The sequence below is a fragment of the Acipenser ruthenus genome, chromosome 22 (assembly GCF_902713425.1).
Source record: "Acipenser ruthenus chromosome 22, fAciRut3.2 maternal haplotype, whole genome shotgun sequence".
NCBI lineage: Eukaryota > Metazoa > Chordata > Actinopteri > Acipenseriformes > Acipenseridae > Acipenser > Acipenser ruthenus.
The window spans coordinates 20,986,316-21,047,263 of NC_081210.1; the positions used below are offsets into that span (position 1 = coordinate 20,986,316).

Genomic DNA, 60,948 nt, shown 5'->3' on the forward strand with positions numbered 1-60,948 from the left:
AAATAAAGCTGACGCACCTGTGGGTTTGCTGATTTGGAGTGATAGCGCTACAAGACTAAAGAGCAATAACTGGAGCATGAATAAATATTTTGATGGGGTTTTGCAGCAAATAAAAGGCGTTTGCTCTCCATTAAGTTGCATGTCCCACAAAAATGTGTCAGAATTTTGCTTGGGACCCTCTTTCGTCAAACACTTTTTGAATATTTTAATGGATATGAAGATGGATCTTACTGTTTAGACCAGTTTCAAATTGAATTTCCTTTCATTTAATTTCCCTTGACTTTTTATGATTTTTCCAACCTGTGGATGATTGTTATTGCAATTACTTTTGATAAGTCTGTGTTAAGAGCTTTCATTTGAGTTAATGAGCTGCTCTTCACTGCTAGTTGTCATATATACAGCTCTGGAAAAAATTAAGAGACCACTGCAAAATTATCAGTTTCTCTGGTTTTACTATTTATAGTAAATGAACACTTGACTTGATTCATGCGTCCTTCACAAAGACAAATCTGCCCGATTCCAGCCTTGCTGAAGCACCCCCAGATGAGTCCAATTTTCAGCTTTGCCCAACACCTTGTCGTCTAATGGTTAGACGGAGACCTGGAGAGGCCTACAAGCCACAGTGTCTCGCACCCACTGTGAAATGTGGTGGAGGATCGGTGATGATCTGGGGGTGCTTCAGCAAGGCTGGAATCGGGCAGCTTTGGCATGAATCAAGCCAAGTACAAGGTTGTCCTGGAAGAAAACTTGCTTCCTTCTGCTCTGACAATGTTCCCCAACTCTGAGGATTGGTTTTTCCAGCAGGACAATGCTCCATGCCACACAGCCAGGTCAATCAAGGTGTGAATGGAGGACCACCAGATCAAGACCCTGTCATGGCCAGCCCAATCTCCAGACCTGAACCCCATTGAAAACCTCTGGAATGTGATCAAGAGGAAGATGGATGGTCACAAACCATCAAACAAAGCCAAGCTGCTTGGATTTTTGCGCCAGGAGTGGCATAAAGTCACCCAACATCAATGTGAAAGACTGGTGGAGAGCATGCCAAGACGCATGAAAGCTGTGCTTGAAAATCAGGGTTATTCCACCAAATATTGATTTCTGAACTCTTCCTAAGTTAAAACATTAGTATTGTGTTGTTTAAAAATGAATATGAACTTATTTTCTTTGCATTATTCGAGGTCTGACAACACTGCATCTTTTTTGTTATTTTGACCAGTTGTCATTTTCTGCAAATAAGTGCTCTAAATGACAATATTTTTATTTGGAATTTGGGAGAAATGTTGTCAGTAGTTTATAGAATAAAACAAAAATGTTCATTTACTATAAATAGTAAAACCAGAGAAACTGATAATTTTGCAGTGGTCTCTTAATTTTTTCCAGAGCTGTATATAATCATAGGCAAGATCAGACAGTCTGTATAGAAGTAAGAGCCAGATAAGATAACTATCTTTTTCCAATAGGGATAATGCTCTCCTGATTACATCTCTTCTGTGTGTTAGTAATACAAACATGATTGGCTGATGCTGCCTAACTTTTCTGTACAAGTCACTGTACTATGTCAAGTTATTGATTTTCGTTTTGTAATTATGCTGGCATGAAAAGCTGCATCATAAAACTGCTCAAAATACCTCCTTAGGGCACAAGCAATAAGCAAAGTCAAAGCCAGCGGGGTAGCGAGGGGGAACTGTCAAGCTGAAATTATTATTTATGCGAAACAAGAGACCACCAAGAAATACACTCCTGTAGCCAGTGCATTCTGCCAATTGCATTACAGAATAATTGAATCTATTGTGCTAATACAGTAATGTGTTTTTTTAAATAAATATTTGAATAACAGATTAAATATAATAACCATATTTTATCTTTAACTTATCGTTGTCAATAGGTGTAAAATCAAATCATATTTCATACCACAGCAAAAGAAAATAAAATAAAAAAAGGACTTGATAGTAGAATCAGGATATTGGATAAGCCTGTTGTCTTTCTATAAAGTGTCAAAAAAGACAGGCGGTGGTACTGGGCATCCATAGTCATAACACATTTGGATTGGAGTTCCACAGCGTAAAATCGCAAGAAAAAAAAACCCACTGCACATCAAGGGGAAATGGCAGATCTTCAATGGTTGGTTAGGTAAAGTGAATTAAGAACCTTATGTGCAAACGGCCAGGTTCATGGTCCAGAAGTCAAGCTGAAAATCCCCTTGGAAAAAAGATTTGCAGCACCTCTCTTAAAAGCTTAGGCAATGCAGTGATTAAAAAAAAAAAAAAAAAAAAAAACCATTTCATAATAATATAAAGCCTGATTTCAATTTGTACTGCAAGTCACAAAAGCAGAAACTCGTGTGTTTATTCTGCTTTGAAGGTTTTGTTCAGGGGTCAGAGATGTAATTGTTATGGAAATGAAAAGGCTTGACTTTTCCACATCACTGTAGTTGCAGGGGCAAGAACAGTGTATTATTTCATGCCTTTGCAAATACCGGGGTTGATTGTTCATTTATCCAATGTTTTAAGTGATATACTTGCAGGCAGAGATTTTAGGATAGCAGGGATGTATTAACACAGTTTGGATGTTGAGGAACCTGTATAGAACAAGATACTGTCCAATAAAAGGGTACAGTAACCAGAAACAATACGAATGCCAATGAAAATTCTCAGGGTGGTTAATGAGGATTGTTGGTGGCAATTATCATTACCACTTGCTGAAATCAGCCTTAGAATTTCACCTTTTGTGTATTTTAGCTATCAGACAGGTCACAAATTAGTCAAAGGCCTAAATGTCCTCAAGTGGGATGAGGTTTTTGAAAAGTCTAAAACCCACACACTGTATATATTGAATGCCAAAAGTCTGTTGAGCCAATCAGAGTGGTACACCTGACAGATGTACCCAATCCAAATTAGTCACGTGCTATCATATTCAAAACAGCACATGAAGATAGTGATGGTTGTAATACAACAAATGGGATGCCATTATACCCTGAGCTTCACCTCGTGACAACATTTAATAACTAAAACAAATTCAAAGAACTCGAGTATCACCTGGAGAATCGCTTATCCAGATGTCATCAAGCTCGGTATTAACATTATCTAGTGTAAGTTATTGAGAATATCAGCTTGTGAAGATATAAGTCTGTCTGTCTGTCTGTTCATTCATCCATAACCCTAACTGCTTACCCAATTGTCATGACACTTGGTCACTTGCATTTGTGCATTAATCTGGATAATTGCTTACCAAATTGTGATTAAACACTTAATTGCTAATTCATATTCAATAATATTATGGGTCCCTCTTAAAAACAAGCTAGCTGTGACAACTTAATGCAGTTTTCCTGGTGTGTGTGAATATAAATATCACCACATAATAAGCTTGATATTATTCTGAGATGTAAGTCCTATTTTTCAGTTTGCTGTTGCAAATATGAGGCCTCCTACTGTCTCACAGCTGTACAAAACCCTGAGATAGTTAGCTTTAGGCAATGAACCTCAGGCAATTAGACAAGCTAATAAAACTATGGAAAGGTTCTTTTGTTTATTCTTTTTGTTCGCGTGTCTATCATAATTATGCTAAAGAGCTATAATTTTGCAAAACCTTTTCAAAACGAATACATTTCTCAATAACTAACATTTTCCATATGAATGTTTATCAATTCAAATTAGATTTGAACTAATTACTGCTACTACATTGGCACATTCATTAGCGGGTATCTGAACCGAAGGTAACATATACAGATGAATTCTTTTACAGTAAATGAGTATTAATGGAAACACATTTAAGCAAAACTTCATATTACTAGGGATGTGCTTAAAAAAATAAAATAAATAAGTGTATACCTTTGGAGTCTATGTGATGTTTTGAATCAAAGTGTTTAAATTGTTCTAGAGCATGGGTGTCCTATCCTGGTCCTGGAAGGCCAGTGTTCTCCTGGTTTTTGTTCCAACTGCACCCTAAATTAATTAATTGGGACAATTAAGCTTCTAATAAGCACTTAATTGGTCCAATTAAGTAATTTAGGGTACAGTTGGAACAAAAACCAGGAGGGACACCGGCCCTCCAGGACCAGGATTGGAGACCCTTTTTCTAGAGGGATTCATGACAATTAATTCCTTTTTGAGAAACTATAGAAATCTACAGTAAATACGCTCTCCAGAATGATCCATCAGCTTTGATTAAGTCACAAGGATTTGTTTCTGGGATAAATCCTTTATATATCTTAGTGTTTTATCGAATATATTTTAGAGACGCGATTTGCATAACAAAAGTGTCTGCTATACAGCAGGTTCAGTATTCCTTGTGGTTTATGAGTTATTGTGAAAAATGAATCATTTGATTTTATTAACCTAATGTCTTCAGTTGACTGTTATATTCTAAATTAACACAAACATATTTTTGTTTACCACTTATTAAATATATATTGTTTACCCTTTATTTTCCCAGTTTCACCTAATTGTGAAGACTGAAGACAACTAAGCTATCACTCTTTTATCTCATGTCATTCAATAGTGATGCTTGTGAATATATGGGCTGCTTTAGACAGGTAGACAGTTCTTTTGTGTGGTGCTGTAACTGATTGTTGATTCTGAAGGCACCATATGTAAACACTGGTTTTCTTTGTTGGTTTGTTTGATGATGATACATGAATTATTCCAAGTGTGAAAGCAGGATGTGAGTATCAACAATATTTTTCAAGTCTCTTTCTTACACAGAATAAAAACCTAAGGTGGGCTAAGTATCCGTGCTATCCCTGCAGGGGACCAGTAAGCACATTTACTGAATACTTAGAGGTTACCAACATGGTCTGTAAAACCCCACCCCTTAACTGAAGATGCAGGGCCACCACTTTCAGTTGTACTAGCCTTCACACAACACCACTGCTATTCCATCAGTCATTCCAGTTAGTGCCATTGCAGAACCAATAGACATGACTGGAAAGCGCATCCTGGTTTGAATGCCCAGTTTTATTTTTGTGCCGTGATTTTCTTATTGTCCCGTTTCACCTTGGCTTTTGAGTTTCACAGTAAAATGGCATAGAATTGAATGGGAAAATACTTACCAGGGTGATGTTAGACACCAGGAGTGACTTACTTAAACCCTCTGTCGGTTCTGTCCATGCATGTTTTGTATGGTTTATATTTACTTGTATGTAGTTTTGTTCTTTGGCAACTGCGTACTCAGGGGCTTCAGCTGTGTAGGTTCCAAGAAATATCTGTGACTTTCCTTTGCTTGCAGATATAACTCTACACCATTGTTATCTACTAATCATCATTAATTGTCAATATGCAAATGCCTTAATCAAAATTACTGGATACATTTTTTTTTTTTTTACATTTTTCAGTTTCTGTTCAGATTGAATTTTAATGATACTGGTCTATTGTTAAAGCCTTCAAGAAATGCTATTTAGTTCTACCCAATGTGAACCCAAAGGCACTTGTGGCAAGATATCCAGTCAATCAGCTCTCCCTGTTTGAAGACGGCAGTGCATATTTAATTCATGTTTATTGATAGGCCTATCAGGGAACCCAATAAAGTCATGAACCCCTGCTTGGACTAGCTTCCCTCATTAGCCTGCAAAGTGACTGTGACCTTTTCAGTGTTGGCTCTTCCCCCAGCAGTTTATCTTTAGGAAACCAGAGAGGCTGTTATCTTATCAGCAGACTAGAGCTGGAGGGGGCCAGGGGATTGATTTATTCTGGCCTTTAGTACTGTACAGGGGAGTGTGAATACGCAGAAATGTTTTTAAAATTGACTCGCATATTTGATCCAGCCTTTAGGGAATAAACAAGGGGAAAACCAAGTTTCTTTTTAAAGACCTTAAATATCCAAATAAAAATGAAGTTTAAAATGGAAGAATCTATTTCATTTTCAGGACCATTGTCCAGTTAAAATGTCACAGTTATGGGGATCCCAGCTGGCAAAGCCACAGTGCAATGTGGTGTGCAGGGTTATTCATGCAGTCAGTAAGTGTGGCTGTGCAGTCAGTAAATGTGGCTGTGATTCTACAGGGGGTGTTGTATTGGCTCTGGAGCTCCCCTGGCTTAGGAAAGCAAAATCATCAGGGACACATGGATAGAGGGCCCTGCTGGCCAGGACAGCTCACTGCATCCTCAGGTCAGCTCACTGACATGGTTTTACAAGCTCCCATGAATAAAGAGGCAACTGGCATGCTGGTGGGATCAGTGACACCCACTGACCTTTAGTTCTCTTGAGCTGTTGTGGAGTATTGCTGGGTTAGGGAACATTATAAATTCAGGAGAAAAACAGGGCTAAAGTAATTGGGCACATTAAACTTAAATAATACCACAATGACATCTTATAAAGAACCCTTCCTAGCATTTTACATATTTCTCACATGCACCGTTAGATTTTCATATGCATGTTACATAAAGGGCACTATGCAAACAGTGGCTGTGTTTGGACTCAATACCACATAGATCAATTTTGACACCCTGCTTTACTGTAACTGTGGGGCAGGTTAAATGTTTTTGATGCTACAAACATTTTGCTGCTTCATGAATATAGATAGTTGGAAAAGTCCAATATCATTATGGATTATATGAACAGTGGGCATAGAAGGTTTAAACAATTTATATATTTCAAAATATGAAATCATTGTATATAGGTTGTGTGGCAGAGTAGGGGAGGAAGAGGGAATAATTGTAGTCCGAGAAGGGTTACAGGACTACAATTCCCAGAATGCCAGAGGAAAGGGGAAGTACCTCAGGCCAATTAAGCCTTGCAGTCAGGGCTGATGGAGAAGCAGCCATAGGCAGACTGGCTGAAGAAGCACAAGCCAGCTGTTGAAGAGACTTGAAGAAGATACTGTGTGTTTGTAAAAGTGTGTTGTTTTGTTTGTTGGAAAAACGGCTTAGCCATCCAGCACGTAGTTAGGGACAGAGAACAAGTTTTAGTTAGCGCTCCGAAGTGGAGTTAGGCTTTCGTTTTGTTTTGTCTTTTATTTCTGTAATAATAAAATAGCACAAATAATTTGAGATTATATATTACACACACACACACACACACATGTGATGTACATTTATTTTTAATAAAAGATAAATTTGAGGTTTTGGACTGTGCAGTATATTCCAGTCAACTTTGCTCGTTCATCTAGTAAAATGTTCTTCCTGAACTGGTAAAATTGCAAATGTAAGACAGTTGATAAGAAAAAAAGTGTTTCTGGGTCGAGAGAGAGAGAGAGAGAGAGAGAGAGAGAGAGAGAGAGAGAGAGAGAGAGAGAGAGAGAGGTGTTTACAAAACTGTACAAGAGGAAAAGATCGTCACTCATTGTATACAGCTCCATAAATCATAATAGAATGTGTTTAAGAAGCTGACATTTTTCCTGATGAGTTTTTCTTTGTGAGTAAATCTGAATGAATCATTGGGAACTGAATCCTACTATGTAAACATGCAAACAGATGGTCCATTTACAATTCTGACTGTACAGTCTCCTTAAGACTTCCACACCTACAACTTGACTGATGTTTATTAAGCAAACGTCATTAAAAAGGCCCCAAATTTAATTTCAATATGACAGTGGCATCATGACCATATTGTGACAATTCAGTAAAAAGATGTGCACATCATTGTTTATGAGTTTTAATAGATTATTCAAAGTGCAATTACTATTAAAAAAAAATCCAGACATTCAGTTATTGTAATATAACCATAAAAAGCTACTGTTTGATACTTCTGTTCTATACCAACCATTTTAGCCACTTACTATGAAAATGGGCCTGTAAAAGAGTCTTGGGATCCAATGACAGAACACAGAGACAGAGGATCGCAGTTGAAACACTGATGGGGTCCGAGATTTATTTAACAATTATAAATTGCAACACAATAAGCTGCCACTAGGGTACCAGCGATGGTATCCCTGTCACAGTATAGTTTCACACAAAACTAAAAAACACTTTCAATGGTTTGCAGTACAAGGTCAGAAGTGTGTTCCCAGAATGAGGGGCCTAAAGTGATTATATCAAATAATTCCATAAATCCTAGTTGGTGTGCACTTCCAACTGTTATGTACAGCAGGTGTGAAACATACAGTTTTGAAAGAAATCCTGTAAACCTACTTGTGATTTTAGCATTGTCAGTTAAATCGATAAATAACAAAACAGGCCAAGACCACCTGGACTGAAGTTAGAATCCTGACCCGAATGTGTTCATTCCATCCCTGTGACTCTGGTAACACACTGAATTCAACTGAATGTGTTCATTCCATCACTGTGACTCTGGTAACACACTGAATTCAACTGAATGTGTTCATTCCATCACTGTGACTCTGGTAACACACTGAATTCAACTGAATGTGTTCATTCCATCACTGTGACTCTGGTAACACACTGAATTCAACTGAATGTGTTCATTCCATCCCTGTGACTCTGGTAACACACTGAATTCAACTGAATGTGTTTATTCCATCACTGTGACTCTGGTAACACACTGAATTCAACCGCTTTCCTTTTCTCTCCAATCAATGAGAAGGCAGACATTTAAAATCCCTTGTTAGTTAGAATCTCTGTAATGATGTCAAGCCTGTTCTTTGGAAGTCAATTAGATAGATCCTGAAAAAGGCTTTTTTTTCTTTCCTCATAAGTGGTGCAGAAACCTCATTAAAAGGAAGCATCTTCTCAGGTGGTCCCTACAGGTTGTCACTGAATGCTATTATACTAATAAGGGCTGTGAAAACCAAAAAACGCATTTTCATCTCAAAATAAACCACCCAAGGTCACTATTAAAAAGTTTCTAAACAGTAACAATTTCTGTTCCAGTTCCTTAATTATGTAAGAAGCTATGAACGCCATAGAGTGTAGACAAATTGTCCTCATTTTAAAAAGTTCTCATAACTTTGATGTCGAACATGTATGTGATAAATGTATGTGTTATGGGCCTAAAGAAATAGCCAGGTTGATACACTTAATACAGAACAACGAGTTTGCTTGTAATTATTCCAATTGCTCAAATAATGTGTTGTCTACCTTGGTGGTTTTGTAACGTGGACTTGTGTCTGGTATGACAGTTCAAGGCTACCAAACTCATGTTACTTGCCATCTTTTCTTACATTTGAACACAGGCTTCCAGAAGTGAAAAGCATATCAAGCTGGCCTCCTGCACCAGCTACCCCTAATGAGCATCTTTATTGTTTAAAAAGGATATCCTGCTTCATTTAAAAAGTTATAGGCAACCAGCAAACCTGTCCAGAAAGAAGCCATCACAAATACACAGTAGAGGTGCATGTTTAAGCATGGCCTGCCTACCAAGAAATATGGCCCCCCCAGTTGAGATGAAAAAATCCTTTTGAGAAGCTTCAGGATTACGCACTGAATCTATCTTCCCTAGATGTTATCAAAATGAAAAGAAACTAAGTTAGATTTCAAATTATTTTTTTATTCCCCTCAGTGGTAGAGAATTTCTTTTGAAAGGTTGTCTGGATCAATAACATGTTACCATTGAAATATCCCTTTTTTGTATCTAACCCCCCCCCCCCCCCCCTCTCCCCCATATAGGGTGTCAACCTTCTCCAACTTGCGTCTGGTGATTTCATCATCCACGAGTTCTGAGCAGTGACACAGAGACATTTTCTCACCTGTCATCACTCCCCACTCTCATCTATATCTATCTGTCATGAGATTTCAAGATCAAATTTTGACTTGTAAAGCCTGTGAATATTTGAGCCTGCACTGAAGCTTGCATGTGTGTCTGTGGAGGGTGGAGAACATTGATATCCTAAGAATGCATTATTCATAGTATTAGGACTGACACCTTTCCAAATCTCTTTTTCATATCATCTTTACATCTGTCTGTTTTTCACATTTAAATATACCACCGTTTCATTAATGTGTCTGCGCTGGCAGTATCGAGAACGATAGGACGACTTCAGTTTGGTAGGATGCAGGAACAAAGCTGCTGCTAACGACAGCGTTTCTATATTTCTTTGTTACCGCTGAATATATTTGACTTAATTATACACAAAACTAACATTATAAATATAATTTACATTTGCTGTACATTTTTTTTATTAAGTGTACTGATAATACAAATTCAGATCAATCGTTGTCCATCCTTCCACTCCACTGCATTGCCTTGTCATTTTTTAAAGGTAAAAGCTTAAACAGTAAGTAGCTTTTCATTTTTTTTTTTTTTAAACGTTGCTTACCTTCTTATGATGAATAATTCTGAGTGGTTCTTATTGCAATCACTAAAATACATTTAAAGAATGTAGACCCTTGTGCTGATCATGTCCGTTCAGCAATCTAGCTGTCTGTCACACTCTTCATGGTGAACAGGATAGCTGCCTTGATTTTGCATAACTTTTCATGAAACTTTAATACCTATTTTCAACCTATATATTCTTTATAAAAAACTTTGGTAATCCATCAGTTAGGGTTGATATTAAAACGCCAAAAAAGCAGGGAAATGCAATTTTTAACCCCAGCGCTGCATTCCCACCCCCTTACAAGCAGTGGAAGGGGCAAGGCAGCACAAGCATCCACAGACAGCCATCATCAGTTAATATGAACAACATACAACTCTCTGCATACAACACAAGAGACATCCATCATCATGGTCCACTAGGTGCACGACCTCCAAGTGCTCCCTAGAGACCTACTGGAAGCTGCCAAGGTTTTCCGGGGAAGGCACACTGCATAAGGATGGATATTTACAGAACACATGGGTGTGCTATCTGCCAACATAGTCCTAAAACACTGGAGAATACACAGGTATTATAGCACCAACTGTGACGGTGAGGCCATCCCTCCCATTAGACTGCATTCTGTTGCTCATCCAGTATGACACTGAATATATATATATATATATATATATATATATATATATATATATATATATATATATATATATATATATATAGTATATATATATATATATATATATATATATATATATATATATATATATATATATATACTGTATATATATATAATTACTGTTAAACTCATAGTCTTAGCACCTAAACACCTATCAAAAAAGATACAAATTTGTGTAACTGCAACAAGTCACTAAGAATGATTATAAACACCACAAGAAAAACTAGGAGAAAAGAATCTAAAGCAGTTTATTCTTAACCTTTTCACTGCTGTGCTAAGAGGAATGCGGCCAATCCTGTGCCATCCTTGGTAAATTATAATCTTAGAGAAAAACCGTCCGGTATATATATTACAGTAATCCTTTGACAGGTAGGATTGACACATGATGTGCTCCATTCTGAAGACATGGCTGAGGTCAAAAATAACGCGAAAGTAAAACAGCAAAGTTGGAATTTCCTTTGACGTAGTGTAGTGCAGTACCTGATATCAGGGTTTAAAACAAAAATACATGTTTGCTATAACATGTGTTTCTTTCCAAAAATGTCTAATCGTGGACATAGCAAAGGGAAGTCCTTGACAGGTAAGGTAACATTTACACTGGCCCATTTAAGAATTGCTGTAGTAGAAACAAGTCAAATATCTTTGCATTAAAACCGCATTTTATTTATAAATGCACATTTTTGTTCTTCAGAGGAACCTGACAGCATATTTCACTTTCAAATGCTGTGCATGTTGTTTGCTCAATTAAGGTCAAGATAATCTTTGCCTTCTCAGTTTTTTATAACAACGAATCACTTTTGTCTCGGGTCCCTGGACTTCTCTGCTGAAACATCTCCTGCATCTTGTATAAGTGGTTGCCTTGGCAATCACTTGAAATGTAACCAGTACTCTCAGAGTACTCAGAGTATCATGAGCACAACAGCACAATGCACCCATTCTTTTGCAGGCATCTCTTCTTTCTCAGCCCCATTTACACACCTATTTCCCCTGTTGCAAGTGCTGTGCGACATGCGAGTGCAGGCACTGTGTGCTGCTCGGCATTGGTTATAACGTCTATTTTATAATAATAAATCATTTATCTGGACACGTGATGTGTAACTGTGCAGTTTTTTGTCTGTTTTGTTTTAACGCCTTGCAGGGTGATTTTTATTGTGCAATATAATAAAACAGTAGCACAAATGTCATAAGAACAACAAGAAAAAGATCCTCATGTGACATTGTTTAACTAAGTCATGCCCTGCCTGCATTCATTTTGAAGAAGGTGCTTCATTACCTTGGTATTGTTATTCACCTGTCTATTTCAAGAATCATCTGCTGTTAGATTAAGACAGGTTTTATTCAAATGTTCACGCAGGGATAGATTTATTTCTTAGCAGACACCCTTATTCAGGGCGACTTACAATTGTTACAAGATATCACATTATTTTTACATACAATTACATTATTTATTTATTTTTTTTACATACAATTACCCATTTATACAGTTGAGTTTTTACTGGAGCAATCTAGGTAAAGTACCTTGCTCAAGGGTACAGCAGCAGTATACCCCAGAGTCCAGAGCCCTAACCACTACTCCACACTGCTAGCTGTGGGGAAAGTCCAGAAAGCCCGGTTACAATGAGTGAACAAAAACTGTGCCCTTTGTTTTCTCTGGACCTTCATTACAAAAACAATGGTAAGCTAGCTAAAACACTTTTTTTGTTCATGGTTTATTTTGATCGAACATTTAAATAAAATGTACACTTTCTAGCACTTACCCGAATATTCTGAATCTCTGGGTTTCCTATCTTTCCACAATTACATTCAAATCATCCAGAGCAGCCAATGCTCCCAATTCATGTTTGTGGGGCAATGCTTGCCTTGACCTCCAGGCAACCCATCCCCAATTGCATGCAAACCATTCAGAACAGTTTTAATGTTTGAAAGAAGTCTATTATTGCATAGCAGTTTCACCGATTTTAGGGTTCATTATGATCTTGGTTAGCCACAGTGTAGAGGTAACAACTCCTAGTAAAACCAGGAATGGATCAGACTGCTATGTAATGGGAGTCTTATTTCCATCTCTGAAGAAGCACAATTATTTTCTTCTTGACTCTACATCCAGACAATGCCCTACAAAGGGCTCTGACTGTAAATTCATTACAACATGTTGAAGTAGATTCTTAATGTGCCCCAGTTGTTTACATGTCTTAAAAAAACAAGGTACCCCTCTCCTCTCACTGCCGCTTTGAACTAAACTGGAGGCTACACATGCCAACTGAAAGCTCAGGGAAGCCAAACTAATATATAAAAAGGGGGTGGAGTTCTACTGACATGTTAATCTTTCCATTGTAGACCAACAGTACATATTACAACCTTATTAATACAGAGCATCTTAACCACTATACAAAAGGACTGAGCCCACATTGTGTTACCTCATCTCAGCCCAACACAAGAAGCAATGAGAAGATATTCAAGCAACTTGTTTTACATATTTAAAAGTTTCCTTGTGTATGTGGGGACACAACTTACTCTAATCACATTGATAATCACAGCTTGGGTTAAAAACGAGTGTATTTATTCATTCAATTTTCACTCTCCAGGATACTCCAAGGAAGTAAACATCCATTTTAAAGCAGACAAATCAATTTACACATCTGACATTCAGACAGACACTTCACAGATCACATCAAATTAACAAGCTCCACATATAAACAAATGTGTCATTTACATAACATATACATGTTGTGTTAAATCATTTACAAGGTTTTAAAATCCATTTCCCACCGTTCATTTGTGTCAGTGTTGTTTGCACAGCTCTAATTGTGCTGTTAAACTTCTCATTGCTAATATATTTTCTGCACTTTGACAGACCTCTGTGGGGACAACATATAGCACATATTCTGGACCGAGAATCTACTTAGAACTTAAGTAATGAAATGCAAACCATTGTTTTAAAGCCCATTTTCTAACATTTTTGCTAAGACTGGGTTTAGGAGTTGCTCTTCAGTTGCAGTTGCCTCCCAAAGATATTTGTAGCTTAGGCTAGATCAGCCAAGTGTCTTTACAAAAGTAGGAACAAGCACCATCTAGTGATCTTATACATTGGATCAGGGTTCCTTTTGCTTTGCTGGAAATACACAGCAGTACACTAGATGGCGCTGGTGCTCACTAATATAAAGCCACTTTGGCTGATCTAGTCTACTTTACAGATGTCTATCTGGAACTGAAAAACAGCTCCTGAACTCAGTCAAAGTAACCTACACAGACATCTAAACTAAGTAAATAATTGCAATAAGAACCACTTGGAATGATTGCAAAAAAAAATAAAAATAACAAAATAAATAAAACAAGTTAATGGATCAGTGAAAACCCCAAGAAAAGCTATTTGAAGCTACTTACTCCAATCCTATCGATAAACTCCTGCATTCTGTTCTGAACATGGTCTGACTGCACCTATATCATTGCAGTGAATTTTAACACAAAGAGATCTTCAACGGAAGAAAGGGAGTCCAGTGATAATATTGCTGCTTCTGTTAATAGATATTTGGTTTGCCAGTAAGCAACGGGACTCCAATACTCCAGTACATTTTCCTTACTATTGTATGGTGTTTAAGCGATTTCCATTTTTGTTTGTTCTGGAAATGAACAACCTTCCTTATTCCAGTCTAATCCTGTGATAATGTGACCTTTCAACTCTGCAAGCCCTGCCTACTCTAAATGTATAGAGTTGAAAGGTCAGGTCACATGATTTCATTGGAATGAGGACAGTTTTTCAGTCTAGTCAGTTACTTATGAGTCTGTTGACAAGCTCAAAGCCAGGTAAACGCAGATTTATAGAAACATATATATAATATATATATATATATATATATATATATATATATATATATATATATATATATATATAATAAACCATTACCATAGCAACAGAACCCAAACCACTCACAATGATTACAAACACCATAAATAGGAAGAGAAATGAAAAAAAAGAATTAGTTATTTACTTTTGCACTACCAATTAACTAATACAGAGTCACATTTTGTTAACACATCAGAAACCTACTCAACAGTTATTTATAACGAAAATGTACCCTAAAACTAAAACGTTTTGAAAAGTTAAAGTAATTAAGGGTGCAATTCAAAGGGTACATAAGTTAAATATTGATTTGAAATGTATTTATTAATCTTCATGCTCACATACTTTAGAACACTGGGCATTCAAAAATGAATCTTACCCCAATTTATGTTGTTTGTTACCAAATCTGGGAAAAAAGAAAAGTTATTGTAAAGAAGTTTATCTATAGCTCTTCTTAACTAGGAAGACATCAATGAAAACCCATAATTTTCTGTGAAGAGGAAACAGCATTAATCTAATGAAAATATTACCTGCATTTGTACATAGGTAATTATCTGAAAACTAACAAAGGAGCTCTATTATGTTAGAACTGAATTCTCTATTCCAGGTGAATCTGCAATACCAGTTACATTAAATCCAACCAGTTTCTCAAAGGAAGTTTGATTAGTTTCTTCTACTTTCTATAACAAAATGTCTGCCTTTTTTTACACTTGAAAGGCTATTTTTAATGAATGTAACACTGATCTCTTTAATTCAGCAGAGGTGACCAAGATCAGTAAAAAGCTCAGAAATAGCTTACAGTAATTTTTTTAAATGTGACAACATTGACACCTTGTGGATATTTTCAAAAATAGCACTTGTCTGGCTTGATAAATACTATCTGATAAATACTATCTGTGTTAAACAGTTTTTCATGTCAATTGATAGCCCAAAGCAGGAAATAATCATTTCATTCTTGTCTCTTTTCTGCCGCATTAAACTTGAAACTTGGCTAAGCAACCCGGCTTATATATTTGTTTAAAATGAGCTAAGATTTTAAGATGTCCTCAAGGTATTTTTATCTGACACAAAAGCTCATCAAATCTCAGGTCATTTACCACATAGAACCAATGTTAACATTTATAAAAGTTTATCATAGTAGAAGAACAACCAAGTGTAATAAGAGCATAGGTAAGCGTTTTAAAGCCCAGTGCCGAATGGTAAAGCATATTATTTATAAATAATTAAAAAAAATGTAAAAAAAAAAACACCACACAGGAAACTCAAAAAGCGAAATGCATAATTTAAACACGGGGAAAGCATTAAGACATTTCTGTACAAAAACACAGCAGTAAACTTTTGTAATAAAGCCAGATTGCTTAGACACATTTCAAATACAATGCTAAAGAAAATAGACAAGCATCAAACGATGTATTTTCTATTATGTGTTCAACTCTCATTTGACATTAGAATTTGCCCTAAATGATATTTTTAAGGACTATATTGAAAGGGTTTTAACTAGTCAACAAAGGAAGTTTTAGCTGTAAGGACACAAGATCCCTCCCCTTAAAACCTCCTTTCCACAATGTGATTCAGTGACTCGCCCAAGCATGCTCCTGTACCCATCTTCAGCATTTATTACACACAACAAAGTATATGAAACACCTCCAAACAGATAACTTCACGGCATACAGTGCTGCTCATAAGAACCCTGTGGTTTCCAAAATACTCAACCATTCATTTAGCAGTCTGTACTGTTACTAGTGAATCACTTCAAAGCATAGCCCTTCCATGAAATACCTGTTTTTGTAGCATTATCCAAAATAAATATGTAGAATAATATACTTTGTAAAGTCATAATGACCTACACCCAGCGTAAATTTGGTATGACCTTCTTTGGATTTGACAGAGCTTCAAGTCAAATCATCATAATCTTCTGTTCAAGGATGGGGCATATCATTAGCCATTGATCTCAACCAGTTCATTTCAACAACTAGTCAAGGCCTCCTTCAATGAAAACCAACATTTAAAAGCATTTTCAGACCATATTGGACACTTTCATTAAAGGCCACCTTGTTCTGAATTTAGGGACTTTAAAAGTGGGTACTCAGTAGGACCAAAGTGCATCTGTAGAATTACAAGTAATCCAGAGTTTACTTCAAAGACTAAACACAGCAATGAAGCAGCGTTCTGCTCTCCAAGCTTACCCAACGTAACTAGGAATTACAAATGCATCTCACAGAGCTCTGTGCTGTGTTGGTGACCAAACGGCAACTGAAATGCCTTTGAAGCATGTTCAAGTTTCACTTTGACAGTACTCGTTTCCAGAACACTTTTATAGATGCGGACTGGGAGACAGGGGAGCTCTCAGTCCTGTCACATCTACTAACAAGGCAACACATCCTCCCTGGTGCCCTATCATATACAACTGCGCCAGTCATTGGGCAACCCGTCCTCCCTGGTGCCCTATCATAAGCAACTGCGCCAGTCATTGGGCAACCCGTCCTCCCTGGTGCCTTATCATATGCAACTGCTCCAGTCATTGGGCAACCCGTCCTCCCTGGTGCCTTATCATATGCAACTGCTCCAGTCATTGGGCAACCCGTTCTCCCTGGTGCCCTATCATAAGCAACTGCGCCAGTCATTGGGCAATCCATCCCCCCTGGTGCCCTATCATATGCAACTGCGCCAGTCATTGTTCTGCATGTTTCTAAATCAAAATCTATAGGCTAAACTACATAATTGTTACAGAATTGGAATATAAAATGAATACTGCAATTGATTATCTTTATATCTGCATGGCACTTTATATACAGATTTATGCATAGTACTGTACACTGTATACACATAAGATGTTCCTCGCTCCTCACAACTACAGTATACTCTGCAATCTGAAATACAGTATACCCCACAGAGCCAACTTACTTTGTTGTTGCCAACAAGCTTTCGGCAAATTTCAGTGTTAGTTGTGGACTGACCATTTTTGATGTCTTGAGTGATGCAAGGGAAAGATGAAATATTAAAAAGCAATAGCGCTTGGAGTGCAGAGTGAGTCTTGTAAACATCTAATTTCTCTACAGTATGGAGTAGAAAAAAATGTCAATTTCAACTAGCCCTTGGCACTCAATAATCAACATCACAAAACCACCACACAATTTGACAACCAGCAGTTGCACAATGTGTATTTGTGGTATAGCGAGTTGTATTACAAATAGTTACCATAGATGGCGCAGTTTACTTACAGTCGAATGTAGTAAGGAAGGAGAATGAGAACGGAAGGTGGTATTGTTGTTGTTGCTGGATCGCCATTAAAGCCTATAGACAAACTTACTGTGTGTTGTGTCTTCAATACAATATTATTGTAGATGTACCCGACTGTGTAAGGAGCCTTCACTAAATCTCGTTCCTCAACATACAAAAAAAAATTATGCGAAAGATGTCATGTCTCTTAAATGCAGTGGGTCTCCCAGAAAGCCCATTTTACTGCATTAGCATTAAATAGAAAACATTTTGGGTACCATCCACAGTCAGAGAAGGAAATAAGACCCACTGCATAGCAGTTTGGTCCATTCCTGGTTTTACTATGAGCATGTTAGCTGTACACTGTGGCTAATCAAGCTCCCAGTAAATTCTGGAATGGGTAAAACTGCTATGAATTAGCAGTCTTATTTCCATCCCTGCTCTTAATTACAGTGTTGAATTTAGAAGCACTTAAACTAAAATTCAATAACAAACATTTTGACTAGAAGTCTTTGAAAAAAGACATTGAAAAAGATGTCTAGACTAAACAATAAATTTCAGTTTATTTTTGCATTCCGAAACATTTTGGGTACCGCTTGAAGGACAGCTTTCACATCCTTGCACAGTGTAATAAACCCTATCATACATGTGGGTCTCCGCTGTCATGAATGAGTTAGCTATATGTCTATTGTATGTTCCTGTTTCCCATAGAAGTGACTGATGGTAGCCAGGAAAGGAGACCTAACTCTGAACACTTTGGGATGTTCTGTTCCTTTGTGACTTGCAAATAAACTGCAATTCAAAAAATGCACTATGGTTGTGCGTGTCTGACAAGTGAGTTTACTCCAGAAGACCCTGAAAAGAGGATAATTCTCTCTTCTGGGATACCAAGATATCTGAGTCACAAAGGTAATTGGATTACCACAGAGACTACAACCGTACCAAAACAATACATTATGGTTATGACACTTAACCAGTCCATTAAGTATTGTAGTGTCCCAATACCTGTTAGAGACTTGGAAGGTAGTGTGTGAGTTCTCATTCTCTTCAGTATTCACTGTACAGAAGCACACAGGGAGAGATTCAAATGTTTATTAATATCAAATCACCTTCATATTACCTTGGAGATTCTCTTAGAACGTCCACAGAGTATTTTCCAAACATGTAATTCAGTTTTGTGCAAAATCCTCAGGATTTCGTTTTAATATGTGGCCTTGCTGGAAGCCTTGTACTGCAGCTGCACTGAATAAATAGTTTGACATTGACACTGTGCTGAACATGCAAATCAATGAGAAATCCCTTTATCACGTACCTTCCTGAGACAGGGTTTCACTGCAACACACAGAATATCCAATTATCCAAGTTTTACTTTTATAGTGTGCCAGAAACACAATGGTCCTTAAAGAATATTTAGCCCTTCTGTACCCAGTACATCTATCATCATTACCAGTGCTACCTACTGTACACCTTAAAACTGCCACATATTTATGCACAAAAACATGAAATGCTGCATTATGCAGCACACTTTTGTGAATTATCTGATTCATTTTTTCTCATGAAAATGTAATTTCTGTAAAATATAGAAGGTGCTTTTTCCTGAGCAAGTCAGTTTGACAGACATTCCATTTTTAGGGTCTCATTCAAAATGTGCAATATGCAATTGTGTCTGGTGGACACCATAGCCTTTTAATGTATTAATCATTTCTTTTTAAATCGGTTGTACTGGCTTTGATCGTAGCCTCCTCTTTCATACTGGTTTTAGGGAATATTCTCAAACTGTCGATTGTGCCAATTTTAAGCAATCGAGTAATGTGGCGATGATGAGGACCCTCTGTACTTGCACTGGTCTCTGTTATAAATAACTAGTACCATCTCTGTAGCTCGTTTTTTTTTTTTTTTTTTTTTTTCTTTCACGCCGATGTGGAAACAGTGACATCATGTGGACATAGAAAATATCACAGGCAAGGCTGCCAGTTTGAAAGATAAAGATATATACAGTAATTTAGTATATGAAGAGAAGGAACTGCAGCAGTGGGAGGTTATAAACAACACCTTCTACCTTGATTACAGCTCAAACAAGACAATTACATTTCTCGCTTGGCAGTTATTATTCCAGTAACTTCTTTTTTTCTTTTTTTTTTTTTTTTTTTACAGGAAACACATACAAAACTGATTTTACATGTAATTATAAATAGGCTTCCTAATTTGATATTAATCGGTAATGCTAGTTAAACATCAAACTCCCCAAAAATATGAGTTCGACAAATACATTTATATAGGATAAACGTCTGTAAGACCACTCACTATTTTTTATTTTCTTACCAAAAAAAATCATTTAGAAACAATCTCTAGTTTGTGTAGTTTTTATACTTACTGTGCCATCTCCTTTCCACTCTAAATGGCTAAGGGTCGCTGTCAATCATCACAGTGGTCCGTTAGTACTGTAGTTTCACTGTCATGTCATTTCACTCTGTTCTGACAGATCTCGTTGACTGAAGCAGTGCTGCAATGCTCTCATTTGCTTAAATGACTGTTAATCATCGTGACCTGCACCGACTGTGCACTTTCATTTGCCAGCTACAGCACCTGTCATCAGGGAGGCTGTGTGGTCCAGTGGTTAAAGAAATGGGCTTGTAACCAGGAGGTCCCCGGTTCAAATCCCACCTCAGCCACTGACTCATTGTGTGACCCTAAGCAAATCACTTAACCTCCTTGTGCTCAGTCTGTCGGGTGAGATGTAATTGTAAGTGACTCTGCAGCGGATGCATAGTTCACACACCCTAGTCTCTGTAAGTTGCCTTGGATAAAGGCGTCTGCTAAATAAACAAATAATAATAATAATTCAAAGTGCCTACTTTGAAATTAGCAAGTTAAGGTGTAGGTAGGCTTTTGTTATAGGTATACGGTGACAGTTACTAGTTTGATTTGAAAATGGGGCACAAGAGGAAAACACTTAATGAATATTTTTGCACACGGCCGGATTAACCTTTTGTGGGCCTGGCACCAAACATATTTGTGGGCTCCCATTTGTGGAACCATTGTAGGAGACAGGGGATAGACACAGAATTTGTCTTTGACGCATCACGTTTTTGAGCACCGCTTAAATGTTTTTTCATCATTTTCTTAGTCACTATAGTTCTTCCTATATGCTTACTCTCCCGCTCTGCCTCTCACCTGCGCCTGCAACAGTGCATGCACAGGCAATATACATCGGTTTAGTATCCTCAAAACACTCCTCAGAGGTCCGACGACGATCTTAAAGGGGCCGCCAGCCCTCCCTAGGTCGTAACAATATAAACACACATTTTCTATTGAAATGTATCGCGATGTGTAGACTTAAACATATTTAGGTCGTTATGGGCCCCTCCCGAGTGTGGGCCTGGCGCCGATAAAGCTTTGTAACAGCTGAGAATCTCCACACACGCAACACAGAGCTGTGTGTTTGAACAGGACAGCCACCTTGAACTGTAACAATCTCAACTGTTTGATGAATTTCACCCAGTTTTCTACCTAATTTGAAAATGGCCAATTCAAATGTCCCTGTTGAACCCCACTTACAATTCAGAAGAACTGAAAAAAAAAGTGCAACCCTTGTTCACGTTGCCAAGCCAAATACATCTTTTCACCCGCTGAACTGAAGCAATGGATGTTGCCAAGCAACTGGAAACAGAGGCCTAGCCTGGAACGTCACTGCCAGACCAGTAGGGGTCACTAAAGCAGAACATTTTACTCTCCAATCCCATTGTCCCACCCATATACCAGCCCTCATAGTTAATTAACCATGTGATATGAGTTTTAACAGCACCATCTATAGGCATGCTTTGCTTATTCTATACCAGGAACAAAATGCAATGCTCTTTGTCAGCTAGACTGCATGTTTGGATCTACCACTAGCCACTTTATGCCAGCACTGTTCAGTATATTAATCTTTAAGACAGACAGAGGTGAATAAATATGTACTTCAAAATAAATGCTGATGTGAAAAATCCACCGAGATGCCCGAGCAAGGTGACTGCAGCAGAAGTAAATGCAGCACAGACTCAATTAACAAGCGACACTTTGATAGGAAATTTTGCAAGATTGCTTAACACTGGGGCACAGTTTTAGGAGCAGACAGCTGGGATACAGATGGCTCTTTTTTCAATTTTCAGATTGAACATGGGGAGCAGCAAAAGTCAATTGGTTGGGGCATTTGAAACCGCAATAGGATAACCTGTGTGTTAAATCTTACCGTTAGATAAGGAGATTTGAGACTGATGGAGCTACATAATAAAAAAAAAATCAGCTCTGTCAGATAAAAAGAAACTCCCTGAAAAGTCCCCATCCCTTCAAAAGTAAGGGTCTGGTTTATCTATCTGTTGTACACCATATCCAATTTGGATTACACAGCTGAGCCTGCCTTCACAAAACTGTAGGCTTTTAGAGTAGATCTTTAAAAAGGTTTTAAAAGCTGCAGTGTCCTTTTCTGTACTATATGATCCCTGGGTAACCATTTACTACATAGTTTTGGCCTTTCTTATGTTTGGTCACTTTGGCATGTGTGTATACAGTACTATTTAATAGTATATCTAAAATGTAATTGCAATCTGCAGTTACCAGGCTTTGAGCCTCAGTGCCAGGACTGAACAGTCCTCTTCATTCCATTCAAATCATGTGAACAGATCTCTCAACTCTGCTAGCCCACACACTCTTTATAAAAAAACAAAACACTCACCTTTTAGAGTACATTATTGCTGGGGCTGTATTTTTTTCACTGTAAAAAAAAGACTTATTTCACGGTCTAAAAATAGGTATTTCAAGATATTTCACGATTAAACATAATATTTATTAAAGCAGAATGTTCCTAAATATTTAAATGCTTACCTTAGTAAATGCTAAATTGTAGAATATTTTGTTTTTCTTATATCCACATTCTATTTTCACTATCATTGAATTATCAGAACACAACAGAAACATAAATATATGTAAAAATAACAACAGGCACATAAAAAGTCCCCGTTTTTGTCCTGGACAGACCGATCTTTAGCAGAAATGTTTCCAATCGATGATGCAGCTGATGTTTTTTTTGTTTGTTTTCTTTTGTTTTGTTTTTGCGATTACTCTTTAAAGAAATCATGCAGCTCTATGAAGTGTGTTCAATCATTTTCCATAACCAAACTAAACTGGCTGCCAGGCTCCTAAATGCAGTGCAACAGGTAGTGCATCAAAAGGCAAACATTTTACTGTATTTAATTTGTAAGTAAAAAATAAATAAATAAATAAATAAATCACACAATTCTTTCAGAAATGGGAATTTTCCACAGGGAACTACATATTACACAGTATTAATAACCAACTCAAAAGTTACTCTCAAAAGGTGAGTGATTCATTATTTAGTGAGCCTCTGAACAATAAATCGAAAAAGAACAAGCCTAATCGACTCAGAATGACTGCAAACACTGTAAAATAGCAAGGGCAATGTAAAAAGCTATTAAAATGACATTTGAAGTTGCTTGCTCTTTACACAAAGTAGATTAAGCTATCTATAGGATGATACAATGTTGGACAGCTACCAGCATATTTGAACAGCACTGAAAAGAACAACAATATAACATGTATAAATGTAGCATATGTGAACTGGAATCAAGCTCTTTTTTTATTACCCATTTCACAGAGTGCGCAGTCATAAGCTATACTGCTTCTTGCAGCGAAAACTCTTTTAAATCAGCACCAAACTGTACCAAAGTGACAGCTACAGGTTCATTTACATGATGTCCTGCTGTGACTGCAATGCCCAGATGATGAAAGACAGTATACGAACATGGTGGATATTCTACATTATCTCTGTCAGTTAATAAGACATGTAAAAGCTCTGGCACACAGAACTATGCAAAGCAATTGCCTCAAACTGTGTAGCTGAAAGAAAGAAAGAAAGAAAAAAGAGCAATTGGCAAATTAGAGCTACCTGGAAAACCACATATGGGATTGCGTAAATTGATTTTCAGATAGACTGTATTTTAACTTAAAATATTCAAGGCAGTAAATTCAGGCCATACAATTATATAAAATAATTCCAAAATTATATATCACTCACCTAAAGCAAATCAATTTCCTAGGGGCTAGGTTGGCAGGTGCTCCTGCTATAAATTGCAGTTTCATAATGAACATCATACCTACACTTCTGGAAACATTCAATATATCCATGTATCAACACAGAATGCTACAATCAATGGAAATGGGTTGGCTTCAAATTGGGCTTTAACAAAAGACCAATTATTATTATTATTATTATTATTATTATTATTATTTATTTATTTTAATACAGCATGGACTCACTTGGCCTATAATCAGCCCCTATCAAACTATATAACAGTACTTACTTTTTTAGTTAAAAAAAAATAACACAAAATAAATAAATGTACTGCAAGTAAATAGTGATGTTGCACTTAAACATGTAATAATATAATTAAATGCTGTGTTCTATACAGTAGTTAAAAATATGGTTTATTTAAAGATGGTCCAATATAATGTTTTCTTTATTCAAAATGCATTTTGGAAACAAGACAAGTGATTAAAGCCAAGGAGGTTGCTCATTATGAATCTTCAGTAAACACCAAGAATTTGGGAGGTCTTGGATACAGATACTATCAGCTTTAATACCGATAATTTGGGAAACAACCAGCTTGCACAAGTGTGTGCTGAATATGGCAGGTGTCTAGAGATTTGTCATCAGTACTATTGTTGTTGTAGCCCTGCTGTCTGAGGAAACACGAAAAAATACAAAATTAGCAGTGCTGTATTACGTAAACAATGTTGCACACTTTACATTTGTTAAAGACAGCGATGTTCCACATGGCTCCATTTGTTCGACTTGGTAAAACATAGGACAGTGCAAGGGCAGCCTTAAAAGATATTAAGACTTATCAGAGTATGATAAATTCGGCCAATTTACGATATAAAAGCATTAAAACAACGTTAAGCTTCTCTGCTTTGGCCTCTTATATGGCGCACGTGATATGACGTCCGGTCATTGATTTCCCTATTTCTGAACACTGCTAGTCTATAGCTGCAGCTAACTATAGTTACCTGTGGCTTCGGGCATTATAAATTATAATCCCGTGTTGATAACTAGTTCTTCCCTCGGGGGCCATAGTTTCCCTACCATGAGCATCCTCTCCAGTCCACAATTACTAATTTTATATATATATATATATATATATATATATATATATATATATATATATATAAAAAAAATCGAATATCTATAAAATTTAGAGGAAAAAAAAAAAGTTTTTGTCACATTTTGTAGTTTCCCTCTCTTGTCATTCTCCTGCATTCTACTAAGGATAGTAAACCATTTCCAATACATGTCAGTTTATAAAACACAACATAATTTAACTCCTAGTTTTCCAGTATCATTTCCCATCAATATTGCATTTGTATTATACTGCATTAAAATGTATTGTTTTATATTTCTTTGTAGACTTCAAACAACAAGTTTAAGATAATCCTGCATCTGTTAACCACCTTGACAACTAAGGTTAAAATAACCCCTACCTGGCTAAACTACCTTGCAATACTAAATCATTCCTGCAGATTGCATCCTGGCTGTGTGGAGTTGCAGATCTTCGCTGGGGATTCCACAGGAAGTATTACATTGCAGTTATTTTGTTATTAGAAAAAATGAAGCAAACTTTATACTGGAGCAAAGACTGAGTAAATCTGGCCCCTAATGTTTAGACAATCCAGTATTAAAATTCTACTGCTACACAGTTAGTCTTAATATTTTTTTTTTTAAAAAAGACACCATTACTGGATTTTAGGAATAACATTTTAATTAAAGATTTCTGGATACATTTACAACCAAAACGTTCAACAAAAAAATCCTGACATCCACGTGCTTAACTAGACTTTATTACACAATGGGGTACAGTTAACACATACAAAAACCTCATGAATCTCGATAAACCAGCCAGGTCTTTTCCAGCAAAGTCGCACTAATAATCCACAATAATCCATTAAGACAGTAGTCAGTTTGCTATAAATCACTCATCGTCATTATTGATTTCAAACATATTCATACAATTAACAAAATTATCTTATTTATTTTAGAATTGTGAAATTATGTCTTAACGTCTCAAAACAAAAAACCTGAATATACCTTTAAGTGCAGTGCAGGGCTCAGCCTTTGGGAAATAACCCCCTTTCAAAATAACCTAATAAAAAAGTGCAAAGACGTTATCTTGCTTCAGCTACATAACATCTACTTGATAAATGTAAATTTGTACTTTTTACAAGCCCCTTTAAGATTTTTAAAACATATAACCAACATTGTGCTTCATGTGACTATCACCTGCATAAAACAAGTCAACAGGGGCAAAATACAGAAGGCAGATAAATGATGGCATGAATGCAAAGTGTCACTGTTAGGAACGTATTTAAAACAGGTAGCCATCTCAAACAAATTATGTTTATTTAAAAATTAAATGACATAAAAGGCAACTAGGAATACTTCTTATAATCAAAAAGGAACAAGGTTCTTTATAGAGGTATTTTTCCCCCTCTCGTTTCAAGCTTTTATCCTTCCATGAAATGCTATTAACATTCAAAGGAAATTATTATTATTACCATTATTAATCTTCATTTAAAGTGTCACGTACTTAACATTGACCACAAATGAACTAGTTTGGATTTTGACTTGAAAAGCTTATTGGTTTGTTACTGTACACAGTTTTCATTGTGCTAAAAAAGTAATACAAGCAAAACTAAAAGGGGGGAGGGGGTGATTATTGCCCTCAGTGGTTTCTTAATGGAAGACCGACTGTCTCCATCTCTTGTCATGGAGGAAAGGCCAAAGACACTCCTTGATCCCCTGTTTGAAGGGTGTCCTGTGTCCAATACCCAGATTCTCCAGACGGGAGCAGTCCAGTTGAGGATTGTGTGGACGAAGAGCCCCTGACTCCACCGGGGTTTCAGTGATCTGCATTCAAAACAGGACGGCGCCAGTTAAACAGCAATTCAAATTCAAAGTATTACTACTAATAGAGCAAGAAGAAACCAGATTATGTGTGTTGTGAAGCACACAAGGTGGTTGATGCAAAGGCAATCAAAATAAGTATTCTAAGGTTTACTCCAAAAGAGAACACTGTAAATGCAGAGCTGTATGCACTGGATTCTCCAATACGACCCAACAGAGGAAAACTTAAAATATGAAGTCAAAGAATAGAACCTTGATACACAATAATACCACCACTGTTAGAATAGAATAGGGTCGTATATGGTATTTAACATACTTTTAAAGACCAGTATTTACTTAAGATAATTGAATACACGTAAGAGTTTTCATAACCCTGAAACAAAGAGCCCTGTGATATAATGATTGGCTTCAGTACTTTATCAATAGACCCTTTGGTACTTCCTTCTAATTGAACTATCCAATTTAGGGTTTACATAATTCTGACACAATCAGTTCCACACAGCAGGTCTGTCAGTCTGTTAGTGTGATCTGGCACTTACTGGTCTCAGGTGGCTACTTGGCAGGCTGAAGGCATCTGCGATTGCACACGCCATTTCATATTTGGTCATCTGCTCGTTACCAGAGAAGTGGAAAATACCTCTCAAAGAAGGATCCTGAGAAAACACCAAAAAACAGTGGATTCAACTGAAACACAATATATCATCCAGAGCTTTGATGACATTTCTTTCAGATTTTGAAGCTTTTACCGAAAAAAAAATGCCTTCAGTGCAAACGACACATGTTTACCTTGATCCAATTTGTTTATTATTTTATTATATTTATTTGGGCGTGAGAATACAGTTTTACAAAACAAGCAGAAAGAAAACTAAACTAACAACAAGATACTATCCCAGCAGGTCTCAAACCACACTCCCGAAAGAGGCGGATTTCTAAATAAAGTGAAGGGGTCACCTGGAGCCGGCTCTCTGCTAGCTGGCGGCACACTCGACCCACGTCCTTCACATAGGTGGGGAACCTCTGCTGACAGTGGTCAATGCTGATCAAATCTGTGGAGTTCTGAACTGTATCGAACATCACAGTTATGGCGCTCTCCTCGAGCTTCTCAACGTCTCCATATAGAACAGGAACTCTGAGAACTGCCGCTCCTTTCAACAAAAAAGACAACATTAACTCTCAACACACTAGCACGTTGGGATCTATATTAATGATCTTAAAAAGGGCAGATCTAAATACCACTACTTATTCATTTGCAGACTCACATATACACCTTACAACAAAATAAAAACGCAGTGAAATATTTATTGTTGATGACTAATTGATTAAAGGACCTGGAAGATATGCTTGAAGCAATTACATCCTCGTAAACAGGGCTCTTGAAAGACTAGACTATACAAGGATGTTGCATTAAATATATATTTTTTAAATGTATGGTTGGAGACATGCAGAGAACTAAATATATTATACATTTTTAGGAAATATATATAAAAAAAGTTATCTGGATGCTTCACCATCAAATTTCAGTAAGGAATTCAAATCAAGGAGTTAATTAACAAAGATGCCATAAAAGTCTAAACTAGAAGCTTCACAGGTGAATTGCTACCAATTAAACTCAACCAATCATTATATAACCACTACTTATACTGTGTTAGGCTATACTTATCCATTTAAAACATGGCAAGAACAGGATTTAGGGCTCTAGGCCATCAACAGATTACATGACCATAACTAGGCACATAGTGTTCATTATTATTATTATTATTATTTATTTCTTAGCAGACGCCCTTATCCAGGGCGACTTACAATTGTTACAAGATATCACATTATTTTTACATACAATTACCCATTTATACAGTTGGGTTTTTACTGGAGCAATTTAAGTAAAGTACCTTGCTCAAGAGTACAGCAGCAGTGTCCCCTACCAGGGATTGAACCCACAACCCTCCAGTCAAGAGTCCAGAGCCCTAACCACTACGCCACACTGCTGTTCATGCAACACAAGCTTATATTTGAATAATTATAAGGTAGAAATTAATACTCAAGCATAATGTAAGGGGAAATGACACCTCTGATAGTTTGATGAAGTAATGTGAAGAAGGACACTTTCACACCTAGTTCACTTGCAAGTGATTCGAATTGTGGTTCACTTGCAAACAAACACATTTTTGTCAAGTTTGCTTCGATTCATTTTACACCAGAAAAAAAAATTACATGCATTAGTTTGTTTGCTTCATCGAGACTAGAGTTCTATTGGTTTCACACTGCACTTTTCCAAACGCACACAGCTCTCTTGCCGATTACTAGAGCAGACTTACTCTCTGGAAAAACTTTTTCCATCATGCCCAACATGGACAATACTTTACGTGACGTGGTTGTGCCGTTGTCCATGTTATTTTGATTTATTTGGTGCTAACATCACATCATTGCCAAAGTAATGCAAAATGCCGAGCAGAGCAGCGTAAATGCAACAGTGACTAATGTCTGTACAGACAGTACCGCTTTGTCTTGGCCCAATGTTTTCCCTGTGCGTGTATACAACACAATTATAATAAAGCCAGACATAATACCTGTGCTAACTCCTTATTCAATTGTAATTTCATACTTTTTTGCTTGTGACAGTTCTGCTATTATGCTTAAAGAACACATTTGTTGCAATAGTAATTAAATCTCAAACACTATTAGTGTCATTTCATTCAGCTCTGTTGTTAATACTTTTACAATGTAATAAATTCAAGACCCATCTAAATAAATGTGTCTCCTTTTCACCTCCCTGAATTGCATACATGCAACCTGCATCTCCCTAGTTTAACACTTAAATAATTATCCTCATTTTCACAGGTTGCATTTGGTCTCCACATAACATTTTGGGAGCTCATGTTAAAGATTCAGTTTAAATAACATTAACATAAAATATAAAATATATTTAAATGGTAACCTTTTCTAGTCTAGTACTACCCGAAACAAAAACACAAACCGTCACCATGTCTGACTGCATGTCTGCATTGTGCTTATGTATTCTGAAAATACATAAGCACAATGCCTAAAGTCCCGGTCTGTTTTTACTTAAAACCCCAAAATTTCCCCTATGGACTGAACCTGGAAAAAAAATGCATACTTTTAGGATTGGAACTCCATCTTAGAACGGTCTATGACACAGTACTCTTAGAATACCACGAGGAAGCCAATCCCCAGTCTGTCAGGGAGCTGACCGCTGTGTTAAATACATTTGACCTGGTTGACATGTGGAGGAACTTTCACCCTACAGACAAACTATATACCTTGATTAAAGTAAACCAAAATCAGCTGTCAGGAGGGCACGTTTGGATCGCTTTTATGCTTAAAAAAAAAAAAATCTAATAAATGAATTAATTCGAAGCAGTGTCTCACCCAACCCTATTTCTGACCATCTTTTCAATTGGCATTTTAACACAAAACTGCTACAAGATCACCAATTCATTAATTAGTTAAAAAAAATAACTATACCAGTCTGAGAGAGTGGTGGAGTATTGGTAAAATACTAATAACAAATCTTCTGACAGCAATATACTCAATATGTCACCAGGTCATTGAGCTGGAGAGAGATGGTGGAGTCTGAGAAGCAGCTAGATGGTCAGAGCAGTGAGTGGTGTATCGGGGCTGCAGGAGAGGAGGCAGCTCCTGGGCAGCCTTCTGGAGGAGAAGGTGAAGCTCAGAGCCTGCGTTACTGAGCTCAAGGACATGGACGCTCCCACAGCCTTCTTCATCGGCCTGGAGAAGAAGACAGCGGAGCGTAAACAGATGTGCTGCCTGAAGCTGCCCTGTGGGAGAGAGGTCTCCAGCCTTGCGGGAGAGAGGTCTCCAGCCCTGCAGAGCTCAGGCAGGCAGCAGTGGAGTTTTACTCCTTTGTAAGACTGGGAGCTGTGACCTGAAAGACCGTGCAGCTGCACCAGAGTCTCCCCAGCCTGAGCAAGGAGGAGCGTCTCAGTCTGGACATCCCGTTCACCTTCCAGGAGCTCACTGCCCCCATCACGTAGCTCTCCAACAGGAAGGTGCCTGGGATCAATGGACCTCAGGCGGAATTTTATTAATGTTTCTTGCTCTGTACTGGACAAGACCTATATGATTTCCTAATGGAATGTAGGGCTGCCGCAGGGCAGCAATAATTCTGCTGTCTAAGCCAAAACATACAAGCTCCTCTTTCCCAGAGATGCTCTACTGTATTACTAAATCTATTAATTATTCTGACTTGCCCATATTATTTCGCAGGACCTCTCTTTCTCCTTCCAGCTTTGTTTTTCCATACAGGTTTAATGGGTTTGGAGTGTCATTAACGTCATATGGAGGATTCCTTCCATCAAATACATAATCTGTGCTGATGTAGATCACAAAACTCACACCTAAAAACAAAAGATGAATTGTTTAAAGTCTGGAGAAAAAAAAAATAAAAAAAATAAACAATTTAATTTCAACATGAAGGCTGTAAACAAAACTAAAACTAAACATTTGAAATGAATTTGTTGAGGAAAAATGACCATGTTCGTATTTGTTAATAAAACAGAATTTATAAATAACTATTAAAAAATGTAATAAAACACACATTTTACTGTACAGAAGAGTGACTTAGTTAAGTTTCATCATTTGCAAGTCTTTTAGAACTCAAATTCTAAGAACAACCACCCCGTGGCAAAACATACAATGGTTAACAAAAACACAGAATCAAATATTCAAAAGAAAGAGCAACTCAGCTGACCTGCTTCCTTGGCCAGATTTCCTGCAGCAGATACATTCAGCTGTATCGCAGCATCTGTCTGACTTTCTACCACATCTGGCCTCCTCTCTGCAGCACAGTGCACTATAACATGGGGCTAAACACACAGACAGAAGAAACAAAATCAACTTAGAAGAAACAAAAAAGTGATCTGGTGCAAGTGATTTTTAGCTTTTAACCAATTAAAAGAGTGGTTTTCAAGATCTGTGTATGTAATCGACAACCATCTTTCAAGATTGCTGCCAGGTCAAGAGCCAGGGCACCCAACACACTCACCAGGGTTTGTGCTACACTGAAATTCCTAGGTCCCAGAGATGTAAGCAATTCATAAAGCAATTCATAAGGCAGCAGCAACCAACCGGAGAGGAGGTGCTGCATTAATTGTGTGCTTTAGGTTCCCTATATTTAACGAATTCTCTAAAATTCCCGCGGTGGAACCCAGCCTCATATTTTTTTCTACATCCTGGATTAGGAAAACAGTCATCACTGTACTCACCTGAAACTCCTGAATCATCGCTCGTACAGCGTCAGCATCCAGCAAGTTGCATTTTTCAAATCTGGGTCGGGCACGACTGTACCCACAGCCAACGGTATACCAGTCATTGTCTTGAAACTCCTTGTAAACTGCCCGCCCTAGTAACCCTTTGGCCCCGGTTACTAGGACACGTCTGAATGGGACGTGAACATTCTCCTGTAACAGAATATACTAGAGGTTAAAAAACAAAGAAACACTCTGAAATGTTCGCCTTTACTTGTTATAGCCATGTGCATTCTGGCTGTTGTGCAGCAGGTACCCAAGCATGCAGTGCCCCTGATCTCTGACGCTGCACACACAATTACGATGCAGTGCAACAGAAACCTTAGAAAAGTCAGCAGCAAGATTTTTCTTTTGTTCCTAAAACTTGTGTGGACATGAACCGTGAACAAACCAATTGAATTCAGCCAGTGTCAAGTCCTGAATGTAATTATTATTAGTAGTAGTATTTTTTTATTTTTTATTTTAATGTTCTGCGAGTACAGCTTCCTGCGTTTCCTACAAAACAAAAATAAAAAAATGGAAAGTAAATACATCTAATTACTGAACTTATTTTACAATAGCTGCATTTACAATTTAAAACGTATACTTGCTTGTGTCAAACCAAATCATAGGAAATACAACAAATTTAACAGTCATCGAGATCCAAAATGACCCAACAATTCTGCCAGGCCCCCTTCAAGGACACCATGAGGGATGGGGTAGCACTTCTCAAACTGACAGCTGGACCCAGTACCAAGCTTATAGCCATAGTCATACAAAATTAATAAAAACCTGGTTCAGTTATTTACAACTGTTATACCGATTATTTGTAGATGTAGATAATCGAAACAGGTTGTTATTTATTGTACACATGTGACACCCTCATATGTAGTAACCTTGTATTGCCCTGTAACACCTGTAAGTCACCTTGGATAAAGGCTTCTGCCAAATAAACTAATAATAAAGTATGACAAAAAAATTAATTCCAGATGTTGCAAAACACAGCAGAACCAATAACTGAGCATGCCAGATAGGATTAAAACGATGGAACTTAATTCCTGTTTCCGTTGCTGTCAGAGACCACAACCAATGGAGATACTCTGTCTGGGTACTAAGCACAGTCACTGCTAAATATTCAACATGCTGTTAGATGTTTCCTTTACTGTGAACTGCCGGGATTACAGTACATTCAATGTTTAAATCACCCTTTGATAAAAGATCACAGGATGTAGATTTAAAAAAAAACACACACACACGCACACAATTTGATTTGTAATTGATTTTCTGTTGTCATTAAATTTAAATGATTAGATTTTTCACTTAAAGTACCCATTGATTCATGAAGCAGAGGAACCTGTCCTGAGCACTCAGTCACTGAAACATTCCCCCAGGCACCTGACAGAAGAAACAGAGGGTCCAGTATCTGTATCAGTGCGGTTTCCTTCTCACCACCACTCCAGCAACATTCCTGGTGTCTAGCCTCAGTTTCTTGAAATCTTCAATACAAAACGTCACCATGGTTCAATTCAAAAGGTGCGCTACTGCAGTGTATGGCCATATGCAGGGTGTTTCCCAACTTCACCAACTGTGACCATTTTTTAATGTTGGAATTGATTCAACTCCAAACAACAACATTACCCCTGCCCCCTGCCCCCCAATTCCTGCACTTTGAACAGGACTGACAGAAGACAATACATATATATATAGCACCCCCCCCCCCCCCCCAATCTATAGAATGCCCAATCTATAGGCCTACCACCTGTATACGCAGACCTAAAAGGTAAACAACGTTGGCATATTAAGAATTTAATTTGAAATATATAGCCAGCCTGGTCCTAATAAACGTATAGAAAACAACACAACATCATTAACTTAACATGTACTGACGCAATAAAACCATGCAAACCAAGCACAAAATTCATTTATGACAGTTCATAAAACACGCTTCTTTGAAAGTACACATACACACATAGGCCTACATAATATTTATATTGTATATATATATAGGGCGACGGTGTTTGCAACAACAAAGTGCTTTTCAAATAGGTAGTAAAAAAAACAACATAATTCACTAACACAAATTACAAGACAGACCTCTTCATCACTATTCTTGTATCCGAAATTATACGCATGTTACACGAGTGACATATATCATTATCTTCTTGAATCTTACCTCTGCAACTTCCACATGACCTGGCGTAAAATGTATTTTCAATTCTTTCTCCCTCCCTCCCATCTCTTCCTTTGGAATAATCATTGACGGGTTCATAAATGCCCTACAGCCGGGTCAGTCAGTACAGTCGATCTGAAGTAACTATTTCCTGGAGCTACGTTCCAATGCTGAAAGCGTATACACTTGCACCAGGTGACGTCACATTTCAGGATACAGGTCATGGATCTCAATTTCCGGCGAATGAGCAGTGTACGTGGAGTTCTGTTGGTTGTATATTTTCCTTTGCTGTATTGAACGGTTTTAAAATAGTTTTTTTTGTATTTGTTCGTTTAATTATTGAGAGAAAATCCATGAGTTGTATTTCAGGCACTACAAAAGCATGTAAATATCAACGACGAGAAGAGACGAGGAAAATTTGGCTAAAAGATATATACCAGCGGTAGTAACAACAAACACAGAACTTGCGCTCACCGGAAATTGCTATATCGTCGATAGCTTACTGCGGAAGTACGGCGTGCAAGTCAGGAACACATGACTTAAAAATACAGTATACAATTTGCATGACAATTTATCAAACCAACATGCGATATATTATTAACATCGTGGATAGAAAAGTGCAGACCACACAAAAGAACCGGTTCTCAATAATTTGGGATGTGTATTTGCAGGACCTATTGAACAATTATAGACCACGATATTTATTTAGCTACTTTCTATTTACCCATTATGTAATATATATGCTTTCATTTTGTCTCGTCAGTAGATAATACCTGCAACTTCTATTTTCAACAAAAATATGTAAAACACTTCATCCAGCATATTTGTTTATCTAAGGATTACAATCGGTAATGTCAAGGACAACCTGGCAGTATGCACCCTCTCTACTGTCTCACCGCCTCCATTCCTATGACTTGTGACCTTTTCCCCTCACCGTTTTACACACAGAACGATATCATATTTTTTCGACCAATAATCAGATCTTACCTGGCTTAATTCTGGCATTTTCGGGGAGGCAGAAAAGTTCTTGTAAGAAACCAGCCTCACGACAGTGTTCTTTTGTAACTACAATGTACGTACATAGCAAGGATCATAAAAGTGACTGATTGTGTAAGAAGCGTCCTTTTACAATTAAAGGCACGGTTTCTTCCCATCCCTGCAAGACAATGGTTAAGCTTGACATATGTTTTATGTCTTAAGATAAAGGAGGTAGGAAGCGTTTGTTCCAGTACGACTCGAATTGCATATGGGTTAGCAAATAAAAAAAACTGCTCTAAATTGCGTTTGGATGGCGTATTTAAAATGACAATAAAGCTCATGTGTTATGTGGACAGTAAGCAAACGATTCGACAAAAAAGTTTCATTAGATTTTTGACTAACTTTACGACGTGATCTGCTCTCACGGCTGGTACGATCTCCAAGGATTTAAAAATCAGATTAAGCAGGAAGTGATGTTGTTTAAGTAGTATGGCGCCCTGTGACTGACTGCCCCCCTATCAGTTAATCTATGAGTTATAAAGATACACAGTACTATTATCCAGCAGAAACCACACTCCATGTGACCCCCAGATTGTATGTTGTGGGGTGACTTATAACCCCAAACCACACACACATACAACAGTACAATTCAATCTCAGTGTACATACAAAATATGTATCTACATACCCCTTCTCCTTTTCAGCACAACTCTTCCATAGTACATGCAAAATCATCATTTTACAAATGTGGAAGTTCTTATTTATATATATATAAAAAATGTAGATATACTATTGTTGACTAAAACTAAAAAGCAAATTTAAAATGAAATAAATCCAGTCCAATGCAATTTAGATGCATTAAGAAATATAGTTTAACAAAATGTATGTTAGAAACATGTTTATTTAGATTGAAGAATTTGAAATCAATAAATGTCCTTTGAAGTGCGTGGATGTGGATCATTTCAAACAAATAAGTCCCATAAATATATATGGCAGCCGTAGTAGGTAAAAGGTAAGTTATTAAATACAGTGAATGTGAAATTGTCAGCAGAGATGAGGCTATAACAAATTATGCCACTATAAAAATTAGAATGTAGAACAGAGCTGTGGACCAAATATGAAGATACCATTCAATGTAGGTTTCCACCATTAACATGGCCTGAATCCAAAAAGCCATATCGCCACTACGGTAGCCATATGCACGCATATTAAAGGATATAGTGACTTATTCCTGAACAGTCTCTACAATAGTAAATTAGGTTGTGTACGAACAATGTAACTTGATAAATACAAGAAGATATTACATATCCATGTCTTCTAATCTAAAATATAACAAGTAAATAGGCAGTCATGTTTATAAAAGTAGTACAAACTAAAGTGTGACAGTATAACAGTTCTCTTACACAATTAAGTTTTACAGCCAAACACAATAGCATTTTAGAGAAGGCTAAGTATAGGAAACCCTGTCAGAACAAGACAGAAAAAAAAATTAAACCCAACCAATCCAAGTTAAAAACCCTATAGAAGCTAGCACCCATTTATAGTTTATTTTACGTATTTCCATTTCTTGCTTCCCTAGGTGAAATAGTACAAACATTGATGATTGTTCAAAACAAGGACAACAGCTTCATTTACGCTTCTTCATCAAGCAGGTGCACATTACTGGAGAGTCATCGGAGGTTTCCTAGAAGACAAACAGCAAGGAAATAAAAATCACTCGAGTTGCAGATGTTTGCGGTAGCAGGAGAAACACAAACACTTCTAATTTAAGGGTACTTGTTCTACAATAGAATACAGGAGTTTAAGAAAGTCTACCTTCCAAGAGGGCTTTCCGGCCAAGCATTCTCCTTGCCACCATGCTTAAATGCTTTAGATGGATCAAACCTTCTACCAGGCTGGACCGGATGTTCCTTTAAATTCTTGGACAACAGACCCTGCAGTTTTGCAACTTCCTATGCACAGGAGACAAAAAGGGAAATCGATGTCCAGTAACTTTCCAAACTCAAGGATTTACCAAAAAAAGATGCTGTTAATATGTGGTACAACACTAAAAATATAATGTTCTAACTGTACTGGTATGCTTCCAGTGTTGTAATATTTTAAGCTAGATAAATAAGTTACCACAAACATTTTAGATTCTGTCATGTTCGTACACTTTTCAGAATTTAATTCTACATTTCTATTTGACACCCAAGTTGGTCCAATAAAGGTTAAAGTGTACACAAGCTCATTTGCAACATTCCACCAACTTAGACCATGGTCTTAATTTGTACAAAATGAAGGTCTGGTTCAACTCCAGCAAGACTGCTAATTATATTTAATTTAGGGTTTTCAAAATAAACCGGCGATGGCACGATCCACTGTCAAACGATATTTGTGCCGGCTACCTTTATTTAAAAAGATTACAATTTGCAGGTATTATTGTACCCAATTTATTTATTTATTTATTTTGCAAAAAAAGCATAAACAGACAATTAACAAAGTTAAACAAAACCCTGTTTGTTATTGCGTCAGCTGACAAACGTCCGTCATGAATTTTGTCTCGCTCAACCTGGGTCAAAGCACGTCAACCGACCCAGGTACGACCCAGGTACATGGTTTCACACTACATGGGATTGTGACCCGGGTAGACGTGCCAGTGTGAAAGGGGCTTTAGTTTTGTTTTTGTTTTTTTAAAAGCACGTACATTATTAGTACCTTTCATAAAGCAGGAAACCATTGCTAAGCGTCCTGATTTGTAGATGACAGGTTTTTACCACCCCATGTAGATACATGCAAGGCCCACAATGCAAATCGTATTGGACAGTGGAGTACAAACACCTACAGTACCAGATACAATTTCAAGGTATGAAGTTTATTTTCTAGACCAAAAGTAAAATTAAATAACTGTTAAACATTACAATTTTGTAAGATAACAAGCAATGACCATACAGGATATTAAGTTTATTCAGTGTCTATAAAATGCTAATTTAAATCGGTCATGGAGAACGACGGGTCCAGTTTTGTTATAATGTTAAACGTGGTTTTAACCACGCTAAAAATGCACACATAAGATAGATAATTATTACTTTATAAAAATTCTGACTACGAAAAAAAAAAGGGAGCAAATAAGCTAGCTATAACGTTACCATGGTCCAAGCAACGGCTTCCTTGTTTTATCAGTACGAATAAGAGAAATACAATCTTGAAGTGCATTAATGTATCCGTTTTCTTTTTATAATAGATTATCACTACCTTGCGTACTTCTCCTGTAACTAGTGAAATGTGTCCTTTAACACAAAATGTTCATATTATATATGTTGCATCGTCAAACTATAACTTACACACATAGCGAACTAATGTCACTGTTTAATAAAACAAACCCAGCGTCCAACTTGGATTGAGATCCCTTGTTCTGTTATTACTGCTTAGTTCAAAATTGTACAGCATTTAAAAATGCAGTGAAAAGGCAGGGTGCGAGCATACATATTTATGAACAAACCAGTTAGTAACACGTTGCATGAATCTTAAATGTAGCGGTACCGTGCTGGAATTCTTTCCTTTTCAAAGCAGCTCAGTTGTAGGTGTTACTTTATAGGTGTGTATGAAATCTCAGTCAACAACTGAAGACATATAAGGATCATTTCGTACCACTTAATTTGCACAGATGAAACATGGCATACCGTACTGACGGCATATCAAATGCTTACATGACATATGGTTGCTTTCTTGGAGAAATTAAGGATAAAACAAAATACACTAACAGTGAATTGCATTAGTTCCATTACTTAGTTGAGCACAAGGTGGTTTCAAGAAATACTTTGATTTAAATGTAGGCCTACTATGTGGTAGTTTGGGATGTTCAGTCTATTTAAGAGTAGGTAGGTGTTTATTTTTTTATATAGTTGTTAGTCGAATAAACCACTACCGAATAAGACCATTTTGCTACCTACTTTCCATGCAGGTAGCAAATCCTCACTATGGCCTTAGTTAACTTCTTGCCCTGCACTAATGACATACTTAAAATGAGCCAGTACATAAAGCCCCATACCTGTTTCAGAAGGTGGTTTTGTTCTTTCAGTTTCACAACATGTTTGATTTTCTGTTTATGGTTCTGATGGCCCAGCAGTTTAGCATAAGCATCGCTAAGATTATTCAGCTCCACCTGAGCAGCTCCGTGTTCATTCAGAAGGGCATTTTTCTCTGCCTCATATGCATCGAGCTGTTGCTAAAATAAAATAAAGAAATTGCACATTAGCCCACTTCATTGTGTTTAAATCAGCAAATTATTTTAACTTAACCTGAAGCATATTGTTTTATTGACATGGAAACAGATTTAAACAATCTGTTGCAAAACATGCAAGAAACAAAATTAACAAACATTGTGCCATCCCTAAATACAAGGTTTACTACTGTGACTGATTAGAAAAAGCATAGTTATAGGATTCTGTAGTTTGCTCAAAAGGGAATTGCTGAATGTTTGTTAGAGTTATCCACTCACCTGGAAAGGCTTGACTTTGCCGTATAATTCTTCATACAGCGTTCTCCATTTCTCTACTTCAGTTTTTAGTTCTAAGAGTTCAACTTCATCCATGTGTTTGCTGGAAAGCACACACATAGCCTTTAGTTTCTGCCATGTATTTACAGTATATGTACAGCACAATACAAGTTGATCACCCATAATTCTACACTCAGGGCTGTGCTGGCATTCTGTACTTACTAACCCAACAACCCCATTCACATAACTGTGTTCACTTAAAGTTTGTCAAGCTAATGGAGCACTCATATTGGAGCACTAAACGCTCATGTTTCTAAATATGCCCCTTAAGAGATATTGGTACAACTACTTAATCACTCATGCAGCTTTCAGTCATAAATGCAGTAAAGAACATTTGTAATAAAATGTAGACAAACTAACAAGAGGTCTATCAAGTCTTTACAGAAAATACACTGATAAGACTTGTTGTAACTGTAGATGTATGCCATAAAATATATACTCTGCCAATCATATACCTTTGACATTCAGTCTTTTTCAGCTGCTCCTTGTACTCTCTACTTTCTATCCTGTCCTGAAGTTTGGTTAATTCCACAGTGTAAGATTCTTCTGTTTTTCTTAACTCAGATTCTTTCTGGGCAAGTTTTGTCTGGGCATCCAACAACATCCTACAGAAAAAAAAACAAAACACAGTATGCTACTTTAAATAAAGTGACAACTCAGTTATGTGCAGTAATACACACCTGCCGATGAAAGCCACAAAAATTGAGTCAGTTGTTAGACAGGTAGTCCTATACAAGTGTCAGTGACAACTATTAATTGCATTCAGCATATGGATATAGAAAACCACTTTATACTAGAGAGCAAGATTAAACTGTAAAGCACCACTTCACAGAATAAACCCAAGAGCTGATGGTCTATAAAAGTATGTTTTAGTTTACCCAGACAGGCCCGACTGTTTGAATGGAAAGTGGAGGGAAAAAACACACACACACACACACACACACACACACACTTCTAATGAATTCAGTACCTGGCATATTCCTCCTTTGCTTTTTCTTTGGACTGCTGTGTTTCTGCAAGTTGTTTTTGCTCTTCAGCAAACTGTTGTCTGACCTGGGTGATCTCCTCTTGAAGTGCTGCATTTTTTGTTGTAAGGCACTCAATCTCTTCAGCCATCGACACTCTGTTGCTAGGAAAATATGTAGGAAATAATTTATGAGTGTTAAATCTCACGAACTGAACTAAAGCATTCAAAAAGGTCAGACAGAAGCAGTATAAAACACAATCACTGTATTCCACTCAACCACCACACACCCAGATCCAAAACATAGCTGATGCAGTTCATTGTAAAGCAATTCACGCAACCAGTGCTTAGCAAAAATAGGGTCATCTGAAGCAAGTGTAATCAGTGCACCTATTTTTGAATACAGAGCTTCGCTAAAGTCTATTTGACATCAATTCTGTCTAAGATTTTTTTCTTCTCTTCATTTTCAAACAGAAAAAACAGGAACACATTTTTAGATGTGTTGGTGAACATCAGTTTACTGAATCACAAAGGCATGTTTACCTTTCAAACTCTGTTGCCATCTCTCCAATCTTCCTTAATGAACTGCTGTGCTCTTCTTTCAGTTTAGTAACATCTGTATTGAGAGTCTTGTTCATCCTCTCCAACTCTTCATTCTTTCTAAAAAACACAGATGATTGCAGTGCAATTTAACACATCCATAATATACCATTTCTACAATACAAAAACAGGACAGTCCAATTTGGATAACCATTACAGAATCTGTGCACTTTCCTTTTCACCAATCCATTACTATGTAGAAAAAAAATTGCACCGGTTCCTCAACGCACACTACACATTTCTAAAAATCCCCCAACACAAAGTACTAAATAAAGTTGACGTACTTCCAGAAATGCATCAGATGCACTGAACCAATAAAGTTCTTCGTTGCAGCACTATTCACAATTGAAACATGCATTACCCATTTAATTGGGCTTGCAGCTGAAGGATCTCTTGGTCTCTTTGCTTATTCTCTTCCTCCAGGTGGCGAATCATTTCCACTGCCTGCAGCTCCTTTATCTCAAGCTGGTTGAGCTCTTCCAGCGCCTCCTCCAGCTCTCCCTCTAGCTGGAGGCGCTCGTCCAGCGTCTCCTCCTGCAGCTTCACCAACAGCTCCTGGGAATCATGCACAGAGCGTTAGCACAGATATTGTGCAATGTTATACTAAATCAACACACATGGCTTTGTTTTAAAACAAGAGATTTGCTACCATACGTTTCTTCTGTTTAAAGTGTCTTACAAAGCATAAGCAAAAAAAAGTCGATTTTATTTATTGCAAGACATCTGCTCCGTATATGCTTCTAAACACAACAAGACAGAACATTCGGAGCAATAATTTGTACCCTTACCTTCTCCCTGTTAATGACTTCAGTGAGTTCTGCATGTGTTTCTTGAAGCTTTTGGTATCCTTTATCCTTCTCATTTATATTTTCCTTCAGGGAGTTCAATTCTGAAGTTAAACCCGCTTCTCTCCTTTTGCTTTCTTCTTCCAACTTACCTACAACAATAGCATTTGGGTTATCCAATGACAATTAGGAAGAATTGAACTGAATGCTAGAAGGCATGTAGTGTACATAAGGACTAAGAAAATAATGTTGAGTTGTTAGACAAATAAGATATAGGTCTCAGTTTTGAAAGAACAGCAAAATAAAACTACCCAGAATAACCCAACTGCTCTGGGATGCAATCAAATTGTTTGCTAGTTTGATACTGTACAATTGTTTTATTCCTCAAATATGCTTTCTCTTCAAAACAAGAGATCAATGGTAAGCAGGCACTAGCAATGTACAACTACAATTTAGTCTGACCGTGTATGAATCAATTAAGACATCACACAACGATATGGCTTATGCCATGAATGACCACCTTACCTTTCTCTTCTTCAAGCTGCTGGTATTTGTCGTTCAAGTATCTGATCTGTTGGCTCAGTTCCTCCCCCTTGTTCTTAAGGTGGTCCTTCAGGGTTACGACTTCCTTTTCTTTCTCCCCCAGTCTGCCTTCCGACTCACTCAGATCTTGTTTACACTTCTCCATCTGTTCATGTAATTGGCTGGAGAGCACAACAAAAAAAAAGTAGGATGTCAATTTTACTGTTGCCCATGCAACATCTTAATAGCTTTTGACCCAGGGGAGCATATCATTAAATTTGTCCTCTGAATATTTGCTTCCACTCAGGATTTATTTTACCTGTAATGGCTCATTACTACCTTTACTAACGTCATTGTTTATTTGTTAATACATAGCCAGACTAATACAATAAGTTCCTGTTTGCCAACAGTTCATTTAGTGTTTGTGGACTTGGTATGTGAATAGTGACGAAAATTGAATGGTTTACCTTAGTTCTGTCAAGCAGTCAGACAGCTTTTTTTCACTTTCAGTTTGTGCCAGCACCAACTTCTCTTTGTCTTGTTCTGCTGTAGATCTAAAATGAAACAATTATATACAAACACTGTAATCTTTAAAAATAAATCTGTGCTTTTGACCTGGGTATCACTTTGCAATAACCAGAAGTATGCAGCCCTTAGTATATCAAGTGTATAATAGTATTACTTGGTACAACAGCAAACTCACATTTGTGGATTGCCTACAGAATAAATTAAAATTAAATCAAATTATTTAGCAACAATGTCCAGACTACAGGTCTGAATATTCATCTACAATTATGAATACAAAGTCAAATTGAACCATTTCAAAGCTAAAACATCCATGTTTCCCAAAAACACTTTAAAACAAATGAACCACCTACAGGTGTTTTTGAAGATGCTCCACTTTATCAGTCAACAGCTTTAAATGGTTCCGAGCTTCAACAAGTTGCTTCTCAGATTGTTCTTGTGTTGCAGACATTTCCTAAAATGCAACAATACAGATATGTTGAGAAAACAAGGCATGTCAACACAAACAAATTACAGGTAACAACTATAAATTTAAAAAGTTGGGCACCCTGCGCTTTTCCTCTGCTTCAGCTGACATCAGTTTAACTTGAGTCTCGTACTCCTTTTCGTTGGATATAAATTCCAAATGCAGGTTCTGGAATAGAAGGTAAAAAAACAAAACAAAAAAACTTTGGTTATACAAGTAGCAATAAAATGTCACAACACTGGCAAACTAGAAAATGCAAAACTGCAATCTGTTGCATGTTCAGAGGGTCATTTGTATTTTAAATTATGTACACAGATCAAAAGTATAACAAGTGCTCTGTTCACACCCCTCAACCCATTCGCTGAGGAATCACCTCTGTTCACCCACCAAAACTAAGAAGCGGTGTGTATTGGGTGTGGGTCCACAACCTGATCAGCAACTTGGAGCAGGCAGGATAATCCAAGACCTTTCATATAAACAGTAAATGCCAGATTTAACAGCATCTACAAATCTGTAGACATACCTGAAAGTTTGCATTCGCAGCATCCAGATGGCCCTGCAACACCTTGTACTCTTCACGTGACTCCTGTATCAGGGCTGAAACACAAATCACATAGGTTTTAGCAATGCGAATATGTGGTTATTACATTTATGGGATATCTAATACTGTAGGAGTGGTAAAGCTAAAACTACTCAAATTCTTACATTGCAATTCATCAACTTCATTTTCAAGTTCTTCATTTTGTGATGTGGTCTGCTGCTGCAACTCCTCTGAAAGAACAAAACAAAGTTTAAGGTAAGGATTGTGTTTGTCAATAACACAATACTTACACAAAGAGAAAAAACATAGTGGAAGACTATTCAACAAGCTAGTTTTAAATCCTTATTTGCAGATAAAACAAAGTTGCTTATTTGTCATTAAGAACATACAATGATATACTTTCACCTCCATCAACATCCACTAACATTGCATACCATTACATTCACATTTCAAAAAGGTTATCAGTGTTTGGGTGAAGACTCATTCATTGTTGCTTCCTACTTCAGTCAAAATATGCTGAGATGCTTAATTTAGTGCATTACAAAACTAAACCAGTTTCCTTTATTCCATACTTGATTTTTAAAAGCTTACCCAGGGACTTGTTCCTGTCTTGCATTGCAGCCAGCTCAGCTTTGGAGGCATCCAAATCAGCTTGCAGGATCTTGAGTTGACCTTCAAAGGTGATCTGCAGATAGCTGAGCTCCTGTTATTTAAAATATGTACACTGTCAGACAACATTTCTTAATTATTTAGAATATTAACCAATAGGGTAAATTCATTCATTAAAAATACTTATGACAAGTACTTAATGAAATGGCACACAATACATTACAGAGCTTGTATGTTACAGAAATATAATCTGTTGATATTCTGCAACAGTAACTGGCCTGTTCGGATGCACAAATTCTCACCTTAGCTTTTGCATCCTCCTTATTCTTTGCTTCCGATAATTCCAACAAGAGCCCATTCAATTTCTTATTTGTGCCATCCTCGGAAAACTGTTTAGTTAAGAAGGTGTAATAGATTTAATAATACTAATAATAATAATAATAATACACAAGATAAAAAGGGAACTATGAATTAATAAAATGGGCAAGAACTCACGAGAGAATTCTCCCTGGTTTATTCTTAAGGTTTTGTATTTTAGTTTAAAAGTTATGAAATACTGTGTATCCACTCACTAGGGTAAGGCCTTTTCCTATTTTAATATCCACTTAAAACTAGATGCAGTTTTAGCAAAGCATTTATTCATTTTTTTCCCCCTGTAAAGCGTTCTTAAAATCATTCCTCAGTTTTTACCCAGATATGCTTCAACAGTTACTCTACCTTAGTTTTCAGAAGATCATTTGCTCTCTTCAAATCTCCAAGTTGCCTCTCAAGTGAAGCAATGCTGGCAGCAAGACCAGTTTTCTCTCGCACAGCTACCACCAACTTTGCCTCCACCTTTCTTAATTCCTCTTCTGATGCCTGAATCTTCTTGTCTTGATCTCCTCGCTGCTGAATCAGCAAACGAACCTGCAAAGGAAACGCAAGTTACAGACAGTCAGGTGAATGACTGTCAAAGTGTAGGATTCTGACATCACATGCAGAAGTATTGGTATAGAAATGAGATCCCCACATCAGGCAATTAGCTGTAACATTGCATTAAACACAATGAATGGGCAGCCCTATAAACAGTAATTTTAAACGGACTCAGGTGTTGAAGTGTTTACATAACTTCAAATCCTGACATGCGACCCATTTGTTAAAATAAAACAGAGCTACTTGAAAGCATTTCTGAAAAATAAGGACAGCATACAACATTTGTAACCTAAAGGGCTGCATACTATAATGTCAGCATAGTCATTCACAGAGATCATTTGCTTTTTCATTATACAAAACAATTCATAAATTGACATACCTCCCTCTCCAGCGCTTTTTGACGTTTCAACTCTTTAAAAATGACTGTATCCTTTTCTCCGTTTTGGCTTGAACGAGTTACCTAAACAGAACCATTTTCAAATAATGAAATTGCATAAAAAAGTTCAGGTTGTACTTTTCCCACAGGAATGCCATTAAAAAGTTTACCAACATCAAATATGAATGGTAAAAAAAAAACAACAAAAAAAAAAAAAACACATTACTTACTAGGTTTCCATTGGACAGGGTCCTGCGGATGCTTGCTGGCGATAGCATCTCGTTTTCCATATCAGCATCTGAAACTAGAAAAAGAAAGAAATGTCAACAGGTGGATTTAATCATAAATAAGAATAAAAATAGAAGAAAAATCTGTTAGGCCAGCTAGGGCTGGAGAACGTCTCAGGACAGTTAAGGGAAATGGTAACAATTTGTAAATGGTTTATTCCCCATCATTCCAATAGTTTTAACCTCTAGACTACATGTAAAACTACATTGTTCATTTTACGTCCCTTATTGAATAAACTGGTGCACACTGATATGTCCAGCATCAACTCACCTTTCTTCTTTCTAAACCGATCAGACTTTTCAAAGGACACTGGACCTTTTGATCCAGCGTCTGTAATTTTAACGTCATAGCTTCCAGGTGCAGGAGCACAGCCTGTAATCAGAGTAAGAGTTCAGTGCAATACATCTTCTGAACTATTCACTTAGCAAAACCTGGAAATTACAGCAACAAACAGAAAACACAGACGATCCTCGAATTCCAGTTAGTCAAGGTGAGTGTGTATACAGACTAGAACCAAAACCACGTAAACAAACAGTGGCCTATGGCCAGGATACTGCACGTTACACGAGTGGCTACAGCACACTACCACAAATAAAGAATTTGCGTTCGTCTCTAAAATGTATAAAGCTATTATTACTTTTTATTGCAGTTCGCGCTTAAGTTATTATTTAGTCGTAAAGCAGAGACAATGACTACAACCAGACATACAGCCACTGCAAGAGTTAAGAGTTAATTTTCACTGATAATCATATTATGCCTATAAGGAAAGTCTGTGATATCACCCATTTAAATTGTAATATTCTATCATAATTTGCCAGTAATTCCCTATAGTTTTAAGCATTTTGATACAATTGTGTCGCTCGTCATAAAAAACGACGATTTTCTTACTCAAAAACCAAAAACCAACACAAATTTGCTTACGAATGGATCAATATTATTTAATAGGTACGTTTTTATTTTTATTATTATACTTCCCATAGCTTTCATAAAGAATATCAGATTATTTTTACTTACTAACGTGTTCGTTAAATCTCTTTAGTGGAGCCCTAGGAAAAGACATGCTGAAAACTCTTCGACTTTATATTTAATTAATTTTAAATGGCCTCTTATCTTCCAGAAAAATAATGTGGACTATAATCCAGACGAACAACACCTCCTTCTTCTAACGAAACAAATCCACAGTCTTTTTTTCAACACCACAAAATTCAAACTGTGCAGCCGGAACTTTGACTTCAAAATTGTTTCATTCAACCAATCGGAGAGCACGATGAAACTGGAAAGGTCTAATCTAACCAATTGTAGTCGATTTAGTAGACGGGTAAACGTTAAAGCCAATGGGAGGGCGCGTATAAAGGCTTGTTTAACATTCTCTACAAATCAAAAAAATACTTTTTTTTTGGTTTTGTACTGCAGACACGATGTCGGTGTCAAGCAGATTCTGTTCTGGCAATTTTTGTCTATCAGAATAGTTAGTTGTTCCGTTTAAATACGTATTGAACACAAGAAAATGAGAAATAACACACGGGACGTATGTATCGTGTATCTGTGTGTAAATTGAGTTATCTTTATGTTAAGAGGAAATGGCTCTGGCTACATCTGGACTTTTAATACAAGTTGTATATAATTTCCACTGGGGGCAGGAATTACACAATAATCAGTTAATCGGTTATTAATTAGGAAACAGTGATAAACATCTACAAATATGGAGCAAAGCACATTATAACAATATTACAGTTAAAGTTGTAGTGTCTGGATTTAAAAATACATAATGGTAATGTAAATAAAGTGGACTGACAGCAGTCTGATTTCTTATAAATATGATAGGAGGCTAAAGACACCACTAGACTGTAGTGTAGATGTATTGTGGGACAGTTACAGCTTGAAGCAGACAGACTTTTATACAAACAATTATATGTACCTTAACAAAAATGCAGTGTCTTAAACTAGCACAGGATCTCTTACATCATCACTCATTTGAAATGTTCTTATAGTGTCACAGACAACAACCCAGCCCAAGAGTCAATATCAACAAAAAACTGTTGAGATTATATTGACCTTTGCTGTTTTTGTAATTTAATATCTATACTTAAGCAGCACCAATAATTCACAAGGCTTTTGTTTATGCACATTTTAGTTTTACAATATTGAAATAAACATCAACCGATACATAAAAATAGACCAACATTTTAATTGTGCAACAAAATACAACTGACGCAATAGCTTCTATTGACACTTAAAATGTTGCAGTGCAGGTCTGGTTTTTAATATTTCCAGTACATGAATGCTCATTTTAACATCATATTCCCCAACTGAATGTGAGTACTATCTTAAACAATATCATGTTTTTAATATTGATCACATCTTATAATGCTAAACAGCATACTGAACTTTTTTTTTTTTTTTTTTTTTAATGGATGCATAAATTACCTTTAAATTAGCAAAACTGAACAAGTGGGCTTACAGAGGATTCCATAAACATGGAGACAATAAATGTGGAAATAGACAAGTTCATTTCTGAAAACAGAACCCTGTTGAAGTTGTATTAAATGTCTGCCATTGTAAATATCTCACTGCCTTTTTAGACTTGTGTGTGTAGTTTAGGTGTACTGTAACTTCCTAAAGTCAGGATTCAGAATTGTTATCTGCACTTCTATATTCATGTAATTGCTATTAATATGTACCTTTTTGTATACCTGCTGGGTTCTAGAAAATCAGTCAATATTATTTCCAATTCCCACTTCAGTTGCTTTAATTTTCAGGTGAGAATGTCATTTCAGGCAATGTGAAGAACGGATTTAATGACAGAGGAGCAGTTACTGTGGACCAGTTCACAACTGGGTTCAGTTTTTTGTTATATTTTGTTACTGCAGCTGTGGCAAAGTAAGGTTTATTGGTACACTGTTACCGAGTTCCACTAGAGGGTGCTACAGTATAAAATTAGTTAAATAGGAAAAACAAGACAGACAACTTTCTAATGTTAGCTTAAACTACTGTTGGTATGCATACAGACAGGCCATGCATTTTACATTTCAAGGGTACCTTATAGGAACTCTTCAGATTAAATGCAAATCTAAAAAGCAGGACGTGAATGGCATGCAAAAAAAAAAAAAGGTTTATTTCTAAAAGATACAGGAAGAGATAAAACCTTCTCTTATTGTACCTGTTACCCTGTAACAAAATGGTAGGTACTGTCCTTGGGCAATATATTTTTTCCAACTGGTTCTATTAAAATGATGGGAGGTGTTGACACATGAAACTTGCGAGTTATGCTTACCATCGAAGCCGTGTACTTGGAACACGTTGCTAACATGTACTTGTATGATTCGGCATTATAGGAGCGCTGCCTAATTTTATGGATATATAACCCTATTTTAATTCCAAATGAGAATACATTAAAATCCATTTATTTTCTTTAGCAACTGTAGAAATATATACTGTGAGTTTACACGGCAAGAGTAGAACAAAGTCATTCAGTCAAAAACAGGTCTTAGAACATAGTAGTTGATCAAAAATAATCTTTATTAGACAGACGATTCATAGCATTCAGGCATGTTAAAACAAGCTAGAAAAAAGCTCTTGTCAAAATACCTTAATAAATACATTATACAGCAACTTAGATTGTGTATATATAGTCAAGAAAATTTAAATATCACAATTCACAAGCACACAAAAAATCATTGTACTTTTTCATTGTCTGGATTACACGGTTTGTGATTTAAATAGTTTGTCACACTACTAGAGCATGTTACTGAATGCATTCCCCCCCCCCCCCCCCCCAAATCGTTCAGTCTCCTCTAACAGTGAGAATTACATTTATATTGCAGGTCCTGTACCCTCAACCCAGTGGTGTGATACCCAAAGATATGCAGAGCTCACCCAGAGCCAGCTGCCTGAACAACACAAAAGGCCAAAAACATTTATTTGTGTACCCACGAAGCAAACAAAGAGAAGCACTTATATGTGGTGATATGCCTCATATTGGTTTTTAAATTTTATTTTGTATTATTTATATATTTAAAAACACACATTAATAACATCCAATTGTAACCTCCTGTTTTATCAGGACAACAAATTAAACAAGTAAAAAATCTGTTTGGCTCCTTCTGATGGACTATGAAGCTCAAAGAACATTCTATACTTCCACACACAGTCGTTTTAAGCTGTAAAGTATCACTCACTAGAGCCCCCCTGCTGCACAATGTAGCAGGACTACAGTAAAAAATAAACTAGACTAACCCGATAGTACAGTGCGCAGAAGGCTAAACTGTAGATTAACATTGAAAACAAACAAAGGAATTACACCTTGTTGTAAAATTATTCTCAGTTGTGGGACAGATTTCATCATTGTTCCCCTTCAAATTCAAGCCACACTAGTTTGAGCTCAGCTCACTGCAACACTAGTTTGAACACCAAAAGGGCTGAACAGAATCTTTTTACAATGATCTTTAAAAAAAAAAAAAAAAAAAAGAAACTTCAAGAGAAATCATTTCGATCAAAAAGAAAGAATTCTCAAATTCACATCCCTTGCAAAGTACCAGATTCGCTTACAGAAGTAGAGTACTAAGGTTTCTATAGGTGCTCTTAACCATATCTTTAGATTAGGTTTCATGAGATGTTAGGATGTGTTTTGCATGCGAGTTGTCCACTGCCTTTGGTAAGGCTCAAAAGAAGGGGTAGGCATCATTTTTGTTCACAAACAAAATAGATTTTTATTCTCGTTTTACTGTTATACATCACAAGGCAAGTAACATGATACAGAGCCCACTGCCCTACTAACTGGTCACCAAGACCATCCTCTCGCATCATTCGACAGAAAACAAAGTCATTATTCAGAATTGATTTCAGTGTCCTGGGTGACTGGAATGAGCAAGCAAGGGCTACTCCCAGTCAAAAAACAGGAAACACGCCTTTTTTTATCAAACATGAAAATTATCTGTGTGGGAATATTCTACAGAACAAGGGACACAATAGTCCTAGAAAGATTAAAACAATACAGGCCTGGCAATACTGAAGTTGTCTACTATACTGGTTTTACAGAGATGTGCAGTATTTCTCCTCTCGCACATCAAGATGCTTGGTGGCCTAACCCCCATCAATGGCACAAGCAGTATGTAGAACTCTATCAAAACAGTGCCTGAACTTTAAAAAACAAAAAACAAAAAAGCAGGGTAGATCCTAACCTGGATCTTCCATTTCATGATATTTACTTTTCATTTTAATTCAATACTGCAATAGTACAAGCCACTTCATCTAACGCTCTATCCGGCGCAAAAAAAAAAAAAACTTTAATAAATACATCACTATATTAAAATATATACAGTATATACACACATTCAATTACTTAACTGCAGATCACAAACAGTTTTGGCTTCTGTTCAGAAAACACAGAGTTCTCCATACTGTCGATAAGAATCTGCTTGTCGTCAAATCTGATGATTTCAGTCACAGGATGCTCCTCTTGTTTTGGCTGAATGACCTGTGGAAGGGTATCTATATTGAGCTTCATGTCTTTAAACGTATGCAACATGAACACCCCTGTGATAATAGTCAGGAAACCGCATAGCGTTCCCACGATGTCAATGGGGAACATGGAATACCACTCTTTGAAGAGAATTACAGAGGTTGAAAGGACCACTGTGGTAAAAAAGACATAGTAGATAGGATAGACCACTGAAGTGTTAAAGACATCCAAGGCCTTGTTGAGGTAGTTGACCTGAGTGACGATGGACACCACCAGCGTGACGATGAGGATGTAGGAAAGAGGGTGTTTCCACACAGGCTTGCTGTCAAACAGGCCCTTTATGGCGATGCCCAGTCCTTTGACAGATGACACAGAGAACGCTCCAATCAAGGAGCAGATAGCGATGTAGATCAAGACGTTGGAATGTCCATAGCGCGGGGAAAAATAAAATATCAGCACCAAACTTGCGGCTAACAAGAGGCTGGCAAATACGAGGAATCCTGTAGAAAACAAACAAACAAAAGGATCTGTTAGTAAGAGGCAGCTCCCCCTTCCATGGTTATGGATAGCAAATTAAAACTGCCACTATCATGGCATGCATAATTAACATACAGCCTTCAATTGCCCTATCGCAAGGATGTAACTCAGTTGTTGTGATTCTTTTGAGGGTTATAGTGGAAACTGTTGCCCCAACACTACCTCTCTTTTTCAACTCAAGAGGAACAGTTTTCCACTAGAAGTATAAGTATACACCTGTGATGTCAGAGGGCAGTAGTGTTTTGACTTCACTGTTGAGTGACATCAGAGGGCAGTAATTCTTGGAATGTGGGCTAGCCAGTTTGCAGGCAACATTGTCACATGATTTGAACAGAGTCTGTTCTATTGACTGTAAATTAAGTCTGTTCAGTGCTAACACAGGACAAAGTAGGCGTAAGCCAGGTAGAGAAATGAGAAAATACTGGTGCAACAGAAGCCAAAACTACTTGCTCTTTTAGAAAATGACCCACCTGGATGCAGAATTTTTTGAGCCATTTCATCCAAAGTTTTCACTTCCTCCTCTTCTGGAGCGTGAATCACCATAACTGTGCTTCCCAGAATGCTCAGCACGCACCCCATTTTCCCCAGCATGTTAAGCTTCTCATTTAGGAAGTAGGAAGACAGTATTGCACTGTGAGGGGGAGGGGGAGGGGGAGGGGAGAGAGAAAGGATCATTGGTAAAAAGTCCTACATTTAAACATGTAATGCTGTCAAAATAAACAGACATTCCCTAAACCTTCAAAGCTAACAAAACAGTTCAATTTTTATATACATAGGGGCTGCACACAGGTGATATGACAGCAATGAAATCTGTAGTTGATAATGCTGATCATTCTGGTTGTAGCTAACAACATTTATTATTTATTTCTTAGCAGACACCCTTATCCAGGGCGACTTACAATCGTAAGCAAATACAGCAGATAATAGTGATAGTTACATCAGGATATGATTAAATACAAAATACTACAGGTTAAACACTTGGCAGATTACAGTATTCTGAAGTACAGGATTAAATGCATTTATTCCATTAACCTTGTGTAGTTTTGAAAGAAACCTCCTGTGAGCTGTGAACCAGCTTGAATCAATGTCCACTCCAGGAAACGTATTCAAATACAAACGAAAATGGATATAAAATGACAATACATACCCTATAAGTACACTTAGAGCCCCTAGCGGCGTCACTACTGTTGCAGGTGCAAAGATATAAGCTGCAAAATTCGAAACTTCACCACCACCCACTGGAAAACAAAGACAAGCCAAGAAATTAGCACTTTTTACGACTGGCTCTGGATGATCTTAATTACCAATACAGTATAGTGTCCTAAAAAGTGTCTTACAATTATTACAATACAATGGATTACAGGTTATAGAAGTGCATCTCTAATGCATTCCCTTTCTGTTGCACAAACAGTCCCAAATCAGGAAGTACAGTAACCTGAGGTGTGATAATTACAGCAGATACAGTTACACTATGGTGTCCAGGGAGAACCACAGTTAATGACAGAGTTGGGTTGACCGACTCTGGTTATTCAGATTTGGATCTTACTTGTCAGTAAACCTGCCCACCACATCCAGTCCTTCAGGTATCCATGACCTCCCTCACCTTGGGGAGAAAGTAGAAATGTTTAGAATGCAGCAAACGATGACAAAGAACAGCAGAACATTTCTACATAGGCCTGTCATTTTGTTAAAAGGGATTTGGTATGTCAAAGTTTATCATCCAAGTTATATCCCCACAGAAGTCTGCACCCAAAGCTGGTGGGTTGACTTGGAATGGGGACTGAGCAGTATTTGAGAAGATCAAGAATGTTTGCTAGAGGAAAGAGTATGCTACAAACTGGCTGAATGAACATGTTAGTTTACCTGCTCGGGTACCTCCTGTCTGAGCCAGTCTGAGTAGAGCTCTCTTCTTCAGGATGACGCTGCCTCCGATTAGAAAAGAGGAGAAGATGGCCATGGACAAGCCAATGTAGAACTCGTAATTCCGCCACTTCTGCTCTGAAGCAGACATGTTCAACGACAAGTTGCTGAGAGAGATGGTTAGATCAATCTCATTCACAACTCTGCACACAACTTGCCGTGACAGGCAAGACAAAGTAACAAGGGAACCTGGAAATAAAGAAAAAACATTAGATCACAATGAAGGTATTCTCCTCCTTTACCGGAGCACACCAGCACAGTATATGCCTACATAATCACGTACATATAAAATAACTTCAGTCTTGTTTCATGGTGCGTGATGCTCTCACCATCGCTCGGTTTAAAATCAACTCTCAAGACCCACCTGTTCTCTCTTGCTTTCCATGCTCTTTAAGCCTGGTATCTGCTATTAGCTGCTGTGTTGCTGCTACTATTTCATGTATTATGTTACTATCATGCATTATTCACTTTCCACTGTATTTAATGTAGTACACTTTTTTTTTACTGTATAGCATGTATTATGCATATCTCTGTATTTAAAGTATTATGGATTTTCTTGTTGTTACTGCATCTTGTAAAGCGCTTTGTGATGGTGGTCCACTACGAAAGGCGCATATATGATTGGTTGATTGTTATGTTGTACTATTTGTATACGCTTGGCAGCTGTTAAAACATCAGATAATTGTAGAAGTTAGTTCAGTCTGAACTTGGAGAATATCGATTTCCTTGCTTTGTATGCTGTTACAACATTTATTTTCAATATTTACAAAATATATGGCACTGCAAGTTTCATGTATTAAAAAAACACAGTGATCCCTTGGGAATGGCTTTGGTGTTCGCTCAGGGTGTACACTTTTATATGTCCAATAATAACCCATCCATCGTCTGCAACCGTGTGCCAACGAACACCTCAAAAAGATACAGATTTATTTATGGGGTGATATTCATATTCAACAAAATTATCAGTAATGAGACCTCAAAGCTGATAAGAACTGCCCTCAAAACTATTATTGCCACAAGAGAAACTAATCTACATTGACCTTCCCTATAAAAAAAAAAGACCTTCAGTAGCTCATATTGGTAAGCTTTAGGATTATTGATGTGTACAGAAAAAAAAAAATAGTTGTGTTTCTATAAAAGCCATAGTTTATTTATTTTTTTAAAAACAACTGGTCTCAAATAAGCTTGTGGAAATATCAATCTAGACCACAAAAAAAATGTATGCCTTTACATTTGATAGATATATCGATGCATTGTAAATGATAAATAATTTGAGTGCAACATGAGGCCGTCAACAGGATTTAAATCCTGTTTTACATTCACTTTCATCTGTCTGTTTTTACAATAAAAACAGTTAAATCCATATAAATCTGTGCCACTACTCCCTTAGTTCCAGTACTGCTCATAAAAGTGAATACAATGGAAACAATCTGAAAGACCATCGGCCCTTGCTACTGCCGTGCAAGTACATCTCATGGAAAAGCTCATTTGAAAAAACATCTGCTGAAACTGAATACTATACAAATACACACCTGAAAGAAATGTTCAAATGTACACACAGGGAACAGTGTTTGCATAGCATTGAAATAAGCCCTTCTTACCAAGATCTGGATGTTATAAAGTTGTTGGGTTTGTTTTCTGATCCTTTAATAACCAGTTCAATAATTCAAAGACAAGAGACAGTAGCAGTGATAATAATTTCATTAAGCGGTGCGCTGGGTTTGCAGTTCATTTAGAATAGGGCTTATGTAAAGGTCCTCTTGCTTACTGGTTTGTTGCTTTCTGTCAGGTGTTCAGTAAAGTAAAAAATCAATGATTTCCCCACCAAAACACACAACGTATAAGAAATCACACAACTACAGTGAAAAGATCAGTCATTTAAGAGTTCATTTTCTTTCTCCTAAATCTATTACCCTGTTGCCAACACGTAAAATACTCATGACAAAACTAGAACTATAGAGTCAAACCTGCTTAATACCTGGTAACCTTACGCCCTGCTTATGAAAACCATGTTGAAATGTCCATGCCAGAACATACAGGGGTCATTAAGGACAAAGCAGTTTGATGATTCTCTCACTCCAGTTAATATAAATAACATGCATCACTTGTGGAAATGAAACACATTAGATGAGAAAATGTGCATGGACCTGTACTGCAAGCACGATACTGTAAATGTTCTACCATAAAGTAACACTACCATACAGAACTCCAGTGTGTGTTTACAGCATTCTATATGTTGAATTATTCCAGTCCACCAGTACAGTATAGCAGACTAAATACATGTTATAAATGAACACTACAGTAAAATCAATGCAATACATTATTATATTTCCATAGCAAAACATTTGCTGTAAATCAGCAGTTCTGTGGTTTATAGTTTAATTTGCCAGGTCATTTCTGAACTCCTGATAGTCAACTTATTGTCGCCCTTTTTGCTCAGTCAGAGTTTGATTGTATAGTGCATATATTTTCTTTGCCAATGATCCAAGTAACAGAAAAAATAAAAACACAAAAACAGAATTCAGTCAGATAAAAAAATATCCCCCTGGCTCATTAAAAGGAACACAAATCCTTCCTGCTACCAGAAAAAAAGGAACCACAGGTACTAAAGAACATAACAAATGTGTTTATTCAGCAACTTTGCCAAAACAAATACAGGGAAGTTCAATTCCATCAGGTGATGTTAAATTTGTTTAACTATGCCAATTCCTGATCAGAGATTCAAGGTATCATGTGTATCGATAGTGAAGATTTCTGAAACTCTGTTGTGGGGTTCTATTGCCATTCAAAACCATTCAGTCTTGGTCCCACCTTCCAGCAATGCTAACCACTATGCTATCAGTTAAGAACAGGACCCAAGTCCAGCAGACCAGTCTACTGCTCTTCAGTTCAACTACCTGCCATAAACATGTGAGATCAGCTAGTGCCTTAATATGAGTAAGCGCCAGCACCATCTAGTGTTCAGCAGTGTATTGACAGAAAAACAAATGGAAACTTAACTCAAACTGGCAGATCACTAGATGGCATTGGGTCTTACTTCTGTAATGGCAATCTATATTTATGACAGGTCTCAAAAGCAACTCCTTAATGATGCACTTCAAAGTTTCACTGGTATATTAATCAGCAAGCAGTTTTTGCAGGGAGATCTTACAGGCAAGTTGCAGCAAGTTATATAAAAAGGCGGCTATTATCTCAAGTGTCTTGGCAAGAAAGCTTACTAATCCAGCCAGACTGGGCTATAGGAAAAATACAGCTGTGCAGCTGTAAAGCCTGCTGGAACCCAACTCAACACATACAAAGACCCCTCTGTGTCACTGGCAATCTCCTTAGATATTGTATGTGGACAAAGACAATCGATTTATTCCTGAGAAATTTCATACCACTTATTCCAGTTATCTCCACATATCCTGTGGTGATTTAATACTGTCTGGATGAGGCATGTCAGTGTTACTGAGGTCACTTGTTAAAATTGACTAGCATGTCCTGGGTCGGACTAAAATGATTGGTCATCTTGCTTATATCAAGACATTTAAAATTAGGCTATGTTACATATATTATGTCAGGAAACTACACCTGAAGAGCAGCTCTGGAAATCCTGTGAAACCTCCTTAATACAGACATGTATATATATAAAAAAAAAAACACACAAGATTTTCAATACCCTGAATCGTGTTACAATTCACAGCAAAACACGCCTGTCTACTATCTGTTTACTACATTAGACATCAATGCACTATACTTGACCCGAAAGCAAGGCAATGTACATTTTTTGCCAAATTAAGTTGTACAGGAGCCCCTATGCCTTTTTTTAATCTATAGGTAAATAGAGAAATACACTCTTTAACTAGCGGCTGTAGTCTAATGTACATAGAACCCAATCAATCCCAGATGCTATGGGTGCTGCTTTGTTTAGGGTGAAACAAAACTGCTTCTTAGTGGTACTGGTTAAGCAACTTGCATACAAAGTGAAATGTATGAAGGCACTTTGTACCTGCTGGGAGCCTCCCTTAGAAATAAAAGCACTGTACTGTATTCTACAAAGGGGAATATTGTGGTTCCCATGTCTAAATAACAATAGTGGTACATAATAATAGCACTTTAACACCTCCGTCAGTTGTTAAATTGGTCCTCCTAACAACTACTCCTCAATGCAGCATTAAACAGGCCCAGTTTCACATGGCAATTTCAAGACAGCCTCCTTACTGGTGTCTACCAGAATGCATGCCTCAATATGTAGAACATAACAGACTACTACATGGTATACCATCAGTGGATACAAGTACTTTTATATACATATAAAAATAACAACGTTTACTAGAGGCACAGGTGACAAAAAAAAAGTGTAGCTCTAACCGCACCCTTAAGAGAAAACGACTATACAAATGGTATTGGGTAATAAACAACATGCAAGGCTATAACTAGAAAAACCCGACTAACGCAACAATACAGATAAGACAATGTTCTGAGCGACACACCTTTCAGCTCATTTACATTTTACAGAAACGAGAGTACTGTGTGCAAAGCTGTCAAGCAAACGCAATGTTGTGCCACAGGTAATAAATGTGTGTCCTCCTGGTCATACGAAATAAACTAGAAGTCAAAGAAATATATAAATAATTAAAAAAATAAAGAAAGAAAAAAGTAAGAAAATAAAACGGTGGTTCCCAAACTGAGGGCATTCTCGTCCGAATTGAACTTTCTAAACTACTCTGTCTCATTCCCTTAGCAACCAGTTCACTTTGGGAGGGGTCCTGGAGGGGGTCACCATTTTGCAATAACACACTGGAGGGTGTTACAATATGCTCCAATATATGAATGCCTTGGCATGTTGAACACTGTCTTAGGTTTTTGGGGTTCCTGTATTTTGAATGCAACACTTACGACATGAATTCCATTTCTATCATACATCTCGTATATTAACTATTGGTTTATTGCCTAGCCTACGCATGATTTAAAAATGTTGCATTGTGTTTTGCAAAGATGTTTTAAATCGCTTTACTTACAGTATTATTAAATGAAGTTCAAACTGTAGTTCTGTAGTTTCCAGGAGTACAGTATGTAAACGTTGTATTCTCCAGGACTTTTGACCGACTCAGAAAAACAATACTGTTTCACTATATCGCACTATACTTCCCTGGGCAAACAGCCTCGCCCCGCATTTTGTTATATCAAACCCCACAAGTGGAACATTTTCAAAGAGACTTTGGTTTGAAATGTTAATAAAATGTTAAACAAAATAAATAGGTTCAAGTGAAAACTTACCATTCGTACAACTGTGATTCGTGACTTGAGAAGCCTCTGTCATCTTCGGCCAATAGATTTCCAATACTCCCTAAAAACGTTTCCAAATCAAAACTAAAAACACATTATATACACGGGTGGTCGTTTTTGAAAACATATATATATATATATATATAGTGTTTTTTTTTGTTTTGTTTTTTTTAACTAAACAAAATAATCGCCAACGGTTGAACGTCTAAAAGACACACAACAAACAATCAAAAGCAACCCAATTTAGAAAAATAATAATGGTATCCTTTTCCTTTGTGTATGAGCGCTGCAACCGGCTCAACCTCTAGTCTACTGACATAATCATCCAAACCAGGTGAATATGTTTAGCTGTACCTGATAACCTTAACCCCGCCCAGCCCCACAGCGCATCCATTGGCCAACATGCTAAAATGCAAATAGTGTAAAAATGTCTACAGTGCCATGAATCAGTCTATATGCTAATTTTCTTGTAAAAGTGCGAATATACAGGGTCTGATTGGGTAAAATGAACAATAAATGGCCCATTACTTATTGGCGGTAATATTTTTTGGCTTGTCGAGACCCATTTTATTTATTTATTTTTTAAGAGGTTGCAAACTCTATTTAAATAAATCCCAATAACTACCTTTCAAATCAAACACTTCCAAAGTCATTCTGTTGACATTTCTTATTATCAAAGCTTTTGTTTTAATGAGTCATAAGCCACAATACAAAGCCGATTTCACAGTGTAATTTCTATAATGTCAATAAAGTCTGTTTCCAGTGGCAGTGGAACAAATCGATTTCTGAGCCTCTCCCGAAACGTAGACCACTCCAGAATACAATGTACATTCAAATGTATAAGACATTAACGGCAGTATTCTCAAAGTATTGTATTCCAAATCGTCAGTTGCACCAAGTCACGTACACAAACGTTTGAGCTACCTTCATCAGTTACAATTACTGCTTTGGTTTAATTGAAGGTGCGTTTGCCTTGTTGGCTTAGTTTCCTATAAATTGTACTTGAACCTGTATACATTCCAAGTTGTTAAGTTAACAAACACTTGTAAAACATTCAATTTCATAGAAACTGCGTTATCTGTAACGATACCCGTTTCCCCGCCTAGGGTGTGTTTTGTGTGGCTGTGATCTCCATTCACATGTACTGTTTATTCCATTATAAAAGGGAATGTCTCTAGCTTTAAGAGACCAACCCTAAAATCAAGTGGCTCAGTTCTGAGTCAGATGATCCTCACCTCAGACTGCAGCTAAACCTGAAAGACAGCATTTACATACAATCAGATTTGTTCTCGATCTCTAAACAGTTGGTACTTGTAAGAATTGCAACACCTGTACCCAAACTTCTCCTTTTTAAAGTTTCTGCATAATATTGTTTACCAGTAGTAAATCATGC

The 60,948-nt window shown here is 37.1% G+C and overlaps 3 protein-coding genes across 6 annotated transcripts; all 3 read right to left on the reverse strand.

Annotated features, from left to right (window-relative positions):
* Positions 1 to 25,753: 25,753 nt before the first annotated feature.
* Positions 25,754 to 35,394, reverse strand: LOC131699444 (methionine adenosyltransferase 2 subunit beta-like). 3 transcript variants are annotated; one of them, XM_058996107.1, is made up of 8 exons: positions 34,268 to 34,760; positions 33,424 to 33,590; positions 32,074 to 32,268; positions 31,560 to 31,674; positions 31,060 to 31,206; positions 27,785 to 27,978; positions 27,373 to 27,486; positions 25,754 to 26,836 (listed from the first exon to the last, which is right to left on the reverse strand). In XM_058996107.1, exons 2-8 carry the CDS (start codon positions 33,433 to 33,435, stop codon positions 26,663 to 26,665), a joined length of 951 nt encoding a protein of 316 aa, XP_058852090.1. In that variant the 5' UTR covers positions 33,436 to 33,590; positions 34,268 to 34,760; the 3' UTR covers positions 25,754 to 26,662. The 3 variants fall into 3 exon arrangements, with proteins under 3 accessions (XP_058852090.1, XP_058852089.1, XP_058852088.1); XM_058996106.1 differs by lacking the exons at positions 33,424 to 33,590; positions 34,268 to 34,760 and adding an exon at positions 35,252 to 35,394; XM_058996105.1 differs by lacking the exon at positions 33,424 to 33,590.
* Positions 35,395 to 36,107: 713 nt separating this feature from the next.
* LOC131699443 (hyaluronan-mediated motility receptor-like) lies at positions 36,108 to 47,623 on the reverse strand. Of its 2 annotated transcripts, none has more exons than XM_058996104.1 (22): positions 47,381 to 47,623; positions 46,637 to 46,738; positions 46,309 to 46,382; positions 46,082 to 46,162; positions 45,508 to 45,696; positions 45,093 to 45,179; positions 44,773 to 44,884; positions 44,346 to 44,411; positions 44,164 to 44,237; positions 43,722 to 43,808; positions 43,528 to 43,628; positions 43,117 to 43,203; positions 42,648 to 42,831; positions 42,131 to 42,274; positions 41,704 to 41,897; positions 41,286 to 41,402; positions 40,749 to 40,901; positions 40,234 to 40,383; positions 39,722 to 39,821; positions 39,272 to 39,448; positions 37,057 to 37,193; positions 36,108 to 36,925 (listed from the first exon to the last, which is right to left on the reverse strand). In XM_058996104.1, exons 1-22 carry the CDS (start codon positions 47,424 to 47,426, stop codon positions 36,901 to 36,903), a joined length of 2,487 nt encoding a protein of 828 aa, XP_058852087.1. In that variant the 5' UTR covers positions 47,427 to 47,623; the 3' UTR covers positions 36,108 to 36,900. The 2 variants fall into 2 exon arrangements, with proteins under 2 accessions (XP_058852087.1, XP_058852086.1); XM_058996103.1 differs by having other exon boundaries at positions 40,749 to 40,907; positions 47,381 to 47,622.
* Positions 47,624 to 49,866: 2,243 nt separating this feature from the next.
* LOC117431306 (magnesium transporter NIPA4-like) lies at positions 49,867 to 60,220 on the reverse strand. Its single transcript, XM_034052107.3, has 6 exons — positions 59,547 to 60,220; positions 54,228 to 54,473; positions 53,911 to 53,967; positions 53,512 to 53,602; positions 52,835 to 52,995; positions 49,867 to 52,327 (listed from the first exon to the last, which is right to left on the reverse strand). Exons 1-6 carry the CDS (start codon positions 59,587 to 59,589, stop codon positions 51,708 to 51,710), a joined length of 1,218 nt encoding a protein of 405 aa, XP_033907998.3. The 5' UTR covers positions 59,590 to 60,220; the 3' UTR covers positions 49,867 to 51,707.
* Between the last annotated feature and the right edge of the window lie 728 nt (positions 60,221 to 60,948).

Bases quoted from the DNA above. Each gene is read 5' to 3' on its own strand.
- LOC117431306 (XM_034052107.3), bottom strand. From the start codon at position 59,589: ATGACAGAGGCTTCTCAAGTCACGAATCACAGTTGTACGAATG. The intron at 54,474-59,546 runs GTAAGTTTTCAC...CTTTATTTCCAG, and splicing joins GAATCACAGTTGTACGAATG to GTTCCCTTGTTACTTTGTCT. The intron at 52,328-52,834 runs GTGGGTCATTTT...TGTTTTCTACAG, and splicing joins TCAAAAAATTCTGCATCCAG to GATTCCTCGTATTTGCCAGC.
- LOC131699444 (XM_058996105.1), bottom strand. From the start codon at position 34,363: ATGAACCCGTCAATGATTATTCCAAAGGAAGAGATGGGAGGGAGGGAG. The intron at 31,207-31,559 runs GTCAGCTGAGTT...TTTTGTTTTTAG, and splicing joins AAATCTGGCCAAGGAAGCAG to GTGTGAGTTTTGTGATCTAC. The intron at 26,837-27,372 runs GTAAGTGCCAGA...TTTTGAATGCAG, and splicing joins CAAGTAGCCACCTGAGACCA to ATCACTGAAACCCCGGTGGA.
- LOC131699443 (XM_058996103.1), bottom strand. From the start codon at position 47,426: ATGTCTTTTCCTAGGGCTCCACTAAAGAGATTTAACGAACACGTTA. The intron at 46,163-46,308 runs GTAAGTAATGTG...GGTTCTGTTTAG, and splicing joins CCCTGTCCAATGGAAACCTA to GTAACTCGTTCAAGCCAAAA. The intron at 43,204-43,527 runs GTAGGTGGTTCA...GTTTCATTTTAG, and splicing joins GAGCATCTTCAAAAACACCT to ATCTACAGCAGAACAAGACA.